Genomic DNA, 72,089 nt, shown 5'->3' on the forward strand with positions numbered 1-72,089 from the left:
AACTGCACCCACTTCCAGGTACAAAAATCAGCTCTAATTTGCTATTGCTGCTCAACAAATCAGCACACATTTATTGCCCTTCAATTTCTGTGGGCTAGAAATCCAGGCATTGCTTACCTAAATGTTCTTCTTAGGGTTCCAACACAAACTGCAATCATGAGGTTTACACGGCTTTTAAGCAGAGGCTCCTTTCCTTCTACCTTTCTGTGCTGGTTTGGCAGCCTTCAATTGTGTGTGATTTTAAGAGTCACATCAGCTTGATTTTTGAAAGCTAGCAAAGGGACAGAGTGCAATTCTAGTCTGGAGAAAAATCTGCTAGCAACACGTTATATAATGAAACACAATCACATGAGTGATCTCCCATCATGTTAGCCATAGTCTTTTAATTAGACACACATTGCAGGCCCCGTACACTCCCAAGGAGAGGCAGGAATAAGGATAAAGATAGTAAGGGGGGAGGAACCTGGAGGTCTCTCTATGTCATAATTACTGTAAGAAACCAAAAGACCTTAAATTTAGTGAAGATATATGTAATTTAAAAAAAATCTGAATCATAAGAAAATGGGAAAATCAACATATAATATATAAATATAATCAAATATCACAGGAAAGAAAGAATAGAAGTGCATCTATGAGTGGATCCACTATTTAGGAAGGGAGATTTTGTAGCAATGGAAGGTCTAAATTTTCTGACATAGCTTATTAAAATATGTGAAATCTTTGTGAATATTTTCAGATTTTTAATCCCCTCAACTCAGGAGTTCTCTGTGTTCTTCATTGCTATGGTATTCAACCAGCAACCTTTCAGTAGATGAAGTCCCAAAGCAACTTTATTTTGGATGACTTTCTTCAATTTCTTCCAGACTCTTCAATCCCAAATCCTCCAGCTGTTTTGAGGCAGTGTGTAACAAAATCTGCATGCGCATGTATATTGGTCTAACATATGTAATCAATTGTACATGGATTTTGGTTTTGTGTTTTAATTTCATTTAATGAAAATGCAATTCTTTACCCAACTAAATGCGTTACTGTTGCCTTCCCTGGAGACAAATTTTTAAAATTTGTTTACCATCTAAAACTATCAGTGACAAAGTAGCTCATTGTATTCTCCATGTTTATTGCTTCTGCTGTCATGATGCACTCTACGTTTATTGAAAACACCAGATATCTTGTAGCAAAGGCAAACCAGCATGGCATACAACATCAATTCCAATTCCAATTCTATCATTGCCCAGCTTTTATTTATTAGTATGCCAATATATTTTTCAGAGAAAAGAGAAATAAATTTTACCTATCTCAATTTGAACCAGTTCTCACATAAATTGTCTTTGACATAGAAATATGAAAGACATAATACCATATTATGAATTGCTAAGAGTATAGCTCCACAGCCCCAAAGGAAATAATTGTTTAACCAATAGTTTGCTGATGAAAGGAAAAAATATTATTGGTTGGATAAGTCACTAGTTTAAGTGAACACCTATTTAACGAAGTACAATATTTTGTCACCTACTGAAGGGAAGCAAGAAGCTGTTCTGCCCTATCTCAAGAGAAGACAAATTCATATTTGTTCACATGGTAGTTAGTTCCATTTCACCACAGAAACAGGTCTAATGCTACAATCCCTGGTCAATTTACATGCATGAAGTCAACATATAAATACTGAGAGCTTATATGATGCGAAAGGTAAGTGATACACACCTTCAATGAAAGAGTTTATAATCCAAAATGGAGACTTTATTAGTCAGATTTCTATTGAATAAGTAAGAATTGATTAAAAGAAGTAATTTGTGGGCTAGGGAGATAGCCCAGTCTGTAAAGTGCCTGCTTCAGGAGTACAAGGACCTGAGTTTGGATCCTTGGCAGCTGCATAAAAAGTCTAGCATGGTGGCACATATCCATGAGGGCAGTCAGTGCTAGAGGACTAGAGGCAGGTGGCTTCCTAAGGCTTGCTGCTCAGCTAGTCTAGCTAAAGCTGTGAGTTCAAAATGAAGTGGGAATAGACCAAGGAAGATATGAAACATTGACCTCTGACTTCTATACACACAAACACACACACACACACACACACACACACCTATACAAGCATGCAAATATATGGCACAGACACATACACAATGCACCTGTGAACATGCAAACACAAAACAAAGTGGCTTGTTTGGCGTTTTCAGAGATTTTCCTAAATGGTCACTTAGTCCTATTGCCTTTGAGCCCATGGTGACATGGTGCATTGTGGTTGAGGCATATGGATCAAGAGGAAGAATGTTAGCCTTATGGTAGTCAAAGTACAAGTGAAGAGACAGGAAGGGGCCAGAGAACATACATTCAATCACCTAATGCCGCACCTACTAAAGTTTCCCCCACATCCCAATACTACCACAGGCACCAAGTCTTCAACAACAGTTTGCCCCTTGGAGACATTTCAAACACAAACTATACTGGAGGGGAGTATGCATAAATAATCAAGACAGCTGCTGCAGTAGTAGAAACAGATGTGTAGTATTCCAGGGCACTGATTCAGAAGAGAAAGAATGATAACCATCATGTATTTATTGAGTACTATTTATATATCATGAAACTCATATTGGTTATCACTAATATGAATATTCCAATACTGTGTGGCTATTAATAGAAAAGTATGAATCGAGACTGGGAATGTAGCTCGAATTGTAAAGTGATTGACTGAAACTCAGTCTTGAGTTTTGTGGGGCAGTGAAAGACACCCCGGTTCCTGGTTGAGCTGAGGTTCAAAATCCCAGTGACCCTGAAAGGGATGATAGGTGTTTCCAGGAAACCAGGTAGTCACTGGCACGCAGCCTTCCATAGATTTGTGACCATCAGTCACATCAGGGCAATGCCCCAGCCCCTTCCCAGGTAGAGGATGTCATGTAGGCTCAAGACAGATCCCCATTATAATGAGGTGCCTAAAGCCCTGGAGGCATAGCCAATAAACTTTCCTTCCCAGACAGTCCTTCCTGCAAAAGTTATTTAATCTCAGGCCCACCCTGAGAAGTGGAGTACGGTTTTACTCATCCACTTTCTGCCATGACAATAAATGCCTTGAAACCATGGACTGTCTCTTCATAGGATCTACTGTGGGGACCCATAGAGAAGTCCTTCACCTACAGAGCCACAGTCTAATCCCCGAAGAAGGCCTCCCTGCGGTCCCAGTGGCAGCAACCACCAAGCTCAAGCCCACCACTGTCACCCCTCTTTTTCCCCTTGGCCCCAGGCTAGACCCAGCCTGTGGACCCCCACTCCTGTCTCAGCTCTTTCGTGGCATCACAATGGCGCCTGGATGCCCAAGAGCCTGAGAACCAGATGGCCCGGGCCTCCTTGCAGGCCCAGACCCCCGCCAGCTCCAGCAATGCCCTGTGCCACTGTCCCACCCCCAGAGTAGTGTCCCATGGCTACTCACAGCCTGACACCTGCCCAGCAGGTAGGGTAAGCATGGTCAAACTTCCCACATCCAGCCTCCTCAGGGGCCCGGCCCTTGTGGCAGAGCGGGCCCGGGACCGAATTAGCCTATAAGTTTGATACCTAGTACTGCACAAACATGGTGAATCATGCTTGTCATAGAGTTTCTATTGCTGTGATAAAAACATCATAATAAAAACAACTTGAAGAGAAAATGGTTTATTTTACCCTACAGTTGTAGTCCATCATTAAAAGAGATCAGGGCAGGAAGGAGGAAGCAGGAGGTGACACAGAGGCCATGGAAGAGTGCTGCCTACTTGCTTGCTCCTGAAGGCTTGCTTACCCCACTTTGTTATATACCCTGGGACAACCTGGCTAGGGAGGACACCACCTAAAATGTGTTGGGCCCTTCCATGTCAACCACTAATTATGAAAATGCACTACAGGCTTCCCCACAGGCCATTTTGGTACGGGCATTTTCTCAACTGAGGCCCCTTCTTTCCAAATGACTCTAGTTTGTGTCAAGTTGACTTAAAACTAACCAGTACACTACTTTATCAAGACAATAACTCAAGAGATAGGGCAAGAGGAAATGAAAACTCAACTCTAGGCTAATTGAGTGATGGAATGTGTCTTTTCTGGGACTAGAGATACCGTTTTGAGGGGCTCAGTCCCTACTTTTCACTCTTCTCGTGATCTAATGCTTCCAATCATGATGGCCATTTTGAGCCAAAATCTAAGGTGACAAAGGAAAGAGATAAGAAAACAGAGATGTCAAGCCTTGTCATCTTGGTCCAAGCCCCATAATAGACATCTTCAGACCCAAGAGATGAGTCTGTGTTTTTAGGAAAAGTAAGCTTTAAATCTCCAAGGAGTAATGTAGGTAACTTGTTACCATGACCCACATGGAAGAGAAGCTTGATATAGTAAAGCAAATGGGTAACACATAACATACTTGCCTAGCTGAGTGATCCCCAAATGAGTGATTTTACGTCAGCTAAATGCACACAAAGCTAGAAGGTTTATCTTCAGTAAACTGTATAGCACAATGTTCATAAGCTGGTAAACTCTTGATTGACATAATAAAAGCATGAGATAGTCACAATAATCTTCCTTCTATAAAAGAAAAGTTGGAACCCAGAAAAATTTAAAACTGCACCCCATGTCATGTAGATAATAAGTTGATGACTTAGGTTGAGGTGTTAGCTCTAACAGAATTGAAAATGTATGATTTTGGATATGGCTTTGTTCTCATTGTGACATTTATTAATCAAGCAAATCACCCGCAAACCTAATGGATTACAACTTTTCATGTCTCCTGAGTCAATGGGTTGGCTGGACAATCTTTCTCTTGTGCTGCTGAACTATTCCAGTGTTTAGCATGTTTCACAGAGATGTTCCTCCCTCCCTCCACAACAGCAATTCACTTAATGCTGATAATATCATTAAGGTACTTACTTTACAACCAGTAAATCCTGTTGGACACCAAGCCATGCCATTCATGATATTGGATTCCTTGATATAAAGAAACATTTTATCCTTTGCTTAACATCTGGGTGGATTTACATTGAGTATTTCTAGAGTTATAAGAACCTTAGCTTTATAGTATGTTACCAAAAGACTGAAAACTTTAGAACGCTCTCTGGCTGACCATTTCTTAGGTATACTGCACTTATGGCAGTGAGACTGCCCTCCCTGACCCTCAAGTGACAAGGTGAGTCAGTTTATGAATATAGTTATTTGACTGATTAGGAATATACTGTGTAAACAAGGCAGAAAAATGACCATGGGGTACACAATTGAAGCTGATACATTCACAGGGAAGATGCGCCCACAAAATCTCAACCGTATAGTTGTTCAAACAAGACAAGTAAGTACAATGACATCAGCTGACATGCCAACATGGAAAGGAGATATAGTACAAGGCCCCAACACTAGATGAAGAGTTGTAGGCAATCAATGGCTGTGGACAGAAGAGCCAGTCTTCTCCAGGAACAAGGTCCCTAATAGGTTACCCAATACCAAGGGTTCAGCCCAGGACACATGAATAATGTTAAATGAACTTTGAAGGTTGTATGCACATGTGTATACATATATGTGTTATATACATGTAACAATAATAAAGAAGAAATTATGAATTTGGGAGGGAATGGACATGGAATGAGTTGAGTGGGAAAGAAAGGATGGGAGTAATAAAGATATGGTGCTTATGTATGATGCTGGGTCTGGCATAGCCTTGGTAGGGGTAAAATGACAAGGGTCCTGCCCGTGGATCAAGGCCAATAGGGCATGAGCCTCCACAAGTGTCAATAGCTGCTATGGGCATAAGGCTTGTTTCTATAATAATGTACAAATATTAATGTTCCTCCTTTGAGGAATGTCCTCCCTGCTAATATTAAGGTGTTCATGATAATTAGAAACAGCATAGGTTTAGGAGTTGAGTGTGTGGCTATGTCTTAGCAAAACAGTAAATGCTGAGACCTTTAGAACAGCCGCTAAGAACTAAATATATTAGTTCAAAATTACATAATTTCTCAACTATGCAAAATAAGGATACAATATAATTATATGAGGGTTTCACAAAACTAAAGGAACAAAAGCAATTTGTCAGAAACTTACTAACGAAGAAGATAAAGAGATTTAGGGAGTGGTGATCACAGGACATCCCACCCAGTTAAATTTTTTTGTTTACACTTACAAAAGCAGACAGATTCCAGGGTCAACCTGGGACAGAAGGAAGTTTGGTCCAGGCCCAGGCATAGTAGAAATGTTAATTTCAGGGCAGAAGCCCACCTAGCTAGCTGATTGGCTGTGTTTAACAAAGGTGGACCTATCTCAATTCTTTTGCAATGTTAAAAAATAATGTGCTTGCTGTCTCCTAAGAATCAAAGGGTTAGGGTCACAGGACGCTGATTCATAGGATAATCAAAAGTGACATGGAGTAAATGACTGGATTGATATGTAAAACAAAAGACTGGGCTTATGATCTGCAAAAGATGAATTATCCAGAGATTTATTTTTAGTTAGCAAGAGAGAACTGTCTTGAGCAGAAAATAGAGACCTGTCTGGACATCTCCAGAGGAATTATAACCTAGAGAGAGCAATCTGGAAAGTTGTCTCAAGCAGAACATAAGTTGACAGCTTAGACCCATGGTTTAATTTCAAGTCATTTGTTTTCACTGCTCCTAGACACCCCTTCTCTCAGAACCTCTCTCCAAGCTGAGGCTGATCCTTGGCAGTATGAACTCCTCAAAAAGTTAAATTATTTTTCAAAAGCAAAGCCAAGCCATCTTAAATCATTCAAATCACCTGGAATGACATTGTCAATGTGTAGAAGAATTTCTTTGTTTCTTCCTCATTTCTCAAACCCTGGGCAATTTTTCTTTTTTATATTTGCATTTGTGAAAGCAAACTTCTATCTTTTTATGCACAACAGTCTCTCTTATCCTAGGTTTCACTCTCTTCAATTTCAGAGACGTTTCCTAGTGTTTAAAATTCAGTATCCAGAGCATATGATCATTTTAGTGATGTACAAGAAGAAATTCAATAGCATCTGGATGCTGCTTTGAGATGCCTATGTCACCTTCTTCACATGGTCTCACCATTTCATCATCTCTCAGCATCATAAGAAGTGTGATTACAATACATTTTGAGAGACCACATGCACATATCTTTCTTAGAGTTTGCTGTTATAATTTCTCTATTTTTATTGGTAAACTCTTACTATCTCTAATTAATAAATTAAATTTGTAATAGATATATTTTGTAGTAATGCATAGACTTTATAAAGTTTAGTGATATCTGTGGTTTTATACAGACTACTCTGCTACTTATTTCTTCATCTTCTGAAAAACATGCAATTTAATTATATGCAAAGCTTTTCACTGTTCTTGTAACCATCAATCAAAGTCAAGAGGTTCATTTCCCATGGATTCTTTTCTGGGAATTGAATAGGGTGTGGACTAGCATCAAGCTAAATCTGCTCTATAAGAAAAAGTTGCTGCAGCTGAAGATTAGTCCACATATTGTCCCAGGTACAGTTCATTCTTGACCAGACTACATCATGACTCCTAAAAGAACTACTAGTGAACAAACCATATTGTCTCTGATAGCATGATTTCTCAGTTATAATCAGAAAAGGCAATCATCCAGCCTCCCTTTTCTTATATATGGAACATATTTGCTAAATGCTGATTCATGCTTGCTACTTTGGTAGTTTCACCTCACTATAAAACAAAACATCAACCCAGGACATGATATTATTTTTACCAGTAGCTAACCATGCTTTTTCTTCCAGCATGATATCAATCATTAGTTTTGAATTTGCTTTTATAAACGTCCTTAAAAAAACAAAACAAAACAGGATTTATGTGCTGTTTGTCAAAGGGAGGACAGTTTAAAGTTTCACTCTTTAGGTTGTTATCTAATTTTAGATCTGGAACTCATAATTTGCATAATGAGAAGCATTACTTAATACTTAATTTTCAATAAACACAATAAAGCTATCTGAGAGGTCAGTCTAACTTTAAATAACCGACATCTCAATGCCTTCATCCTCATAGCAGACTATGTTCTGAAGAATTTTAGATAGATACGGGTCTATGAGGTCTTATTTTCCAATATAGTCATTACATTTCCAATTTTAAGCATCTCTGTTTCAGAGACTTGTCAGATATCCTCACAGACAGATTCACTCTTACTTCCATTTATAGACTCATAGTAGAAATTAGACTGGAACACTATTGGTTGTATTTGTGACACTATTTTAAATTAGAACTTGTATGTCACTATTCTCATCACTATTTTTAATAAACTGCTGGTGAATAATTTGCCCACATTTATGAAGTGTGTATTCAACAAAACAGTGCAACAATAACCGCAAAAATGGTTAAATCAATGCACTCAATAGCTTGGGCATAATGTGGGATGATAATATTAGTGGAGCTCAATGACACTGTTAACTTAAGGTTAACAGTAATGAACATGCTAAATTATAGGATAAGGGATTCAAAGATCTGGAGTTCAGAACTTTAGGGTAAGCATGCCTCAATTGAGAGGCCTTTGAACCAATCCCACTGGGCTGTTCTTTGGTTATTAGACCCCCTTCCCAAAACTCCATGTACTAGAAACTGGGTCCTCAACGTAGAAATGTTGAAAGGTCCTGGAATTATCAAAACTAGGACACCGCTCTGAGGAGAGATTAATATAGTTCTTATGGGAACTCTTCTAATCCTATGAAATTGTGGAGCAAGCCCATACAATATATGTATGTATTGAAACATTACATAGTACAAATATGTAGAATTTCTATGTGCCAATAAAATGTTGGCAAAAATTACAACAAAATTCTATTTCTCCAACTCTCAGCATTCCTCAGTTACCTGTAGTTCTTTGTCTAGGGTTGAGGCTCAGTGATATTTGCTCCTTCCATGTTAGCGTGTCTGTTGATATTATTCTTGTTCAGGCCATGGTTAGGCAGCTATGTTGGTGATCCTTCATGGGGGCACAAAGAACACACCAACAAGACCTAAAAACATATATATATGTATATATATATATATATATATTACAGATTTAGTACATTGTAATTATACACACACACCCATATACCACCATCACCACCACCAACAACAACAATTAAAGAAACAAAGGGAATGAATTTGAGGAAGGGGGTACATGGAAGGGTTTGAAGGGAGGAAAAGAAAGGAGAAAATTATAGAATTATAATCTCAAAAGACTTAAATTAATAAAAATAAAGAGTAATGAAAGAAAGAACAAGCCTGGATTTCTTTGGCTTCCAGTCTCAGCATGTGATGGTTTCTGCTTGTGTTTGATCCCACTAGGATTGTAATAGCTATGTTGCAATGTACTTAGAAGACTAAAGGCTAAATGGGTTATAACATCATGCTCTTGAATCACCAGAACTCCAAGCTAAATAATTCCTCTTCTGACTACCCTCTCCTATCTTTGGTATTCTCCCCACAAGAATACAAATTTTGTGCATACTAACAAGTACTCTATAATGCATTTATATTGTGTACTGGCTGGTTCTGTGTGTCAACTTGACACAAGCTGGAGTTATCACAGAGATAAGAGTCTCAGTTGAGGAAATGCCTCCATGAGACCCAGCTGTAAGGCATTTTCTTAATTAGTGAGCAAGGGGAAAGGGCCCCTTGTGGGTGGTGCCATCCCTGAGCTGGTAGTCTTGGACTCTATAAAGAAAGCAAGCTGAGCAAGTCAGCGGAAGCAAGCCAGTAAGAAACATCTCTCCATGGTCTCTTCATCAGCTCCTGCTTCCTGACCTGCTTGAGTTCCAGTCCTGACTTCCTTTGGTGATGAACAGCAATGTGGAAGTGTAAGCTGAATAAACCCTTTCCTCCCCAACTTGCTTCTTGGTCATGATGTTTGTGCAGGAATAGAAACCCTGACTAAGACATATTGTCAACCCCAAACAACTTTTTCTTTATATGGAACCCAGCCTCAAGTATTTTGTTATAGTAACAGAAATAGATTAAGACACAATGGTTGATGAGAAAATGAAAAAAAATAAAATGCTCTGGATACCTGGTTTTTGTGCTGATGTGGCTTCTCTTTTTGCTTTACCTGACTACTTTTTCTACAAAATTAACAACTGTCAGACCAAGAAAGTATCTTAAATATTGTCGAGAAATTAACTCCTCAAATAATCAGATTCGGCATCCTCCCTACTCACTATTTCTACCCCATCCCACCACCATGCACACCATACATGATGCAAATAATTCTCATTAACATGACCAAGAAGTCAAGGAAGAAGATTGGGAGTGGAGATTATAGAAGATCACTTACCAAACTTGACTAAGATGTATGAGGCCCCATTTGTTTCATCCCAAGAAGAGGAAGACAAAAATCATAAAAGCTCTATCAAAACAATAATTTCGTATTTCAAATTTGACAAAACAATCCCAAGATGAACAACATTGCTTCATTCATTTTTCCTTCTAAAGCCATCTCACCACTGACAAACATGCCGTCCCTTCCTCTGGCTGAGACTCAGGAAAATTCTTTGAAAGAAAGGAAGACACTGGCAAGCAAATGCAAGGTAAGAGCTAAAATGGCAGAAGGAAACCTGAAGTGGAAATTTCTGGTTTCCTTGGAGACTCGGTTGTGTAATATGATGTTTTTCTGGAAACTGCATGATGAGAAGATATATATAAGAGAATGTTTTGCTGAAGCAGACATGTGGGAGGATGTTTTGATGAGAACAGACACATGGTGTTTTTCCAGAAACTGCCTGGGTAAAGAGGATGTGATGTTTTGGTAGAGTGGACACTTGAGAGGACATGTGATATTTGGAAACAAGAGACAGTGGACAATTCTTCGGCATTGGTTCACCTTGTCTTCTTTGTTGATTATTGTTTGTTCTGACTTCATAGAAACACTCGAAACTACTTCTGGTGGTGTTCTGGCAGTTTCTTGCTGCTTCCAGGGACTTGGGCGCATTGCCTTGAGGTTTCTTGTAGATCAAACTGCAACTGCTGATTCATGAATAGTGTTTACGAGTGGATTGGAACTACCGCTGCTGATCTGTGTGAACTGAACTGCTGATATCCTGACAATGAAGATTGAAATCACCCCAAAGAACTATTTCTTTTTTAAAAAAAAATTTATTAGATATATTTCTTTACTTACATTTCAAATGTTATTCCCCTTCCCGGTTTTCTGTCCATAAGCACCCATTTCCTCCCTTCCCCCTCCCCATGCAGTTATTCCCCCTATAAATGCCCCTTATTGCCGCTCCCCCCATATTCCCCTGCACTGGAGGTCCAACTTTGGCAGGATCAAGAGCTTCCCCTTCCATGGTGCCCCAACAAGGCTATTCTCTGCTACATATGCAGTTGGAGCCCTGGGTCAGTTCATGTTTAGTCTTTCGGTAGTGGTTTAGTCCCTGGAAGCTCTGGTTGGTTGGCATTGTTGTTTTTATGGGGTTGCAAGCTCCTTCATCTCTTCCAATCCTTCCTCTAATTCCCCTCAAGGGGGTCCTGTTCTCAGTTCGGTGGTTTGCTGCTAGCATTGACCTCTGTATTGGACGTGCTCTGCATGTTTCACTCAGGAGAGATCTATATCTGGTCCCTTTTAGCATGTATTTTTTAACTTCATCAATCTTATCTAGTTTTGGTGACTGTATATATATGGACCACATGTGGGGCAGGCTCTGAATGGCCATTCCTTGAGTAAGTGCTCTAAACTTTGCTTTCATATCCCCTCCTATGGTTATTTTTCCCCTTTTAAGAAGGAGTGGGAGTATCCGCATTTTGGTCATTCTTCTTCAGTTTTCTGTGGTCTGTGGATTGCATCTTGGGTAATTTGAGTTTCTGGCTAATATCCACTTATCAATGAGTGCATACCAAGTGTGTTTTTCTGTGATTGAGTAGCCTCACTCAGGATATTTTCCAGTTCTATCCATTTGCCTATGAATTTCATGAAGTCATTGTTTTTGATAGCTGAGCAGTACTCCATTGTGTAGCTATACCACATTTTTTTAATCCATTCCTCTGTTGAAGGACATCTGGGTTCTGTCCAGCTTCTGGCTATTATAAACAAGGCTGCTATGAACATAGTGGAGCACGTGTCTTTGTTATATGTTGGGGCATCTTTTGGGTATATGCCCAAGAGAGGTATAGCTGGATCCTCAGGTAGTGCAATATCCAATTTTCTGAGGAACCTCCAGACTGATTTCCAGAGTGGTTGTACCAGTTTGCAATCCCACCAACAATGAAGGAGTGTTCATCTTTCTCCACATCCTTGCCAGCATCTGCTGTCACCTGAGCTTTTTATCTTAGCCATTCTGACTGCTGTGAGGTGGAATCTCAGGGTTGTTTTGATTTGCATTTCCCTGATGACTAAGGATGTTGAACATTTCTTTAGGTGCTTTTTGGCCATTCGATAATCCTGAGCTGAAAATGTTTTGTTTAGGTCTGTACCCAATTTTTTAATAGGGTTAATTTGCTCTTTGGAGTCTAACTTCTTGAGTTCTTTGATATTTTAGATATTAATCCTCTATCAGATGTAGGATTGGTAAAGACCTTTTCCCAATCTGTTGGTTGCCTTTTTGTCCTAACAACAGTGTCTTTTGCCTTACAGAAGCTTTGCAGTTTTATTAGGTCCCATTTGTTGATTCTTGATCTTACACCATGAGCCACTGGTGTTTTATTCAGGAAATTTTCCTCAGTGCCCATGTGTTCGAGATTCTTCCCCACTTTTTCTTCTATTAGTTTGAGTGTATCTGGTTTGATGTGGGGGTCCTTGATCCACTTGGACTTAAGCTTTGTACATGGTGATAAAATTGGATCAATTTTCATTCTTCTACATGCTGACTTCCAGTTGAACCAGCACCATTTGTTGAAAATACTATCTTTCTTCCATTGGATGGTTTTAGCTCCTTTGTCAAATATCAAGTGCCCCATAGGTGTGTGGGTTCATTTCTGGGTTTTCAATTCTGATCCAATGATCTATCTGCCTGTCTCTGTACCAATACCATACAGTTTTTATGACTATTGCTCTGTGATACAGCTTGAAGTCAGTGATGGTGATTCCCCCAGAAGTTCTTTTATTTTTGAATATAGTTTTCGCTATCCTGGGTTTTTTGTCATTCCAAATGAATTTGCAAATTGCTCTTTCTAACTCTCTGAAGAATTGAGTTGGAATTTTGATGGGGATTGCATTGAATCTGGAGATTGCTTTGGGCAAGATGGTAATTTTTACAATATTAATCCTGCCAATCCATGAGCATAGGAGACCTTTCCCTCTTCTGAGATCTTCTTCAATTTCTTTCTTCAGAGACTTGAAGTTTTTGTCATACAGATTTTTCACTTGCTTGGTTAATGTCATGCCAAGATATTTTATATTATTTGGGACTATTGTGAAGGGTGTCATTTCCTTAATTTCTTTCTCAGCCTGTTTATCCTTTGAGTAGAGGAAGGCTACTGATTTGTTTGAGTTAATTTTATACCCCAACACTGTACTGAAGTTGTTTATCAGGTTAAGTAGTTCTCCGGTGGAACTTTTGGGGTCACTTAAGTACACTATCATATCATCTGCAAATAGTGATATTTTGATTTCTTCCCTTCCAATTTGTATCCCTTTGACCTCCTTTCACTGTCTGATTGCTCTGGCTAGGACTTCGAGTACTGTATTGAATAAGTAGGGAGAGAGTGGGCAGCCTTGTCTAGTCCCTGATTTTAGTGGGATTGCTTCAAGTTTCTCCCCATTTAGTTTGGTGTTAGCTACTGGTTTGCCATATATTGCTTTTACTATGTTTAGATATGGGCCTTAAATTCCTGATCTTTCCGGGACTTTTATCAAGAAGTGATACAAAGAACTATTTCTAAACAGGTCTGCAACCCCTATTTCCTATTAGCCTTTCCTCTCCACTACCTCTGGTGGGCTAGAAGAAAGGTTAAAGAGTGTAAGAACTCATATTAAAGTTGGTTTTGAAAATTCTAAGCCTACTGAAACCTTCCAGGGTTTGTGCTATTTCTCAGTCACAAGTGAAAGCAAGACCTCAGAGTACCCAGCTTTATTACTTCACTTGACGGATGAAGAACGCAAGCTTCAAAATCAATGTGTTACTGTTTAATCATTCTGTGACCGATTACCGAGTGCCAGACATCATCTGGATGGAAGTCCAGTACAAGATCTCTCTTAAATTCTTAGTCATTGAGTAACACTGTATAGAGATGAAGGGCCAACATTGCCAACACTGACTATAAATTCTGTTCACCCCCGCACTGAGAAAAAAAAAATCACGAATTGGTCAGGATTCTCCCGAAGACAATAGAACTTTATAGAACTTTAACACTTACTTGAGCTCCTTCATTTTCCACTTTTTATTCCATTTGGGCCCCCTGTCATCTTGTTTGGCACCAGTTACACACAGATCAAGTCTTTTGACCTCAGTCATCTCTGGAAGCATCTTTACAGATGAACTCAGAAATGTGCTTTACTAATCTCCTAGGTAGCTCTCACTCCAACCAAACCAACAGGATTAACAACCATCATCATTTTACTATGTGTTAGCAATCCATCAGAGACCTTGTTTAGTGAACAACAGTATCTGAGCTCTTCTGTCATAGAAGAAAGTCATGCCAGAGGACCTGGGGCTACAAAATCAAGACTATTAGGAAATGTAGTGGTGATGAATACCCAAATAATTCTTTAAAAGTGTTACAAATTACCCCTTCTAGTAAAAGCAGTTTGTGGGATTGGGGCACTACTATTTCTTTTTGTCATAATTTTCTTGTGGAGTATGCATGTATAACTTCACTTAATTTTTTAAGTTTAAAAAATGATCATTGTAGATAATTTGGAAAGTAATAAAAATTATAAAATAAAAACTCCACAGAAGAGACTATTGGTTAAATAGTAAATGGCTATGTAAAGTGAATAGATAAAAACAAAGTGTGGTGGTACATGCTTATACTCCCAACATTAAGAGACAGAGACAGGAAAATCAGAAGATCAAGGGCATTCTTTACTATGTAGTAAGTTTGAGGATAACCTGACCTATCTGAGACACTCACTGCCTCATAAAAAGGAAAAGAGAGGAATATCTAAAAGTAATACTGTTTTAATTGTCTTTCTTCCTGATATGATTAAATACCCTGACAAAACAACTTGCAGATTTCTTCTGGTTCACAGTTCTGGGTCTATTACTGTGGAGAGGAGCTTGAAATATCTAATCACACTGCATTTGCTGCAAAGAAACAGACATCAATGAATTCTTGTGAAAGAATAAAAAAATGCAGCTAAGAAGTCAGAAGTTTAAAAAAGCCCCAAATACCTCAAATACCAGACCCTGCCCTCTACCTGTACTAGCTGACCATAAAGTTAGATTAAAATCTTAGAGAATAATCTTGAGAAACAGGAAGCTCCTCCCAGGAACTGATGGACCATAAAGTTTAACAATCTTGAGAAACAGGAAGCTCCTCCTTGTGATTTTTCATTAGTATTCTCGACACTTTCCAATGACACCATCCCTGCCCCCTCGGGTTGTGGTTTCTCCCTTTAAATACCCTTTCTCCCAGCCTTTCGGGGTCGAACTCCACTGCCCCTGCGTGGGATATGAGTCTTGACCCCAGTGCACTGGTTCCTATCAATAAACTTCATGTTTATTACAGCAAGGATGGTCTCACATGATTTCTTGGGGGGTCGCATCATTCCGAGACTTGAGTGAGGGTCTTCCCGCTCCTGGGGTCTTTCACTTGTACTTTGTCTCTATTCTCCTTTTCATTCAGTCCAGAATCCAACCCAGGGAATGGTGCCACTCACAATTATCAATTCCTCACACTTGAACTAACCTAATCAAGATGAATCCCACAGGCACAGTCAGAAACTCATCACCAAGGTGATTTTGGAACTCATTAACTTGACAACTAAGATTAAACCTCACAGACACCTTGTATATCAATATTTGAAGTATTTTCTATGCAAAACACTAGTATTTGTTTTATTCCTGTTTCTATCAAAGTAGAATATCTGATTTAAAAAATAAGTTAACTATAGTATCATGTTTCAGTAAAACAAAATTCAATCCTATCATTCTTTTCATGATTTCTTTTAATTCCTTGAGTATAAGAAGAAATAAATGAACTCTAACAATTGCACCTTGTAGAATTGAGATGTGGACATTTTCTTGAAAATACCTTTCCAATTGATACAATAAAACTTGAATGCTCACCTCTCTCTCCTGACCCATTCATCTTTGCACATCCCATCTGTGCAAAGTTTGAATCGCTTTTTAAAGTGAAACAGTGATCCCAAGATTATACCAATCAGTAGGTAAACTTCCTGCATCATTTTTACCTTTCCAAGTGGAATTGACAAGGGCTTAAAAGACAGAAAAGTTTGGTGAAGGGTTTAAACCCAATGAAAGTGAATAGCTATGGGTAGGGCATTCTCTCCTGAAGTTCCCAACCTGGTAGCCCTGCTGAAGCCTTTCTGTGGCTTCCTGTTGAGGTTCTTTTAGCAATTCTAAGACTTAACTGGATTTTTTTTTAACTGAAACTTCTCAGAGTTGAATGGGAGTGACTGGGAATTGAATTGAAGTGAAAATCATTGTTACCTTACCTTTTTTCTCCTTATAGAAACAATTGTTTCTCCTTATTGTAATAATCAAACATTTACCCAAAGTAGGAAAGCACAATTAGGAGGCCCAGTCAGAAGAGCAGAATGATTACCTTGAAGATGCAGTGGGATATTACAAGGTTAAGTTGAGGACAGTAAAAAGTCATCATGATTGCTCTTATTTATTTGTTCTGTCTTGTTTTTTTTAATGGGACTAATGTTCTGGATGTTTTTGTTGTTGTTGTTGTTGTTGTTGTTGTTGTTGTTGTTGAATGTAGGATTCAAAACATTTTCAAAAGATGCGCTACTAAAGTATCCTCAAAGAACAGGCCCATTTCCACCCATCCATGAACTGTCAGGCTGCACTAGATGTTTTGGAGTGAGAAATGTTATTTTGAAATCTGCTTATGAGCAGGAAGGCTTACAACAGGGAATAGGCTGTTGACAGCCTTCCAGTTTCCTGACATGCTCAGGAATGGCTGCACTGGCCACATGCTTGCTTTTCAGTCCCCCTAAGAAGTGTGCTGAGTTACTTTAAAAAAATAGCCAGTAAAAAAGAAAGCTACAGAAGGATATTTCCATGGGCCAGCCAACAAGCTTTGGATAGCCTCTGATAAGCCAGGTGCTGTAGCAAATTTTGTGTATGACTTTAAGGGCTTGCATCTGATGGGGATTATTTCCTGTACTCTGCCATCTGACTCCTGTGAACAATTTGCTCTCTGTGTACCCTTTAGTAAGACTGTGTTTACTGATCTGAGATGGGTGCTGCTTTCTTTTTCCTTTTGTTAAATAATTGAATGACATTATTACTAACCTCATTTTCCTCTTGTGCCTTTCTTTGAAAAATGTATTGTTTTACTCTTGAAAGGAAAATTATACAGATTTAAGGTTTAAAAATATGAAGTTAAAAGTGTAAGTTTCAAAATTCACAGACTCAGGACAAAACACTGTGAAAAGCAAGTCCAGGCAGCCCTGCCCTGCCGCTAGGACTAACAGACCATAAAGATAAAGAAAAGGAATGCAAGAACCAGCCTGAGTTATCAGGACTGACCCAAACCATCTGGCAGAAAGGCACCTCCCCCAGCTTACTCAGAGTCACACCTTAACCAGATGTCCTTCAAACCCTGATACGCCCCTAGCTCCTAAGATCCTGTACGCTCCAGTCAATACATACTCTCCTGCTGTGCTGTAATCTCACTGCCATGTTTAAATGAGCCAATCACTTATAGCCACGCCAGAAATTAGCCAATTGCGTGTAACCACGCCAAACCCCCTAGCCTTCCCTATATAAACCCCTGACTTTTGAGCTTCGGGGATCTTTCACTCTCACTATGGGATTTGGAGGTCATAATAAGATACTATGGCCTCGCCTCGCCTCTTCTCTTCTCCTCTCTCTCTCTCTCTCTCTCTCTCTCTCTCTCTCTCTCTTCCCCCCCATAGGCAATTAGAACCATACTTTTTTGAAGGCATGAGGCAGTATAAGCTTTATTTCTGCGACCATACTACCTATTTTTGATAGAACTAAAAGAAATTCTGCTTAAGTCTTTAATTTATGTCATTGGAACATTTACTTTTTAAAGCACTATGCCTCTCCTATGGAGGTTATATCCAGAAAAAAAAGATAGCACTTTTGGCAAAGCTATACAATATTTTGAAGAACACAGAATGTCATAGAAACATGAGGGATGAAAATCACCAGTGCAACTTGGCATTCTCACATATAGGACAAAGTAAATACTTCTGAAAGAATTAAGCAACCCCCCTCCCCTTTCCCCCAGTGTCTTGAGAGAGGATCTTGCTATATAGACCAGATTAGTCAGGAATTTGAGTTTTTCTGCCCCCAGGCTCCCGAATGCTAGGATTATAGGTATGTTCCACCACATCTGGCTCTGAACGTATTTTTTCCACATTTTGAACTTGTAGATATAGCTTCACAGTGGATAACTTGTGACTCATATCTTCTTTGTTCCTCTATCCTTCCCTGGACACAGTTCGCAATGTTCTTAGTAGCTTCTTTGATGGTAACTCTAGAATGCAAGATTATTTAAAATTTGGCTTATGTAATACATTTAGCAATATCGAATACTGAAGCCATATGAAAAGCTATACCTGAGGAGAAGTTTTTACATTTTGTTCTATGTATAGTTACCATTGTGGGGGGTGGAGAGCACATATGGCACAGAGGACAACTTTTGGCAGCCATCTCTTTTCTTCCACCAAACTCAGGCCATCAGGTTTGTGCAGTAAGTACTTACTCACTGAGTCTTCCCAATGCAAAGGAGCTATCTTAACTCTGTCTTCCCTAGTCCTTTCTTACCCCAGCCACCGTTGTGTCTTGTGTGTTCTTCCAATGTTTCTACAGACAAATACAAGCTATAAGCTTGTATTTATATCTGTTGTGACTAGATTACAAAAATGATATACTGGGCAGAGGCTTGAACAGTTCAGGATAATTGTATATTAGTGTATATTACACAACGATTTACAATAGTCCAAAGAAATTTTTTTAGCATACAAGTGTTTCACTTCTTTAGTTACAGATACCCCAGAATACATTGAATAATTCAAGGCTATTGTGAGAGGCGCTACGAGATAATTTTGTATCTAGCTACTTTGATGAAAGTGTTTATCAACTGTAGAAGACTTTCAGAAAAACTTCTATTTTATTAGATAGTTTATGTACTCACATTTCAAATGTTATCCCCTTTCCCAGTTCCCCCCCTCTCCCATCACCCTCCTCCTGCTTCTGTGAGGATCCCCCCCCTCCCACCCACCCACTCCAACCTCAACACCATGTCATTTCCCTACTGTGGGGAAAAGAGTCTTCACAGGATCAAGGGATTTTCCTCCTATTGATGACAGACGATGCTATCCTCTGCTACATATGCAGCTGGAGCCATGTGTCCCCCCAAATGTGTACCCTTTGGTTGGTGGTTTGGTCCTTAGGAAATCTGGGGGTTCTGATTGGTTGATATTGCTGTCCTTCTTGTGGGGTTGCAAACGCCTTCAGTTCCTTCAGTCCTTTCCCTAACTACTCCATAGTGGTCCCCATGCACAGTCTGATGGTTAGCTGCGAGCATTTTAATCTGTCTCAGTAAGGCTCTGGAAGAGCCTCTCAGGAGACATCCATATCAGGGTCCTGTCAGCAAGAACTTCTTGGCATCACCAACAGGAACTGGTTACAGTGACTGAATATGGGATGGATCCCCAGGTGGTACAGTCTCTAAGTGGCAATTAACTCTAATACATCAGTAGTCTTCCTCTATTCAAAGGATAAACAGGCTAAGAAAGAAAGTAGGGAAACAACACCCTTCACAATAGTCACAAATAATATAAAATACCTCTACGTGGCTCTAATCAAGCAAGTAAAAGATCTGTATGACAAGAAATTAAAGTCTCTCAAGAAAGAAATTGAAGATCTCAGAAGATGAAAGATCTTCCATACTCATGGATTGGCAGGATTGATATAGTAAAAATGGCCATCTTGCCAAAAGATTCAATTCAATCCCCACCAAAATCCCAACTCAACTCTTCATAGAGATACAAAGAGCAATTTGGAAATTCATTTGGAGTAACAAAAAGAAAAAAAGAAGGATAGCGAAAACTATTCTCAACAACAGAAGAACTTCTGAGGGAATCACCATCCCTGACTTCAAGCAGTATTATTGAGCAATAGTGATAAAAACTGTAAGGTATTGGTACAGAGACAGGCAAATAGATCAGCAGAATAGAATTGAAGACCGAGAAATGGACCCACACACCTATGGTCACTTGATCTTTGACAAAGGAGCTAAAACCATCCAATGGAAGAAAGATAGTATTTTCAACAAATGGTGCTGGTTCAACTGGTCAGCATGTAGAATAATGGAAATTGACCCATTCTTATCGCCCTGTACAAAGCTTAAGTTCAAGTGGATCAAGGACCTCCGCATAAAACCAGATACTCTCAAACTAATAGAAGAAAAAGTGGGGAAGAGTCTTGAACACATGGGCATTGGGGAAAATTTCCTGAACAAAACACCGATGGCTTATGCTCTAAGATCAAGAATGGACAAATGGGACCTCACAAAACTGCAAAGCTTCTGTAAGGCAAAGGACACTGTTGTTAGGACAAAACTGCAACCAACTGATTAGGAAAAGATCTTTACCAATTCTACAACAGATAGAGGGCTAATATGCAAAATATACAAAGAACTCAAGAAGTTAGACTCCAAAGAGCCAATTAGCCTTATTAAAATGGGGTACAGAGCTAAACAAAGAATTCTTAGCTAATGATTATCAAATGGCTGAGAAGTACCTAAAGAAATGTTCAATATCCTTAGTCATCAGGGAAATGCAAACCAAAACAACCCTGAGATTCCACCTTCTACCAGTCAGAATGGCTAAGATCAAAAACTCAGGTGACAACAGATGCTATCAAGGATGTGGAAAAAGAAGAACACTCCTCCATTGTTGGTGGGATTACAAACTGGTACAACCACCCTGAAAATCAGTCTGGAGGTTCCTCAGAAAATTGAACATTGCACTACCTGAAGACCCAGCTGTACCTCTCCTGGGCATATACCCAAAAGATACAACAATGACACGTGCTCCAGTATGTTCATAGCAGCCTTATTTACAATCACCAGAAGGTGGAAAGAACCCAGATGCCCTTCAACAGAGGAATAGATACAGAAAATGTGGTATATCTACAGAATGGAGTACTACTCAGCTATGAAAAACAATGACTTCATGAAATTCATAGGCAAATGGATGGAACTAGAAAATATCCTGCGTGAGGTAACACAATCACAGAAAAACACACATTGTATGCACTCAATGATGAGTGGATATTAGATCAAAAGCTTGAATTACCCAAGATACAATCCATAGACCACATGAACTCAAGAAGAAGGACAAACAAAGTGCAGATGTTTCAGTCCTTCTTAAAAGGGGGAACAAAAATATTCATAGGAGGGGATATGGAGGCAATGTTTGGAGCAGAGACTGAAGGAACGGTTATTCAGAGCCTGCCCCACCTGTGACCCATATATATATCCAGTCACCAAAACTAGATAATATTGATGAAGCTAAGTAGTGCAACCTGACAGGAACCTTATATGGCTGTCTCCTAAGAGGCACAGCCAGAACATGTCAAATATAGAGGTGAACGCTAGCAGCAAACCATTGAACTGATTACAGGGTCCCTGTTTGGAGGAATTAGAGAAAGGATTGAAGGAGCTGAAGGGGCTTGCAACCCCAAAGGAACAACAATACCCACCAACCAGAGCTCTCAGGGACTAAACCACTACCCAAAGACCCATGGCTCCCGCTGTATTTTTAGCAGAGGATGGCTTTGTTGGGCACCAGTGGAAGGAGAAGCCCTTAGTCCTGCCAAGGCTGGACCACCCCCCCCCAGTGTAGGGGAATGTCTGGGGTGGCTAGAAGCGGGTAGTTGGGAAGGGGGAACACACTTATAGAAGAAGGGGAAGGGGTTGGGATAGGGGGTATATGGACAAGAAACCAGGAAAGGGAATAACATTTGAAATGTAAATAAGAAATCTCCAATAAAAAAAGAAATAGATGATTTATCTGATCCTGATTTGACTTTGGTACCTGGTATCTGTCTAGGAAATAGTCCATTTCCTCCAGATTTTCAAGTTTTGTTGAATATAGGATTTTGTAGTAGGATCACTTTTTTTCCCTCCAGTCTCTGTTGTTATATCTCCCTTTTCATTGCTGATTTTGTTAATTTGGATACTGTTTCTATGCCTGCTGGCTAGTCTGTCTAAGTGTTTAATCTATCGTGTTGATTTTCTCAAAGAACTTGCTTTTGGTTCGGTTGATTTTTTGTATAGTCCTTTTTGTTTCTACTTGGTTGATTTCAGCTCTGAATTTGATTATTTCCTGCCATCTTGGGTGTATTTGCTTCTTTTTGTTCTAGAGCTCTCAGGTGTGCTGTCAAGCTGCTAATGTATTCTCTCTCCAATTTCTTTTTGGAGGCACTCAAAACTATGAGTTTTCCCCTTAGCATTGCTTTCATTGTGTCCATAAGTTTTTCTACGTTGTGTCTTCATTTTCATTAAATTCTAAAAAGTCTTTAATTTCTTTCTTTATTTCTTCCTTGACCAAGTTATCATTTAGCAGAGCATTGTTCAGTTTCCGTGTATATGTGGGCTTTCTGTTGTTTTTGCTGTTATTGAAGACCAATCTTAGTCCCTGGTGATCTGATAGTATGCATGGGATTATCTCTATCTTCCTGTATCTATTGAGACTTGTTTTATGACTGAATATATGGTCAGTTTTGGAGATGGTACCATGAGGTCCTGAGAAGAGGGTGTATTCTTTTGTTTTAGGATAAAATCTATAAATATCTGTTAAATCCATTTGGTTCATAACTTCTGTTAGTTTCACTATGTCTCTGTTTAGTTTCTGTTTCCATGACCTGTCCACTGATGAGAGTGGGGTGTTGAAGTCACCTATTATTTTGTGAGATGCAATGTATGCTTTGAGTTTTAGTAAGGTTTCTTTTATGAATGTTGGTGTCCTTGCATTTGGAGCATAGATATTCAGAATTGAGAGTTCATCTTGGTAGATTTTTCCTTTGATGAGTATGAAGTGTCCTTACCTTTTTTGATAACTTTTGGTTGGAAGTCAATTTTATTTGCTATTAGAATGACTACTCCAGCTTGTTTGTTGTGACCATTTGCTTGAAAATTTTTTCCAGCCTTTTACTCTGAGGTAGTGTCTGTCTTTGTCACTGAGGTGCATTTCCTGTATGCAGCCTAATGCCGGGTCTTGTTTACATATGCAGCATTTTAGTCTATGTCTTTTTATTGGGGAATTTATTCCATTGATATTGAGAGACACTAGAGACCGATGATTCTTGTTTCCTATTATTTCTATTATTAGAATTGGAATTATGTTTGTGTGGCTGTCTTCTTTTGGGTTTGTTGAAAGAAGATAACTTTCTTGCTTTTCCTTGGGTGTAGTTTCCCTCCTTGTGTTGGAGTTTTCCATCTATTATCCTTTGTAGAGCTGAATTTGTGGAACAATATTGTATAAATTTGGTTTTGTAATTGAATATCTTGGTTTCTCCATCTATGCTGATTGAGAGTTTTGCTGGCATTCTTGTTCTTTTAGGTTCTATATAACATCTGCCCAGGATCTTCTAGCTTTCATAGTCTTTGTTGAGAAGCCTGGTATAATTCTGATAGGTCTGTTTTTATACTTGACATTTTTCCCTTACTGCTTTTAATATTCTTTGTTTTGTGCATTTGGTGTTTTGAGTATTATGTGATGGGAGGAGGTTTTTTCTGGCCCAATCTGGAGTTCTGTAGGCTTCTTGTATTGTCCATTCTTTCCTGGTTTTTCTGGATGTTTTGGGTTAGGAGCTTTCTGCTTTTTTCATTTCTTTGACTATTGTGTCAGTGTTTTCTACAGTATCTTCTGCCCCTGAGATTCTCTCTTCTATCTCTTGTATTCTGTTGGTGATCTATGACTCTTGATCTCTCTCCTAGGTTTTCTACCTCCAGGGTTGTCTCTCTTTGTGTTTTCTTTGTTGTTTCTATTTCTATTTTTAGATCCTGGATGGTTTTGTTCATTTCCTCATCTGCTTGGTTGTGTTTTCCTGTAATTGTTTAAGGGTTTTTTTAAACTTTTTTTTATTAATTTTTTATTTATGAGTGCACTGTAGCTCTCTTCAGACACACAAGAAGAGGGCACCAGATCTCATTACAAATGGTTCTGAGCCACCATGTGGTTGCTGGGAATTGAACTCAGGACCTCTGGAAGAGCAGCCAGTGCTCTTAATCCCTGGGCCATCTCTCCAGCCCCTCTTTAAGGGATTTTTGTGCTTCCTCTTTAAGTGTTTGTACTTGTTTACCTGTGTTGTCCTGTATTTCTTTAAGCAAGTCATTTATTTCCTTCTTAAATTCCTCTATCATCATCATGAGATATGATTGTAAATCCAATTCTTGCATTTCTGGTGTGTTGGGCTATCCAGAGCTTGCTGTGGTGGGAGAACTGGGTTCATTCTTGGGTGACCAGCTCTCTGTATGCGATTTGGCTAAGGAGGGCTCTGGGCACAGATGGAGACTGGAAGGATCCTATTCCAGGCTTCTCTGTGGTTCCTGTGCCCTATGTGTTCCTGGTGAGTCCATCTTTGGACGGTTAATGGAGTGAAAGTGGACTCTCACCTGTGGATTTACAAGTGATAGCACTCCTGGGAGATCAGCTCTCTCTGAGCAGCATCTGGGCATGGAGGGCAGTGGAACAGCCCCAGCTTTGGGTGCAGATGGAGACAGGAAGCAAAATTTTCTTTTTAATGTAAGTTCACTGAAGCTGTCTTCAGACACACCAGAAGAGAGCATCAGATCTCATCACAGATGATTGTGAATCCCCATGTGGTTAATGGGATTTGAACTCAGGACCTCTGGAAGAGCAGCTAGTGCTCCCAACTACTGACCCATCTTTCCAGTTCTCAGAGATACTTTTAAGGGTCACATGTTTACACTATTATGTCATCGGCAAATAGCGATACTTTGACTTCTTCCTTTCAAATTTGTATCCCCTTAAACCCCTTTAGTTGTCTTATTGCTCTAGTTAGAACTTCAAGGGCTACATATGGAGAGAGTGGACAGCCTTGTCTTGTTCCTGATTTTAGTGGAATTGCCCCACCCCCTTTTTTTTACTTTCTCTCCATTTAAGTTGATATTGAAAGTGGGCTTACTGTAAAATAGCTTTATTATATTGAGTTATATTCTTTGTATCCCTGATTCCCCCAAGACTTTTATCATGAAGGAGTGTAGGATTTTTGTCAAATGCCTTTTTTGAATCTAATGAGATGATCGTGTAGGTTTATCTTTCAGTTTGTTTATATAGTAGGTTATATTTATTGATTTTCATATGTTGAACCTTCCCTGTGTCTCTGAAATGAAACCTATTTGATCATGGTAAATGATCTTTTTTATGTGTTCTTAGATTTGGCTTAAACACATTTATTGAGAACTTTTGTATCTATGCTCATAATGGAAATTAGTAGGTGTGGTAGTCTGAATTTGCTTGGGGAAAAGGTGGGGCCTTGTTGAAGTAGGTGTGTGTCACTGTGGAGGTAGGTAATAAGATCCTCTGCCTAGCTGGCTGAGGGACAATTTTCTCCTGGTAACCCTCGGATCAAGATGTAGAACTCTTAGCTCTGACTGCACCATGCCTGCTTGGATACTGCCATACTCCCACCTTGATGATAATGTACTGAACTTCTGAACCTGTAAGCCAGTTCCAATTAAATGTTCTTTTATAATAGTTGTCTTGGTCTTGGTGTCTTTTCACAGCAATGGGAACCCTAACTAAGGCAGCCTGTATTTCCCTTATTTTGCTGTTGTTGGGTCTTGGGCATCAAAGTAACTATGTCCTTGTAAAGTGAATTGGATACTGTCCCTCCTGCTTCTATTTTGTGGAATAATTTAAGGTATATTGCCCATAATACTTTGAAAGTCTTGTAGAATTCTGTACTAAAACCATATGTTTTGGTTTGGTTCTGTTTGGGAGAGTTATCAACATTGTTTCTATTGGTCTGTTAAAATTGCCTCTCTGATCTTGATTTAATTTTTGTCAGTGGTAGTTATCATGGAAATTATCCATTTCTTTTAGACTTTCTAATTTGATAGAATATGGGATTTTAAAGTATGTCCTTATGAATTCCTAGATTTCCTCCATGTCTGTTGTTTTGACCCCCTTTAATTTCTAATTTCATTAATTTGCGTATTTGCTCTGCATTGTAGTTTATTTAAATATGGGTTTGTCTATCTTATTGATATTTTTCAAAGAACCAACTCTTTGTTTCATTGATTCTTTGTAAATATTATTTTTGCTTCTGTTTAAATTATTATAGCCCTGAGATTGATTATTTCTTGCCATCTACTCTTCTTGGGTTTGATTACTTCTTTTTGTTCTAGATTTTTCAGGTGTGTTGTGAGGTTGCTAGTATGAGATCTGTCCCTTTTTTAAAGTAGGTGCTTAGTGTTGTAAGTTTTCTCTTATTCATTGTGTCCCATAAGTTTGGATATGCCATGTGTTCATTTATTTTGGATTCTAGGAAATTTTTAATTTCTTTCTTAACTTATGTTGATCCATTTTTCATTTAGTCTAAGGGTTGTTCAGTTTCCATGAGTTTGACAGCTTTCTGGTGTTTCTCTTTTTGACAATCCAGCTTTAAATTGTGATGCTCTGATAAGATGCAGGGAATTATTTGGATTTTCTTGTAACTGTTGAGGCTTGTTTTGTGACCAAATGCGTAGACAATTTTGGTGAAAGTTCCAGGAGGGGCAGAGAGGAAGGTATTTTTTTTGTGTTTGAGTGACATGTTCTACAATTATCTGTTAGGTCCATTTGCTTTATAATCTGTTAGCTCTAATATTTATTTATTTATTGTCTGGATGACCTGTCGATTGGTGAGAGTAGGGTATTGAAGTCTCCCATTATCAATGTGAGGGTTGATATGTGATTTAAGCTGTAGTAGTGTTACTCTTACAAACTTGAGTAATTTTGTATTTGGGACATAGATGTTAAGAAATAGAATGTCCTCTCCATGGATTTTTTTTCCTTTAGTGAGTATATTGTTTCTTCCTCTATGTCTTCTGATTACTGTTGATGTCAATTTTGTGAGATATTAAAATGATTATACCAGCTTGCTTTTTAGGTTCTTTTGCTTAGAATATCTTTTTCTAACATTTTCCCCTGAGGTTATGTTTATTCTTGATGTTAAGGTGTGTTTTTTGGATGCAGCAGCAGGATGGATCCTCTTTTCACACCCATTCTGTTAGTGTGTGTGTTTTTATTGGGGAACTGACACCATTAATGTTGAGAAATATCAGTTCAAAGTTTTTGTTGATTCCTACTACTTTACTGTTGTTGTTGTTGTTGTTGGTGGTGGTGGTAGTGGTGATGGTGATGGTGGTGGTGGTGGTGGTGGTGGTGTGTGTGTGTGTGTGTGTGTGTGTGTGTGTGTCCTCTCTTTTGATTTGCTGCTCTGGGATTATTTATTCCTTGTGTTTTCATGGGTGTGGTTAACCTCTTGGGTTGGATTTTTCTTCCAACGCCTTCTATAGGCCTAGATTGTTGTTCATACATATTGTTTAAATTTGGTTTTACCATGGAATGTCTTATTTTCTCCATCTATTGTCATTGAAACTTTGCTGGGTATAGTAGTATCTTAGGGTTACTGTTGCTATGATGAAACACCATGAGCAAAGCAAGTTGGGAAGAAACTTTATTTTGCCTACATTTTCATATCACTGTTCATCATTGAAGGAATTCAGGACAAAAACTCAAGCAAGATAGGAACTTAGAGGCAAGAACTGATAGAAACATTATGGAGGGGTACTGCTTTCTGGCCTGCTTATCATGGCTTCCTCAGCCTGCTTTTTTATAGAACTCAGAACCAAGATTCCAAGGTTGGCAACACCCACAGTGTGTTGGACCCTTCCCCATCAATCACTAAGAAAATGACTTCAATGAACCTTATAGAAATCTTTTATTGGTTACATAGCCCTTGGTTCTTCCCAATGGTTAATGGTGCAGATATGCTCTCTCTTTTCCCACCTTCTCTCAGAACGTGGATTCAGAGCTATTTAAACCTGTCTTTGAATTGCAAGCTTTATGACATTCAAATAAAAATCCATATTTACTTTTGCATTTTCTGAGTTTGGATTGATTGGCAATCTCCAACCAGATTTCATTTTAAAAGAATGTAAGAATAGAATGGAAACTGCATTCATCACAAGACTGTGAAAATCTCATGATGCACATTTTGAGCTATAGGCATGCTGTAACTATGTAATTGTTCTGGATTTTCCATAAGCCTGAGATTAACACAAGCTCACACATCCAGGCAGCAGATGTTGGTGTGCCTAGAGGCTCCAGATGCTGGATATTTCCATTCTATTTACACATTCTATTTATGTATATACTCTGAAGATAGTGGAATCCCATTAGACCATAGCAAAGAAAATTTGGTTTTCTAAACAACTGAAAAGGAAAGTAGAATTTAAGCAAACAGACTAAGAATTATTTGCATTGATAAGGCAAGAACTAAGAAATACCTGTTATTTAATAGTTATTATAATTAGTATAATAAGATTCATGATAATGAAGGTAAGCAATCCAATTTGCAGGCATATTACCTGCTTAGAGGTATTCTGAAATGACTGAAAGCCATTTTCAAGCTTATATAAATGAAAAATTAATAAGCAAGAATGGTTTTTAAACTAGCAAGATTTGAAATATCAAGTGCAAAGCTATTATTTTTAAATAATATTAATACTGAGCAGGCTGTTCATTTTAACCATCCAGCTAATTCAGATAGAGTACATATTTGAAGTAAGTTTGGTGCTAATTTACGTGAACTTGGATTAGCTATTTGGTATTCAACATGTTATGTTCTACAGAATCCATGGAACTTTGTGTTTAAAAAACTTGACTTTATCCCTATGTCACATTTAAATAATAACAATTCTTAAAATCACAGCTTGGTGGTGAATGTTTGTAATCACAGTACTGGAGAGAGAGACAGAGGAATCCAGCCAGGATCAGAGCCCAGCCTGGGCTACACAGCGAGGCCATGTGTAAAATCAAACACAGCAACAGAGTGATACATGCCTTAATCCCAATACTGGAGAAGGAGGTGGATCTGTGCAAGTTTGAGGCCAGAATGTTCTACATAGCAAGTTCCAGAGAATCCTGGATTATGTGAGGTGTCTAAAAATAAACAAACAAACAAAAATACAAGCTAAAGTCTGCTCAACTAACAGGGCACTAAGGAAAAAAAGCTCGTCTCATGGAGAACTTTTGGAAGTCTGAGAAAATTGTGGCTTGAAACAGCGTGTTCTCTTTTGTTTCTATAGTGTTTAAAACAGGTTTTTGTTTTTTGTTGTTTTACAAAACATCTTTAAAATATTTTCCCTGACACTTGTTAAAATAGATAATGGGTTTATTTTAATTTGGAATACAGACAAAAAGCTGGAGATTTATAGTGTATAATCTGAGGGTGTCAAGGTGTAGAATCCTACCAAGAATCAGGGCATGGGGAGTTTATTGCTAAGGTAATTTAATAGCGTTCTTAACTGGAGAAAGTCTGGGTTATTAGCCATCAAGAGAGGGGCAAGGCTGAAATTTCTGTTAAAGTCAGCAGGATTCTTGCAAGAACTACCCTTGATCTTAGCTAAAAGGCCGAGAAGTGATCCTTGCAAGAACTAAATGTTAAATATAGGGCCAAAAAAAAAAGAACGCCTAATCAAAAAAAAAAAAAAAAAAAAAAAAAAAAAAAAAAAAAAAACAACTTCAGAAGAGCATCCTGAATAAAGACTTGTTAAGAACAGTCTGCCAACACTAAACTGGTTATTCTCTTCTATTACCCTGTGCCTCCATTCCCTCCATTCCTTTAGCTTAAAAAAAAAAATCTTGGAAACTCTAGAGCGCGTTGGGGGAATGCCCAGAGTACAGTGGAAAAGAGCACGAACTACATTTCCCATAAGTAAACACGGGGCGGGGACTCAGCTATTCCTCCCCAAATCCCAAGCCTTGCGTCTGCGCACAAAGTGTTAAAAGGGCTGTGCAGGGAAGCGTGGGCGGTGACGAGCCTGTGTGTGAGAGTTTGTGTGTGTGTGAGTGAGCGTGTGGAGGAGGAGGCGGAGGAAAACGAGAGACCATAGACTTCCACCTCGGCCTAGAGCGTCCTTTAAAGTGTTGGGGAGAGGCGGGCGGGGACCACCCACAACTGGCCGCTGGCGGTATCATGGCGTCCCGGAACCCCCCTCCCCAAGGTGAGCAGCCAGGGCCCGAAGTAGTCTCTGGGACGCTGCCCACAGCTCTGGACCTTTTATTCCTACGGTGTTTCCCCCTTCCCCTCCTCCAGTGTTTTTGGGGCTCGGTGGCTGCACAGCCCCTTTGAGAGACCCCTCCGAACCAGATGTCTCCTTTTCCTCTTTGCAGTACTTAGCTCGCTCACCCACACCTAACCAAGGCTAGACCCTGCCCTGCCCCCACCTCATGCCCTTCTCCATCTTGCAACTGTAAGGGGGTTGGCGGATTGATTTCCATTTGGTCGGTTGCATTTTGGTCCTGCTCTGATATCCTCTTGCTGGGTTCCTGACCTTTCTTTTCTTGGGAGGAACAACCCCTCTCCCCCTTTTCCCACGGGTGGAAATGCACCCTGCCCTGACCTTATTCAGATTGGGCGGGTCACCGCCCACTGCTTTGTATTTCAACTGGCCTCTGGCTCTGTGTCCCGGTGCCATAGGAAAGGAAATGGGGATGCTGTTGCTAGACCCTTTATACTTGAGGCCCCAGTCTCAGGGATCGAGTTAGTCACGCTCGTTCGCTTACATCTGGGCATTTTTTAGTTGTAGGCCAGACATAACAGTGAGTCGTCCCACAGGTTTTATGAAAACAAATTGTGAGCCGTTTCTGACTGTAGATTGATCCAATTTTTTTTCCCATTTTGTATTTTTAAAGACTATGAGAGCGATGACGAGTCTTACGAAGTGTTGGATTTAACTGAGTATGCAAGAAGACACCACTGGTGGAATCGTGTATTTGGCCACAGTTCCGGACCTATGGTAGAAAAATACTCAGTAGCTACCCAGATAGTAATGGGTGGCGTGACTGGCTGGTGAGAACATCTTTTTTTTTTTGTTAAATTTCAGTGGGAACTTGGCTACTGTCCTTTTGTAAATAGCCTAGCCTCCATAAATCTTCAATGGCTCGCCACTGTTAATTCCAGAAGAGCACAACTTTGGGTCTTTCCCCTGATCTAATTGGTTGCATCAACCTTCAGAAACTCCTTGTTGGATTTTGATGAATTCCCTCAGTCAAAGGCCCACCATAGTTCCATTTTCCACCCTCTATCCTTCCTTTATCCTTCCTTTAATTCATTATCAAATTTCCAACTTGAGCAAGTTAATTATAAGTAAGTTGTTATTTGCTATTCAGTGCCAACAATTGGAAAAAAGCATAAGAATTCCTACTGCAAAACTGGCTTCAAGGATTCTCAGCTCTGTACACAGAAGCATTAATGCTCTGTAAAAATTATTCACGATGATGCAGCAGATTCTATTTTTTGTGGATGCACTAGTTCTGATTATGATAGTGCTTTGGAGAAGATCTGAGATTGCTTTTGTGTTAGAATTAATGAAATGATTACTTGTTATTCAATAACGTGGAGTACAATAAGGAGGGGTTATTACCATTAACTAAGCAACAACTCATGTAAACACATGTTTACACTGTTTTTACCATGTATTTTAATTCTATTATTTTTGGAATAAAATATTAACCAGATAACAAGGGGCAGAAACAGGTCATTATTTTGAAAAATGTTGATGACTCTTTTTGAAGCGACAGTACTTAAGTTGTAAGCAGTTTTTTCTTTACATTTTAAGGTAAATTCACCTGTTAATTAAAATATTTACATGCTTCCTTTTGGGATGGGTAAATGACATTTCTTCGTGTGTGTTTTTCATGCACCTTGGAATAATGATGTTCCCTATGCCTTCTTGTAAATGCCATTTTATAATTTATAGCAAACAAAAAAAATCATTCTGAAGATTCCATGGAGCACAGGCACAGTATTGATACTGTTTCATTGAAAAATCATGCAGTTAGAACAGAAGTTTTTGCTGAGGGCCTTGGTCACTCAGAGTTCACTGTAGGATGACTACAGCTCTGCTCCCTTTAAATGCATTTATAATTTGGTGCCAGAGGTGATTGGTTAGTGAGAGTCATGGCCAAAAGCCCAGTGCTACAAGATTCTTTTAAAAAAAATGAGAAATGGGATTCTCAGATTGTTGCACATTTTCTTCTTGTAGACCAAACCTGGTAAGAAGGCCCATAATTACCAGGTTTTCTTGAAGAGTCTAATGGCAGAGCGGAAGTTAGTAGATCCATCTTAGTGACTAGTACACAGCTTGTGTAGCGTTCAACCTGCGATTTAATGGAGACTTCACTATTTGCTTCTTTTTTCTTTTTCTGAGCCCTTATTACTGACTCCTGTATAAGAAACATATTCTTAATAACAACAACAATAATATAATTATTATTATTATTATTGTTATTGTTATTATTATTCATTTGGATTATCAGTATCAGCCAACTATTCAACCCAGGATCTATATAACACTTTGTGGGTGTTTGTTTTTTTACATCCATCTATTTGTGTTCAGGGCACAGATGTGTCCCCAGTATATATGTGGCGATCAGGGGATCAGGGGACAACTTGAAGGAGTCTAATCTCTCTACCATGTGGATTTTGGGGATCAAACTTCAGGTCTTCAGGCTTAGTAGCAAGAGCTTTTACCTGCTCAGCCATCTTTATGACCTGATCTGTATAATAGGACACTTGTATTCAGGTGGCTTGTTATTGTTTTTGTCTCGTGTGGGGACAGATTCAGGACTTTGCAAGCACTCTACCTCTAAGTGATATTGCCAGCTACATAGGTGATTTGTTGTAATGACTTGGACTGTAGTATAGATTCAGTGTAGAAAATATTTGAAATCTCAGGATATAACATTAATGTGATATTGTGTCATTAAAGAGGAACTATTAATAGACATAAACCTAACTTAACACTTGAAACCAATTCAAGACATGAAGAATAGCCTAAGGAGATTGTATTTAGCCATAGGTTTTTGATAATAAGAAATGAAAACTAGTGTGAGAATAAGTGGTTGCTAGGAGACCTGGAGGACCTGAATACTGATTCAGCTGTTAGAGAGTGACCCAGAAGCAAGGCTATGGAATCCCAACATTACAATATGAAGGTAATGATGCCCTTAAGAGTGCAGAGGAAGGGTGGAAGGATAGCTCAGCAAGTAGGCTTGATGCCAAGCCTGGTGACCTGAGTTCTATCCACAGGTCCTACATGGTGGAGAGAACCAACTCGTTGGACATGTATGAATGTTTAGACATACCACACTAAATAAAAAGTAATAATAAAAAGTAGAAAGGAGAAAACATAATAATATTTTCAAGATAAGGTATTTGAAGTTGAGGATGGGAGTCTGAGATGAACGTGACCTGGCAAATGGGGCGTAGTACTATCACATAGAAACTGGGACCTCAGAAGCAGCTATTTGGGCTATGTTTGTGTTCCTGTGACATGACTTATGTTGAATTAAGGGCCTACTGTGCGCCAGTATAACCTCATCTTACTTAATTACATCAACAGTGACCTGATTTTCAATTACAGTCCCATTTCAATTACAGGACACTAATTTGGTGGGAACACCAATTCAGGGTATGAGGCTAGGATTAGAAATCTGGGATTCTTTTGTGCAACTTGGATGTGGAATAGTAAAGGGACCATGAATGTGCTCAAGAGGAATAGGCTGACATTCCAATGTTAGAGGAGAGAAAACAAGCTTAACACAGAAAATCAACACTAGGTAAGGAAGCTAAGAGAAATGTGGGCAATGTAATCATCAAAGTGGAATGGCACAAGAGGCAGGAAGTTTTTCCTAGGCAGGAACTGGGGAAATAAATAACTCAAATAAAGATTATGATGCATTTAAAACTACCTGGGTTATAGCAGATTTGGGTAGAGTGAGGGTTGCCCTGGTGTTAGGAACACCTTGACTGCATTAAGCAAAGCAAACAAGTGACTTACTGTGGGAAATTTTAGCTTACACAAATGTAGGATTATAGTGGATTCAAGTACTCATGATTGGTTTCAATAGCTGCTCTTTTGATTTTCCTTTTAAGTCTTCCTCTTCTCTCCTTTCCTCACTATGCAGCAAATTTCAGACATTTTTACAGTGTGCATTTTTAATGACCCTATATGACTGAAGAAAAACAATGTTTCTGAGCAACCATAGGACACTATCAAAAGAAATGGGAAGACATTAAGCTTTTATTAGGAAAGCAATAAAATGTAGAAGAAATTTAGAACATCAGTGATTGTTCTCATCCTTGTTATTTCTGTCATTAAAGGTGTGCAGGATTTTTATTCCAAAAGGTTGGAAAACTTGCTGCAACTGCAGTAGGTGGTGGTTTTCTTCTTCTACAGGTATGTCCCGCCTTTATATATTTACTTCTCCTTGGACACAGCAGAGAATGTTAACTTTACCCATTTCGTTCCTGGTCATTTTAATAAAAGGTCTAATTTTTCTTTTAGGCATTAGTATATAGAAAAAGCATAATGAGTTTTGAAAGCTTGCATCTGTCAGTGAAGAAAAAATATTTCTAGATTCTCTAATGTACACAGTGTAATGTGATGTTAACTGTTTAAAAAGATGACTGAGTCTGGTGTGGTTGCATACATCATAATCCCAGCTACTCTACTCAGGAGGCTGAGGGAGGAGAACCACAAGTCCAAAGCAAGATATAATCTTCAAGCCAAACTAAACAGATTTGGAGGTGGAGCTTAGTAGTTGAGCCTTTGAATCCAGTATCCTAGGATTATGGATGTGTGCAACCATTGCTGGTTCATAGATCACTCTGTGCATGCATCATAATGGCTTTTCCATGAGCTAATGACTAGTTATGTCAAAGGCTGAGCAACTAGCAACATTTCCAACAACTTCTTTAAACTGAAGAACCAGAGGCATGTGTGGTGGTTTAGACCTGAAATCCCACACTCCAAAGGCTGAGAGAGGTTAAGACAGATGAATATAGAAATCAAGCCAGCCTTGGCCTACCAGTTATATACTGAGACAGTATGGGGGAAAGACGAGAAAGAAAGACGACAGAAAGAAAGGAAGAAGCAGAAAGTGCAAAATTAAGTTTAAAAATATCCATAATCCTATCTACAGTCCTATTTCTGAGACAGGTGGATTAAAATTTTAATTTTGTATATCCTCTTTTAGGGGTAAAATCCTTTGCTATTAGAGACTGTTTATGAGAATATTATCTACCATTAATGTCTATTTGATATGTATTTTCCTTAAAATAGAATTTCCTAAAGAAGATCAAATACAGTAAATCTCAAAATTGAAAATTTCTGGGAATAAATGTTAGCAGTTTTAAAGGTGCAGAGAACTGTCACTTATACCAGATTTAAGAAGTGATTGCTATTCGTAGCAACCAAAATCTGACTTTAGTACCTAAGCCATGGATCCTGTAATAACCAACATAGTTATTTTAAGTGCAAAGAGATATTTATATGAATTAAGCACTGGTGTAAATGGTTTCCTAGCTAGCTATTTTAAGACTGTATTTTCTATTATTAACAATATTAAGAGTAATATTTCTTGTGCTAGAAGTAAAACTGTATGATTAATTTCTAAATTTGGTTTTTTGGATGCATGTTTGTATTTATACAGGAGAGAATTTTACTTAGGCTGATTTGGATTGCACTTGTATAGAATGATACAGATGATATGATAAATATGATAGATTTAAGTCTGTCAGTATTTTGAAACTGAGTTGTCATTTCTAGTCTAGTGCAAAGGGCACTAGACTAAAACCGTTGACAGAATTGAGTTGTGTTTGTTTTCATCTGTTGTTGCATGTTTACCTCTTAGAAGTCTATTTCAGTCGTTCACTATTCACTGTTCAGATCCACATTTTATCACTGGTACTTCCTTCTTTTCTTAGCCTGGTATTTTTGAAGTCTAAGGCAGAAGGGCACAGGTCCTGTCGTTGTCAAATCACTTTCACCCACAGATATAATTAGCCTTGAAAACACAGTAGGAGGAAAATGAAAGAAAAACTAGAGAAAGAAACTGCTTTTAAGCTAATTAATTGCTTCATATGCTTAGGCCTGATCCCATATTTCATAACATTTGCTTATAATTAAAGATAAGTATTAGTTTGGGTTAAGACTTAAAGCTTTGCTAGTTACAATCTTAAATGTTTTTCAGTAGATAAATATCTTTAACTTCTCACAGAGCCTCCTTTTCCCTGACATAATTGACCAATGTTTGATCTTTCAGCTGCAAGAGAGTTCACTATTGGCTTCACATTATAGAATAGTCACTGTTAATTTTGAGTCATCCTGTTCTATCCCCAACTGAATGCTTTCTGTCCCTCCCCCATGCTCTCTGGCCCCATCTTGAGTATTATTTCATAGTTGTGTACCTACGGTTAAGTGAACTTCTTGAATTCATGTTATTTTTTTAATTGAAAATGCATACAATACATTCTGATCAGGGTTCCCCCTCTCCCATTTCCTCCAAGATCTTCCCAGCTCCACACCACCCAACTCCCTACCTTCTTTCTTTCTTCAGAAAACAAATAGGCAAATAAAACAAAACCCAGAATAAAAATGAACAGATAGATTTTCTTTTAAAGGCAGAAAAAGCAACAGAAACACTGAGGTTTAGACCTTTATTTCCATTCCAGTAAGGCATTTGGGACTTTTTCTTTTGATGTATTCCTATTATCTGAATCTTCTCTTGTAGGAATATGCCTGCTTAGTGTTCTGGAGACAGCCATCTCTGCCTCGTCTGTCCTGCTAGTTTTCTAGACCTTGTGTACACTGCTTCTCAGGGGATTTCCCTTTCAGTACCATTCTGACTGTTGCCTTTGCTTTGTCTTGGTTTCCTGTTTTCAAGGGACATGTCTTCTTCCCATTGTTAGATCTTCAAGTAACTTGTGGAGAAAATAAGCATGGGTGTAATTTTTGAGATTTTTGCACATGTGAAATTTTTCATCCCCCTCCCCGTTAGAGTAATAATTTAGCTGGGTTTAGATATTGCTGCATTGTCTTCCCAATTCAGTGCAGTTGTTTAAAGTTTCAAGCTGTTCTAATGCCTGACCATTTGTATGCAGACCTCCCTCCCCTGACCTCCCAGCAAATGCTTAGCAGATTTCTTTGTGTGTGTTTGTGTTCTGGTTTGTCACATTGTAGTCCTTGCTGTGGGCCCACTGTTACCCCCTTTCATCTCAAGCATTTTTTTGCTATTAGATAAGAAGTTCCTGCTCTTTGTTTATTTTCAGCGCTGCCTGGCCCACCAGTGTGTTTCCTATGATATGGATCTCCTAGACTGACTGTCTAATTTTCATAGCTTCCTTCCTGATTTTTTACTTCTCTCTTTTTGGTTTACTGTCTGGGAAATATTTTCAACTTCATTTTCTAGCTGAGTTTTTCATTTCTACTTTTTATGTCTATTAATTTATTGGTACTGAGAGTTCAACTCGGTCCTTTTGCGTACTAGGCAAGCATTCTACCAGTGCGGTACATGTAATCCCTATGACATATTTATGATTATTTAAAGAGATTCAGAGGTAGACTGTGTTTATATAAAATTGACCCCCCAGAATCCCATTTCCATTACAGAGTAGAACACTAGCATTGGTGGAAACCACTTTAACTGCTTGTCTTGTAGCACATGAAGGTAGGGAGAACTTGTGTGGTTTGATGCCTTCTCTAATTTGAATCGAAAACAATTGGTTCTTAAAAGCTCCCACAGAGGCTTGACTTACCAGGGTGGGGGGGGGGGATACCCAGGGAGAGCCCAGCCCTTTAAAGGAGAAGGAGATAGGGGGAAGGATTATGGGAGAGGGTGACCAGGAAAAGGGGGGGGAGCAGTGAGTGAGCTGAAAGGTGAATTTTTTAATAAAAGAATAACTATTAAACTCAAAAAAAAAAAAAAGACTGACGGGACTGAAATGTTTTAAATTGCCAGGTGCTAGTTTGAAGTAATTGCCTTTATTGGCTACAGGTCTTGAGTGTTGGTTCAAATGGTCTGTCATGCATGACGTTCTTCGTTTCTATACAGAATGTTTATCTACCAGTTTATTTTTTTCAGTGTTACAGACAACACTGCAGGGATAGCTGTCTGTTTGCAGTACTGGAGACTGAGCCCAGGACCTCATGTGTGCCCAGGAAACCCTCTCCCACTGAACTATAACCCAGACCCTTAATTAACCATCCAGTTTCATCTTTCACATTCCTCTGAGACAAAACAAACATATTAAAGCCTTTTCATTATCAAATGCTTCTAGTAAGTATACATCCATTGCATTTCCATGTCAGTACTAGGGATTAAAATCAAGCTTCATCCTGCATATAGCAGACCCTTTACCTACTGAGCCATTTCCCCAGCATGCCTGCCTGCCTGCCTGCCTGCCTGCCTTTTGATTTATTTCCTTCTTTCCTTCTTTCCTTCTTTCCTTCTTTCCTTCCTTCCTTCCTCCCTTCCTTCCATCCATCCATCCATCAATTTTTCCTTTCCTTTCCTCCTAATCCCTCCCCTTTCCTCCCTCCCTCCCTCCCTCTTTTCTTCCCTCTTTTCCTGGTCTTTTTCTATGGTATTAGGGGTCAAACACAGGGCCTTGTTCATACTTAGGCAAATGCTTTACCTCTGAGCTATATTTTCAGCTCTTGTTTTGTTTTAAAACCTCTCCCTACAGCTTTTGCTTCCCTACTTTTTGTTTTTGGTTGGTGTTTTGGTTGTTTTCTTTCACATGTTAAAAATTAAACTTGCGGGCTGGGGATTTAGCTCAGTGGTAGAGCGCTTGCCTAGGAAGCGCAAGGCCCTGGGTTCGGTCCCCAGCTCCGAAAAAAAGAACCAAAAAAAAAAAAAAATTAAACTTGCTAGACAAGTAGCCAATCACTAAACTGCAGCCCCAGTCCCTTGTCTAAGTGTGCCCCTCCCCTTCCTAGCTTGTTTTACTCTTCTGTTTTCAAATTAAAAATCTTCTGTCCTCTGTGTCTGATGATCCTTGGTTGTTCATGTCTAAGAACTAGGCACTAAAATTTGATGAAACTCTAAATCCTTAATGGATTTTATTTTGGGAAAATCTAACTAGTCTAAGAAAAAATTTCTGAAGATCTGAAATTGGGAGTTGGAGAGTCTGTCTTCCAAGTGGAGCAACCAGTTGGATCACTTATGGTGAGGCTGACAAACAGGAAGCCCCATATACCAGATTACAGCTTCCAAGCAGAAATGAATCTTTGTTTGAAAGCTTGGTGCTATTTTTAACATGTAATTTTTTTTTATTGTTGTGGTTCTGGGGATCTAACCCAGGATGTCCTATATGCCAGACAAGAACTATACCACTGAGCTATAAATTCAACTCCTTATATTTAATGGGGAAACTTTTATTCTAATAAAGCTTCTTTACCCAATGTCATTAAATATTGAGTGTTGTAGGAACGTCAAATACAGTTCAAAAGTGGTCATTATTGTTTCACTTTTCTGCAGTCTGCTAGTTTGCATTTCTTTATAGTTATATAAATAAGTTAGAAGTGAACAAACAAAATAATCACAGGAGGTAGATGGAAGGAGGGACCTGGGAGGGAGAGAAGAGGGGGAAGGAGAAAAGGTGGGGCAGAAACAGGTATTGGAAGGGACAGGAGAGAAGTACAGAGAATCAGGAAATTGAATAGAAACATGTAGTGGTAAGGGATGGAGAACTGGGGGTAACTACTAGAAAGTCCCAGACTCCAGAGAATCAAGAGGCTCCCAGGAACCCATGTCGATGACTTTAGCTGAAATACCCAACAAAGGTGAGATAGAACCTGTAGAGACAACCTCCAGTACATAGGCAGTTGAGGGATGGGGCCACCCACATATCTCAAAATTTTTAACCCAGAAATGTTCCTGTCCAAAGGAAAGACATGGACAAAGAATGGAACAGAGACTGAAGGAAAGGCTGTCCAGAGACTGCCCCGTTTGGGGGAAGGTGGCGGGGGATCCATCCCATCTGCAGATACCAAACCCCTACACTATTGCTGATACCAAGAAGTGCTTGCTGACAGGAGCCTGATATAGCTGTCTCCTGAGAGGCTCTGCCAGATCCTGACCAATACAGATGCAGATGCTCTAAGCCAACCAGCAGACTGATCACAGGAACCCCAATGGAAGAGGTAGGGAAAGGACTGAAGGAGCTGAAGGGGATTGCAACCCCATAGGAAGAATAACATCAGCTGGCTGGACCACCCAGTGCTTCCAGGGACTAGACCACCAACCAAGCAGTATACAGGGAGGGACCCATGGCTCCAGGTACATATGGCCTTATCTGACATCAGTGGGAGAGAAGGGAGGCTTGATGCCCCAGGGAAGGGGGATGCTAGAGGGGGAGTAGGTTAATGGGTGGAGGAGCACCCTCATAGAGGCAAAGAGGAGGGAAGAGTGGGAGTGGGATGGGGGTTGTGGAAGGCTAATCGGGAAGGGGGGATATCATTTGAAATGTAAATGAATAAAATGACTAATTTTAAAAAAGGCTAGGGGGAAAAAAGAAGTGAACAAAAGTAAATTGAGTCCTGGATGATCAGTTCTGATGAGGTACTTACCTGTTAGGTTAGATGTACTTGACTCTCACTGGGAACACATAATTCATCCTTGATCATTGCACTGAAACATGTTGCTCACTTTCAACTGTTCCCCTTCAGTTTGACCGGGTTTCTGTCTCAGGGAAGATAGTCATGAACTTCTCAAGGAAATCTCAATCTAGTCTGCTTACTTTGTTGAGTGTTCTTTGAAACAGGTTTGTTAGCACAGTTTGGAGACTTAGTATTTATTCGTGGTCTTTATTATCATTTACCCAGTGTTTCTCACTCATCTTCTTGCATGATATTATTTGTTACAGAGATTCACGGTTTCTGCCAAACATATATAATCATATGATCATGGCCAAGCTGGATGGCTGTCTATGGTGTAGTGAGAGGGCAGGAAAAGGGCTAGGTGACTTGGAGGTGTTAGAGAGGAGGACCCCAGAGAGACATTGATGTACTAATTGTCTCAAAACTTCTCATCTCCCTGCAACTGTGTTATACTCTACTTCAGTGTGCGTTAACATGGAGAGCATTTTGACTATTCTAACCATTAACTAAAGCCATGCACATGCATAGAATCTTTGCATTTCAATAAAAAGATATGTTGAAATTCAACATCCAGTTAAATTCTGTAAAGATTTCAAAGTAATCAGCTAGTTTGAGTACTTCCTAAGGCAACTTTTTGTTTTGTATATATAAAGGCTCCTTTAAAGTTCGTTGTCACCTCTATGCCTATGATCCAAATCACTGTGTCACGTTCTACCAGAAAAGTTTTCATACGCCATTCAATTTGATCACTTCTCTGGCTGAGGCTGGAGTCTGACAGGTACCTGGTGAGTGAGTATAGGAAGAGCTGCAAATAAAGTCTGCTGTGGAGTCAGTCACAGAGAAAATATGAAATCAGATGTTTTTGTTATTTGAAATACTTTGTATGTGGTTAGAAGCCTATAAAGAATATATCAAGTGGATAGAAGTGACTTATAGCAGTATATATAGTTTAATTATTTACTTTTTGTGAATGCTTATTTATATTCGTATTTTACTTACACTGGTTACATCTCACTATTGTTCCTGTTCCAGTTTTGCCAGTGGCCCAGTAGCTTCATATAAGGGTTCTTTTTTTTAAAGACACCATTTTTTTGTTTTGTTTTTTAAAGATCTATTTAATGTATATGAGTACACTGTCACTGTCTTCAGACACACCGGTAGAGGGTATCAGATTCCATTACAGATGGTTGTGAGCTACCATGTGATTGGTAGGAATTGAACTCAGAACCTCTGGAAGAGCAGTCAGTGCTCTTAACCTCTGAGTCATCCCTCCAGCCCCCCATATAAGGGTTCTGAAAATGAATTAGCATTTAGCTATAGTTTTATAAATGGGGTTAATTGTCTGAAATTTATTATGGAAAGCAATTACTATAAAGTTTTTAAATAAAAACAGAAACCCATCATTTCCCCCCTCCCCTTTCCTACCTCCAATTCTATGTACTCTGTTCTCAAAATTCATGGTCTCCTTCCCTTTGTTACTATTACATATAGGTATAAATGCACACATTGACTGTTGTATATGGTTTCGGGGATGACAACTTGAACCAGATAACCAATTAGAGGCTCTATCCTGGGGTTGACTAATTTTCCCTATTTCAGTAGTCATTGATTGCCTGTAGTTCATTGACTTTCTCTTCTATTATAGGTGTATATTGGTATTCTCATTGTTCAGATCCTCTTCAAGCAGGTATTTCATGGGTGTAGCTTGCCTGCCATTTGTAGGAGACAAGATCTTACAGCAAATTTCCTGGTCCCTGCCTCTTATATTCTCCCCTTTTATTCTGAGATATTCTATGAGCCTTAGGTGCAGGGGTTGTGTTATAGATGTGTCCCTCAAGTCTGAGTTGTGTTTTGCAATGGTATCCATCTGCTGCAAAGCAAAACTGCTTTGATTTATGGGTAAAAGCTACACTTATCTGGGTATCAAGATAAGAATTTAGAAGATAGGAATTATGTTGATTTAGTAAAATAGCAGTACTAGGCTCAGCTCTAAGGTCCATGATTTCACTGTTTCTTTGTGCTTGGCTAGGTTTCCAGTAAGTACCAGACATAATTTTCCTCCTCTTGAACAGGCCTTAAGTCCAAATAGCTATCTGTTGGTTACTACCAAGATATGAGTGTCACTATTGAGCCTTTGCGGATATCTTCTCTGCTGGTAATTGTTGTGATTAATAGGTATAGCAGTTGGATAAGACTGTTGGTTGCTGGGGTTGGGGATTTAGCTCAGCGGTAGAGCGCTTGCCTAGCGAGCGCAAGGCCCTGGGTTCGGTCTCCAGCTCCGAAAAAGAAAAAAAAAAGAGAGACTGTTGGTTGCTTTTTTCCCTTGGCATTTTGTATAGCACCTTCTGGTACTATGAGAGCTAGTCCTCAGGGAGAAAGCTTCCAGATCATGTCTAGCTCAGATCCTCCAAGTTCTCTGTTTAAGGTGTGTGATATGCACAGCAATGTATGCTTGCTTTCAACCTCTGGGAGATTACCAGGGGCAATAGCAATAGCCTATATTATTTTGAGAGTCTCTTGGACTCCTGAGCAACTCAAGATGGCATTTTTCATTAGTTTTCATTCAATAGTTAGTGGCTCTTGTGGGTAGTATTGTCAGCCCAAGTCGCATAACTTTATGTGTGTGTGTATATACATATATGTATACATAAACAGTAATGTGCATTATATGTTATTCTAGGTAAATAAAAAAATAATACGATCCCTTATGGCTTTTTCAAACATCCTTAGTGCAATATTCTTCCTTCTCATGCTCCTTGTTCTGTATTGACCTCCCTCCTCCCTCCCCAGTTAAGCCTCATTCCCCATTTCCCCCTTTCCCCTTTCTATCAGTTAAATCCTGCTATTCCCATCTCTAGCACACCCTACACCTTTGGACCCCATTTTCTTTCCTGATTTCTGTGGTTAGCCCAGGTTATATACTCAAATCTGAAGATTTGGAGCCAGGAACCATGTAGATGAGAGAGAACGTCGCGCGTGTGGTGTTGCTCTTTCTGGGTCTGGGCTACCTCATTCAGTAAAATGTTTTCTAGTTCTCTCTGTTTACCTGGAAATGGTTTCATTTTTCTTTACCACTAAATAGGAAGCATTCCATGGTATACATGTACCACATTTTCGTTACCCACTCATCAGTTGTAGGACTTTTAACTTGTTTCCATCTCCTAGCTATTGTGAACAAAGGAGCAATGAACACGGATAGCTGAGCACTATCTGTGGAGTCCATTGGGCATTCGCCAAGGAGTAGTGTATTTGATGGGATTACTTTTAGCTTCTTTTTTTTTTTTTTTTTGAATTCTCCACACTGATATATATCCAAATGGACTACATCAGTTTGCAGTCCCGACAACAGTGAATGGAGGTTCCCTTGCCCCCACACGCTCTTCTTAAATTAAATAGATTCAGAGCTAGTGAAGTGCCTTTATCAGGCTACTTTAGATTTCTTTAATAACTGTCAACTGATTGCTTTCTGATTGCCAGTTTAGCTAGTTCACGTCTGTTTAATTAAAAGGTGTTTTTTATTAGTCATACATTTTAGATAATCTGTCTTTTTAGCTGACTCCCTATTCTAAAAGGTAGGATGAAAGCTGTTATAATAGTTCTAATACAGCCTTTTGAGTCTTTCCCACCCTGTACCATATTTTTCTTAACCCTGTGTTCACTGCATCTAAGGAACTAGTTAGTTACTGTATTAAAACTCTGCATTTCTAACGCACCAGAGCAATCCTAAGGAGAGTGGGAACATTGGTGAGTCAATAACAGTTTCTTACTTAGAAGCTCCAGGAATTCCTGCAAAACGACATGGCCTTCTACTTCTGGGCTAATAGTAATTCTCATTGCCTGCTTACAGGTTGCCAGTCACAGTGGCTATGTGCAGATCGACTGGAAGAGAGTTGAAAAAGATGTAAACAAAGCAAAAAGACAGATTAAGAAGCGAGCAAATAAGGCAGCACCTGAAATCAACAATATAATTGAAGAAGTAAGACAATGAGAAATTTGCCTTCTGTTTTTTGGTAGTAGGTTTCAGTAGAAAATATGATTGGAGATTGCATTATTTTAATGATGTTTGAGCCAAGCATGGTAGCTCATACCTATAATCCTAGAACTTAGGAGACTGAATCATGAATTAGAGACTAGCTTATTACCCTCAGCTACAAAATAAAACTGTGTTTCAAGAAAGCAAATGAGACAAAAAAAATGTCAAACAAATAAAAAAAAAAGAAAAATAGTTGGGAATGTTATTTATTTTGAATTCAATAAATAAGAGGTTCTTTTAAATTTGCCTTTTTATTGTTGTTAAATCGTATATAAGTAGACAATTCAGAGGGGCACCATGTACATGCATGCTTCTGCACAGTCATTACCACTATCCATTTGCATAACTTAAAAAATAATTTTATTAAATACTCTTTCCCCAAATTTCCCCTCCACTAACCTCCATTCATTTTTGGGATTGTCAGTTAATTAGAGTGTATGTAAGTAGAATTGTACATTTGTCCTTTTGTTATCCTGTTTCATTCAAAGTAATATATAATCTAGTTAATATATATTGATATCTATTCAATATAATATCTGTAGCATAATTACAAGTCTTTTTATTGATGCTTTGGTTTTCAGGCAACAGACTTTATCAAGCAGAACATTGTGATATCCAGCGGCTTCGTGGGAGGCTTTTTGCTAGGCCTGGCATCTTAAGGACTTGGAGACTCCATGGTAGTGAATCCAACAGTGAGAGGAAGACTGTGGCAGCAGGGTGATCTCTCAATGGCTACCAAAGTCTCCAGAGAAAGGAACAGCCAGCTGGACAATTGCAAATGCAACAGCTTAGCACTTTGCCACCTGAAGCTTAACAAGCTAGTATCTGCTGTAAGACAACCTATGTGGCGTGTAACCAATTGTATTCTTAGCAAATCATGGATTTTTGCAAATTTTTAAATTTGCATTTGTTTAGAAACTAGCCTCTGATTATCAGCACTGGATATATTGGAGACAGAAAAAGTTCATATGTGTACTGTCCAATGAAATATTACCCTGTCTTCTTTTCAAAGTTCTTTGTGTTTTACTGTCTAGTACCAATAATTAAAAATTGTCTTATAGCTTCAATATTATGGCTGACTTTTTTTAAAAGATGCATTTGCAATAATGAAGAATTGTTTTACCCCTTTGTGGAAAGTAACAGTAGAATTATTAAGATATTAATTCTTCTGATGTATCAATCTTTAGGTTTATTCCCCCTTCTGCTTCTTACTTTGCCTATGTGTAATCTTTACATTAAAGAAGGCTTTCGTAAAGAAATACTTCATGCCTAAAACACTTTCCCCTTCTCTAATATCTACAGATTTTAAGATGTTTCCTTCAACGTTCTAGTTTTTCAGATTTGTTTGATTTATTTATCCCTGATAGCTTAGATAGAACTAATTTGGGAGTATGTTATTAGTTGGGACATTGATATGCTTTATTAATTTCAGATGCATCTCATTTTTTATTTCTAAAAATCCTAATTCTTTTTTTTTGGCCTCTTCATCAAAAGGTACAAGCTATGAATTTATTGTCTGAAGAACTGTGATTTTCTGTGTAGTTATAAAATTATAGCTTAAATATAATTGCTTCCTTGATTATGTTATGTAAGCACTAGGGCTCTCACACATTGCTAGTGTTATGCTACTTGAATACTAGGTCAGTTTACTTTGTTTCTCTGGGCCAGCCTCACACTTATTCCGAGCATCTCTTTTCCAAAGACAGCTTTCAGTATTGTTATTGTTGTTCACAGAATTCTAGGTTATCCCCGGGGAGAACAGCAGAACAGTATAGGTTAGAATCTTCAGACTGAAAATATTGTAGCTATTCAGACTATGTCTCTATCATAGGAAGCTCCCATTGTATATTCTGTGTCTTGTAAATGTGTCATTTCATATTTTTGATATTGGTTATAAGCTGTGTGTGTTGTGCTGTCTTGAACTTCTTTAAACTCAAGTGTGTGATTGAATTTGAGTTTCTTTTATTCTCATTAGTGCCTCATATAGAATGCTAAATAAAACTCAGTTTCTTAATATGAAGTGATTGTACTTATAAATGTTATTCTCTTTTGAGCTTTTCTCCATTTTTAACTGACTAAACCTTTTGTTGCTATAAAACTAAAAAGAGGAAATATCATGATTGTGTTCAGGTCACGTCAGTAGAACCATCATAGCTGTGACCCTGCTTCTGAGCAGCACACCTGGATGCTACTGTGCAGCAAGGCAGGCCATTTCAAGGAGCTCCAGTGTTTTTATTTTTAAGATTGTTATAGTATCTGTTCTTTGGATGATAGGTTAGAAAACTAGGGAAAACACAATATGTCTGCTCTCAAGCTTTCGATTAGAGACATTCAAATATTCCCATATGAAGAATTCATAGAATATGGGACCTGTTTGAATATAGTGTTGAGTGGAGAGAATTTCCTTTAGGAGTCCAAATGTACAAATAAAAGCAAGAGTTAGAAATGGTGGTATACTGCAATAATCCCAGCATACAGAAAACTGATGCAGGAGGATCAGAGTGGCTGGGAGGCCATAACGGGCTGTGTACTAAGCTCCTGTCTCACACAACAGCAGCTAAGTATGGTGGTGTTCACCTTTAATCCCTGCATGGCAGAGGCAGAGGCAGGCAGATCTCTATGAATTCAAGGCCAACTAGGTCTACATAACAAATTCTGGGCTAGCCAGGAATATATAATAGAGAGACTTCATCTCTAAAACCCAAACCTAACAAAACAACAGCAACAACAACAACAGCCAGCAAAAGATAACACTTTCATTGTACACTTCTAAGTCTCTTGAGATGTTTGAAATTTTGTATGCAAAACTTGGAGTATAATCCAGTGGTTCTCAGCCCATGGGTCATAACCCGTTTGGGACCACATATCCAATGTTTATATTACTGTTCATAACAGCAGCAAAATTAGTTATGAAGTAGCAATGAAATAATTTTATGGTTGGGGGTCATCACAACATGAAGAACTGTGTTAAAGGATCACAATGTTAGGGAGGTTGAGAGCATTATACTATAATCCATCAGAGTAGTGAAGTTAAGGCTGCACAAACATGAAGCTACTGTTGATGTCACATCTGTAGTCAGAAAGAAAGCTGTTCAACCAGCTTCTTTCTTTGTGCACTCCAGGACCCAAAGTCTTAAACACAAAATTCACTTATCTTGCACACACATGCACCCCAGCAGTAATAGTAATTTTATGTAATTTTTTTTAAATATTGTAGTTAAGGAGGCTCAGGAGCTTCTCTTGAGGTTGTTGTGCCTGCATTAGACTGGGACCTATCACATGAGCTAAGCTGTAGAATTTTCTATTTGGATGTATCATGTTGGTACTGACAAAGTACCTATTTGGAGAATGTTATGGGTTTGGGATTTCATTTTGGTGTTATACAATCTGTCTAGTGCTTTCCCTATGGTGGATGTGAGAGAGGGAGAGGGAGAGGGAGAGGGAGAGGGGGAGGGGGAGGGAGAGAGGGAGAGAGAGAGAGAGAGAGAGAGAGAGAGAGAGAGAGAGAGAGAGAGAGAGAAAAGAGAAACCACAGACTCAATTCAAATTGCATTAGCTGAATGTATTAAAAACTACTGCAGGGTGACAACCTTAAAGCTAAATTGAAGGCCTGTAGAACAGAAGGGAAGGATTTTTAAAGGTGGAGACCACAGTTAGCTTGTTTCTGTGGAATTTGTAGCTGCATGAGAAACTGCTTCACTCCCCTCAGCGGCATGAGAAGCTTTCTCCCCTGTATACAGTGTTAATTAAGCAGGTTTTTACAGAGGCAGAGCAAGTGGTTAATTATCGCACAGCAGTTACACCATTAAGGGAAAGGTATAGGTTGTTAGAAGCTCAGCTTTTAGGAACTTAGGGCGGAGGCCAGCAGCTAAGAAGGGTACCTGTACAGAATGGCGTTTCCTTAGGCATTCCACATTAGCTCCAGATCGTATAAATCAAATCAGTGATTCATGTTGAGGTACATACTGATTCTGAGCCTATAGAGCTAATATTTTAACAGTTGACATTTTATGAGATGACATAGCCCATTACATTCTGTATTAGCTCTAGACAGTGGTTCTCAGCCTTCCTAATGCTGTGACCCTTTAATATAGTTCCTCATATTGTGGTGACCCCAACCATAAAATTTTTTTCAATGCTACTTCATAACTGTAATTTTGCTTATGAATCGTAATGCAGATATCTGTGTTTCCTTTAGACCTAACATACGGTTTCCTATAACTGCTTCTCAGCTGAAATTAAGACATTGTTGTAAGGACTCAAGACTAGAATGCCATTCACAGGCCAGGAAAGCTAGGGTATATCAAAGTACAGGGACTTTGAAGCAGTTTGGAATGCTGCCCCCAAACAGGGACTCAAGCTGGCAGGAAGTTCCATCAGAACCCTCTGGTTTGTATCATCTTTCAGCAAGTCCAGTGCTGGCTGTTTCTGAAAGACAACTCCAGACTGGTGTGTTCAGTATAGTTTCAAGAACTTAAGAGAGAATATTAAATTTGAAACTTCCAGATCTGTGGTTGTTGGGGTAGTAGAAAAAGACCCAAGACTAGGGATAGGAGAGAACCTACCCTTCAGAATAGGCAGTAACGTTATAGGAAACTTAGACCATTGACTGACATGAGAGGAGTACTTATCTGGAATCTAAATTGACCTATAACATGTGGATCCAAATCACATCCCCATGAGGTTTACATGATGTCTTTTTTTTAAGTTTACAAAAAAAAAGAGAGAGAAACATTTTAGAGCTATTTGCATTTCCATTCTTTGTAATCTGTATTGGAATCCCTGTTGTCGAAAAAGCAGTTAACAAGTGTCTGTAAACAGCTGGAGTAGACTCATGCCTTTGAGCTATAGCAAAAGTTTGAGGACCCAAAAAAATGATTCTGGGTTAAAGGTATAAATACTCTTTACTCTATCCAGAGGACAAGAGATACTGAACAGAGATGTTTTCAGCAGGATGAGAAGCACTTTTAAGTCTATACTTGGAAGAAAACCAAAAGAAAATTTAAAATTTAACCTGCGACTCTAATAGTAGCCAGTTATTTACAAAATCTGGATTAAGGGGATCCAGCCCATACACATACAGCCACCGAACTCAGACAATATTGCTGGTGCCAAGAAGTGCATGCTGACAGGAGCCTAATATAGCTAGCTGTCTCCTGAGAGGCTCTGCCAGAGCATGACCAATACAGAGGCGACTGTGGTGGTTTGAATATGGTTGGTCTATGGGAAGTGGCTCACAGCCAACCATTAAACTGAGAATGGGGTCCCCATTGGAGGAGTTAGAGAAGGGACTGAAGGAAGTGAAGGGGTTTGCAACCCCATAAGAACAACAGTGCCAACCAACCAGAGCTCCCAGGGACTAAACCACTACCCAAAGACTACACATGGACTAACCCTGGGCTCCAGCTGCATATGTAGCAGAGGAAGACTTTGTTGAGCACCAATGGGAGGGGAAGTCCTTGGTCCTACCAAGACTGGACCCCCAGTGTAGGGGAATGTCAGGGTGGAGAAGTGGGAAGGGATGGGTGTTTGGGGAGAGGGAACACCCTCATAGAAGAAAGGGGAGGGGGAGGGGATGGGGGCTTATGGATGGGAAACCTGGAAAAGGGATAACATTTGAAATGTAAATAAGTAAAAAAAATTCAATAAGAAAAGTAAAAATACTAAAAAAGAAAGTATAAACTCTTGTGTTAAACAAAAATAATCTAGATTAATAGCTTGTCAGAACTCTGTTGGTTAATATGTTAAAATAATGAACTTTTGAAGTCTTAATATCATGCATCTTATTTTTACATATCTTAAATTATTTCCTTACAAATTCATAATTTACATTTATATATCTTTTTATTAATTTACCATATGACACAAGTGGTAGTTTATTGAGAGTGGTCATTGAAAAGCAAGTGTCTTAGGATTTCTAGTAGTTCAATGAAACAACATGACCTAAAAGCAAGTTGGGAAGGAAAGAGTTTATTTGGCTTACACTTCCACACTGCTGTTCATTATTGAAGGAAGTCCGGACAGGAACTCAAACAAGGCAGGAACCTTGGGGTAGGAGCTGATGCAGAAGCTAAGGAGAGGTGCTGCTTACTAGGTTGTTCATCATGCCTTGCTCAACCTTGCTTTCTTATAGAACCCAGGACCACCAGCCAGCCCAGGGATGGCACCACCAACACTGGGCTGGGTCCTTTCCCACTGATCAATAATTGAGAAAATGCCTTACAGCTGAATCTCATGAGGGAATTTCCTTAACTGAGGCTTCTTCCTATCTGATGACTCTAGCTTGTATCAAGTTGACACAAAACCAGCCAGCACAGCAAGGAATAGTAAAAATGTTTAGTTATATTGAAACCTACTTTGTGAGTTTATTTCTTTTAATGTAAAACCTCTTAGCAAAGTAAACTGTCTGGGTTTGCCCTTTTCAGAAGAATTAGTAGCTCTGGACAAAAGCAAGGTCTGATTTTTACATATAAAATGGACTAACCAGACTGTTATAGCCTTTGGGAATATCTGAGAAGGATAAATTTGAACAGGAAACATAAACCAAATGAACTCTGTATTAGTTAAATGACAGATGTTTACCCACTACCTGGATAATTACCCTAGGCTCCTCCAGGACAACTGTGGTGGTTTGAATATGGTTGGTCCATGGGAAGTGGCATTATTAGGAGATATGCCTTGTTGGAGGAAGAATATCATGGTGAGGGTATGCTTTGAAACTCTGCCCAGCCTGGAAGAGTCAGTTTCTCCTGGCTGCAGTCAAAACAAGATGTAGAACTCTCAGCTCTTCCAGCACCACGCCTGCCTGGACACTGCCATGCTTCCAACCATGATGATAATGGATTGAACCTCTGAACTTTTAAGCCAGTCCCAGTTAAATGTTGTCCTTTATAATAGTCACATTGGTCATGCTGTCTCTTCATAGCAATGGAAACCCTAACTAAGACAGTAACCCTGATTTTTTGGGGGGGGACACTGGCAGAGGTGCTCTGTCTTTGACTGTGAAACAGAACTGCATTAAGTTCTCAGCTGCCACACAGGGCAGAATAAGTCTTTGGCTGTCAGACCCAGAAGGTCTGAGAGATTTTCATGTGGAACTTGGGAAAACTGACCTAACTTGGTGAGGCGGAGTGCGGTCATTAACCCAAAAATATCCAGTTTGGGCCCTCACTGGCTGTGGGTAAGGCATGAAGCAGTTTGTTCTGTAGCCAGAGGTTACTTTTATCACAATCCATGTGATATCCATATCATATCATCTTCTTTGGAGGAGATCTTAGGGTTGCTTCCAGAAGCTAGCATTTTTTGTCTATCACTGGAAGCTTTTTCATTAAACATTAAAAATGCCATATTCAGCAGATCTCCTAGAAGTTTGAGGACTATAATTTATTATTTTAAATATATTTATAATATAATATAATTATATTATTAGTTTATTGTTATATTGTTATATAACCAAATATAATTATTATGTTATATAATAAATATTATAATAACTAATATAATAATTATAAATTAATTTATGTATAACTGATTTTAAGCAACCTTTGTTTCTATTTACTTATTTCAGAGGCTTACTGCCTCTATCTGCTAACCTAGGCCTAGACTTGGAAGCTTCTAGCCTCCAAAACTCAGCTTCTGAGACTTACTGGTAAGTAAGCTCACCCTTCCTAGTTTTTTTCTGAGCTCCGCTGTCTGGTTCAACCCAGTTGTTCTGGCTAAAACTCCTCTCCAAGCTGACTGATTGAATCTGGCTTCTCTTTCGGTGTCTCCTGAATTCCTGTGCGTGGCCTCATACTAACTTCAGCAGTCTGTTCCGATCTTCTGGCTCCTCATTCTCTAGATTCACCTGTGTCTAGCTCTCTCTCTCTCTCTCTCTCTCTCTCTCTCTCTCTCTCTCTCTCTCTCTCTCCCTCCCTCCCTCCCTCCCTCCCTCCCTCCCTCCCTCCCGCAACTTGTTTCTCTATAACTGTCCTGGTAAAACTGCCTCCTAATCTGTTTGTACGGCCCCTCAAGTAGCTTCCCTTTCCTCTGTCCTCATAAGAGAACAGAACCTATTCTGTCAAACATTTCTCTGTATTCCAGCCAGAGGGATTAAAGATAAGCTACTGCACAACTAGAAATAGGATTTTTCAGTAAACAACACAATCTTGGCATTCACTGTGTGATACAAATGCAACATCTGTATTATAGAGTCAGATGGCCTTCTGACATAGAACAGAGACTTCTGAAGAGTAATTTTAAACAAGCATGTTTGGGTCAGGAGAGAGGGGCATGACCCAACTCCAGAGCTAGCTTTTTAATAAACCCTAACCCTAACACCCTAACCCTAAGCAGCATAAAACAACCTTTTCAATATTTTCCATACTCCAAAGACACCTAAATCCTTAGGAAGCTGATTGGAGAGATCAGATTGGAGAGCTCAGATTAAGCATAAAACAAAGAAAGCTCAGAGATAAAAGATTTTGCAGAACTTAAACAGCAGGTTCCCGTGATCCAACACTAGTGGCAGAAACAGAGCAATCAGCTCCTAGGGGGAGATGAGGATAGAGACAAGATAGCCATGGCTAGAGATAAAAGTAAGCTGCAGGAGGGAGCTGAGAGACAGAGCTAGCCAATCAGGAGGCACCACTACTCAGTCCGGCACCTATGTCTGCAACCAAATGTATTAATACATCAGAAAACAAATCCACCAGACACAGGCAGCGTAAGAAGATAAAACAGTCAGGAAGTCACAAGAGACCAGAAAAACATAGTCATGCAGTAGCCACCTTCACTCTTATGCCAGAACCAGGACAGAAGCATATCTCCTTTGTCCTGGAGACTGAGTCTATGATCCTGTCCATTCTCCCCTGTGTTTCTCCAAATGTCTGGACTCCAGAACAGAACAACTCAGTGACCAGTTTAAGTTCACACATATGTTGGCTAGCAATCCTTTCCTTTGTTTTGTTTTGAAATTGAAAATTTTCAGTGCTTACGGTCTAGGCTTCCCAGGTCTCAAGTCCACACGTAATACTGGCCCCAACCCCAAGCTAGGGCTATACACTTCCTGGCCTCTGAGTTGTGGAATTTACTCCCACCTGGGTCCTATACCCAACTAGCAACCTTTAACTTGTGGCATTCATGGTTTCAGCCTCCTTGGGCTTCCAAATCTGCCTCAGGATTGTTCCTGCTTAGAACCTATTTCAGACCCCGGAGGCCTGAGTAAAGGATCTCCCAAGTATCTCAATGGGGCCTCCAAGAATGTTACAGAGTTTAAAAACACTGGGGAAGACACAATAGAACTAAATTCAAATTGTAAATAGCTAAATTACAGCTGCTAGCAGGGAGACAGCCTTAAATTCAAATTGAAGGCATACCACCTAGAAGAGGCTAAGGGAAAGGTGGATACCACAGTTCTGTTTCTGTGGAACGTTCAGCTGTGTGAGAAATTGATTCACTTTCCTCAGCTACATAAGAAGCTGTTCCTCTCCTTTTGTACACAGTGATAAAAAGAGCTGTTTCAGTCCCGTGTACACAGTGTTAAGCAGCTTTATAGAAGCCGAAGTAAGTAGTTAATGATCTCACATCAGTTTACCATTCTGGGGAGGGTATAGGTTTGATTGTTAGAAATTAATGTTTCAGGAATTTAGAGCAGAGGTCAGTGGCTACTAAGAATGTTACCTGGTGCAGAAAGAGTTTCTTTACATATCACAGTAGGTATTCAAATAATAATTGAAAACAAATTAGTATTGAAAAAGCTCTTACTTGTGTTGGATGTAGTGTCAACCTATAGGAAACTGTTCTCTGTAGCAATCCAGTGAAACAAAGGCACTATCAGAAACTTGGTGGAGCTTCGTTGCAATGAGAAGCCTAAATAGCTTGTTTTTGTCTGAAATGGGAAGTTTTATATTTTAAGGCATAGAAGCTGTTTTAGCAAAACTTGACTATACAGAATGTTCTGTTTTGTGGCTTAGGCTTTGTAATTTATCTAGGAACATTTTGACTAATTTTTAAACTGTATATATACTTCTTGTCTTCAAGGATAGCTGTTGTTTAATATGTTTTCTTATTTCAAACACAATATGACTGAAATGTAATCTTTTTAGAAGACTTAATCAGGATAAAGTTTTATTTATTTAAATATTATACTTTAATATTTCATTTTTTACCAACTAAAGTAAATACCTCTTGATTCCTCATAATGAAAATAAATACAGTAATGTATCTTCCATCCTGATACTTGTTAAAATTATTACTAGACTTAGTGATATATTCAAATAACAGATTTATAAATGATTATTAAGAAAAATATAGAGTTACATAAATTGACCTAAAATGATATTCACACATTAGCGATAAAACTAAGCTACAATATCATCTTGACTGTTAAAATATACCCTGATGAGTGAAAACATAGGCACCTCTATTTGCTTTGATTGTTACTAAGAAGTTGAAACACAGGATTTCTATTTCTGATGCCACCATTTCTGTGTATTATTTGAAGTCTTCCATTGAATGCATTCTAATTTATAGTTACAAGAAGTTAATTGTTTAGAACCAGGGACCAAATTTTAAAACTGGTAATTTATTGCTACTTTAGGGAATATTTCTTTCCAACATTTTTCCTTCTTTTGCTGAATGTAGGTTTTAAATTATTGTTATCAAGATACTGGAAATAGTTCAAGAAGACAGGCATAAGGTCTTTGTGCTTACAGATAAGCAGTAGCGAAGCTTACTACATGTTAAACATGTAGTATTGTCTCTTCAAGGGAAAAGATGTATAACCTGTTTTCCACCCAAAAGTCTGGGAATGGACAGGTCACCAGGCTATCTTGAGCATTGTTTCTCAGTCAATAGATCCTTATGGCAGATGTCACATGTACTTTACAAATGGAGCAGAGCCTATGTGACCTCTGTGCTCTCTGTAGGACCAGGCAACACTTGACTCACACAGACTTTTATATTTACTTCCATCATTCTTCCTAGACCTTTACCTTGAGCATTGTTTCCCATTATGGAGGAAGTCAGATGTAGATTGACAAATTGTGGTATAAGCTTTGTTGTACACACAGGATTGAGTTAATTATCATTGGGAAACTTATTTCCAAAATTGTCCTCTGTTTAAATATGCCTAAAATAAACTGCCCAGTGTCAGACTCTAGATGTTTGAACCAACACTGGCTACCAAGTTGTGGTAAAGTAGGTTTCCTTCTTATCTTACATGGATCATCCAATCTGCTGGTCCTGGTAGTCACAGAGTCCCCCATAGGATTGTAAGGCTTCTAAAAAAACATTTTTTACCCAAGTTCTCTCTAACCCCAAGGAATTTTCACCACATAACTTTCGACTTTTTAAGATTTTTATCTTGGTGTGGTGGTTTGAATATGCTTGAGCCAGAAAGTGGCACTATTAAGAGGTGTGGCCTTGTTAGATTAGGTATGGCCTTGTTGGAAGAAGTGTGTCACTGTGTGGGTGGGCTTTGAGATACTATACTCAAGTTCTACCCAGTGTGGAAGCAGAGTCTCCTGGCTGCCCTCAGACCAAGATGTATAACATTCAGTTTCTTCTCCAGCACTATGTCTGCCTAGACCCTGACATGCCTTCTGCCAGGACAATAATGAACTAAACCTCTGAAACTATTAATTAAATGTTGTCCTTTATAAGGTTGCCTTGGCCACGGTGTGTCATTCTAGCAATGGACACCCCAACTGAGACACTTGGTATTTACTATAACTGTTAATTCTTGAGCTTTATTTTTGAGATGCCTTAGGCTGGCCAAGAATATATGATCCTCCTGCCTCAATTTCCCACGTGCTAGGATTGCAGGTACACAATTTGACCTGGGTATCCTATTATGGTACATATAGATTTAGCTGTGTAATACCTTTAATTTCATATCCTTATATTAATCATTTCTTACAAAACTACCATTTATTCTTTCATAAATACACAATATCCTTTATGTCAGTGGTTCTCAACCTGTGGGTCACAACACCTTTGGGTATCAACTCACTGTTTCAAGATCATAGAAAAACACAGATATTCACATTATAATTTATGATAGTAAGAGGAGGCTATGGTGTTAGAAGTGGTGGCAGCAGAGGCAATTATGGAGGTGGTGATGGTGGATATAATGGATTTGGAGGAGATGGTGGCAACTATGGTGGTAGTCAGGGTTACAGTAGTAAGAGGAGGTTATGGAGGTGGTAGACGAGGATATGGAAACCAAGATGATGGATATGGTGGAGGAGGAGGAGGATATTATGGTTACAATGAAGGAGAAAATTTTGGTGGAGGTAACTATGATGGTGGTGGGAACTATAATGAATTTGGAAATTATAGAAGACAGCAACAATCTAATTATAGACCCATGAAGGGGGTCAGTTTTGGTGGAAGAAGCTCAGGCAGTCCCTGTGGTGGTGGCTATGGATCTGGAGGTGGAAGTGGTGGCTATGGTAGCAGAAGGTTTTAAACTAAAACAGAAACAAACGGCTACAGTTCTTAGCAGGAGAGAGAGCGAGGAGTTGTCAGGAAAGCTGCAGGTTACTTTGAGACAGTCGTTCCAAATGCATTAGAGGAACTGTAAAATCTGCCACAGAAGGAACGATGATCCATAGTCAGAGAAGTTACTGCAGCTCAAAGAGGAAGCCCTTCTTGCTCAGGACTGTCATAGCCACAGTTTGCAAAAGTGCAGCCATTGACTAATGCACTGTAGTGAAGATTAGATGTACATCCCTGAGGTCTTATCTGTTGTAGCTTTTTCGTTTTCTTTTTCTTTTCATTACGTCAGACATTTTGCCCAGTAAATTGTGGTAGTGATACCAGGAATAAAAAATTAAGGAATATTTAACTTTTCAATATTTGTGTAGTTAAGTTTTTCTACATTTTAGTACAGAAACTTTAACAAAATGCAGTTTTGAAGGTGTTTCCTGTGAGTTAACAAGTAGAGAAGACCATTGTTAATTACTATTTTGTATGAATTTTGCTAAAGTTAACTGTAAAGAAACACCTACCTACTTGCAGTTTAAGGGGAAATCTATTCTCCTCATTTCCAAAAACATGATGAATGGGCACTGACATGTGGAGAGAATAGATACTTATATGTTTGCAATGTGTGTTTTAGATTATTAGGATTAGGTAATAAAAATAGCATATTTTGAATTTAATAGCATTACAATTACCTTTAAATGAAAAGATCTCAAAAGTTAAAAAATTCATAATAGTAGCAAAATTACAGTTATGAATAGCCACAAAAATAATTTTATGGTTAGGGATCACCAAAACATGAGGAACTAAAGGGTCATAGCATTAGGAATGTTGAGAACCACTGCTTATCAAAATTTTAAAAAAGTAAATCACATACTTCCAACATACAACGGCATAGGATATACATTACCTTTTCAAAAGGAAGAAAAGTGAGGAAATACTGGATCAAAGCAAAACAAGAATCTACCTGGCAAACTCCAAACTCTGGATATCCATGTTTGATGCAAAAGTGTTTTTCAGAGCTCCAACTCCTTTCAGCTTTGTTGACTGCAACAAACTTCTTTGTCTTGGGCTGGTTTCATTCGCTGTTAGCAGTTTTTCTTGGTAGGTATCCCATAGTTCTGGCATCTCCAACATCTTGGGGCAATCTAGGCGTAACATAATTTCGCATTATGACATCACCAGGCCTCCAGGCAGGGACACCCCTGACACATGACTGGCCTCAGATCCCACAGCCAAATTCTTTATGGATGATTCTAAAGGCAGAACATGAGGCCTAAGCTGGCAAGTTCTTCTGCCTATAGAGGCAGAAATTTGGTCCTCCCATTCAAATACATCCAATTATATCTGAATCAGTTTTCTGTTTTCTGTGGTTCCCTTCACTGCTTAAGCTCTTCTTTAATCCCTTTCACAACCTTGAAGCTTAGCTGGACATGCCATGAAGTCATCGCTCCCTTTATTCCACTTAGCATCAGGCTTTTCTTTCAACTTTTTAAATCTCCTTTAACAGTGTATTTAGCTACATTCCACTTCCTGGTGCTCCGTTTCTCTTCAAACTGAGTGTTTTCTTTGCTCAGCTTGCTCCTTTTCATTATAGATCTGCATAAGAATGACAACTAATAACCACAGGGCACAGTCAATACTAGGCTGTCTTGAAAGTTCTTCTGCCAAGGCCATTAATCCCAATCTCTTCAATTTAGCCTCAGGGAGATTTATAGGACAAGGATGAAAAGCAGCTACATTCTTTGCCAACATATCACAAGAATAGTCTCTAGGTCACATACTAATATTCTTCCCCTCTGAAACTTCCTGTGCTGGGATCCTGTAGTTCACATTACCCTCAGCAGCAGCATCTCCCATGCTCCTCCTAGGATAGCCCATCAAGCCCCACTTAAAGTGTCCAACCACTTTTCTAGTCCAAAGTCTCAAAGTTTTCCATATTCCTCCAATAAATATCATCATCAGTCTTGTCACAGCAATACCTGTGTACTAACTTTTCTTTTAAACATGAATATATTGCTGTGAAGAGGTACCATGACCAAGGCAACACTTATAAAAGAGACCATTTAATTTGGGGCCTGCTTACAGTTTGAAAGGGTTAGTTCATTTTCATCATGGTGGAAAGCATGGCAACACTTGTAGAGTTAGCTGAGAGCTACATCTTGATCTGGGGAGAGAGAGAGAGAGAGAGAGAGAGAGAGAGAGAGAGAGAGAGAGAGAATCGCATGGGATTTTGAAACCTCAAAGCCATGTGATACATAGTGATACACTTCCTCTAACAAGACTACATACATCTCTTGATTCTTGGCAAATAGTGCCACTCCAAGATGTTTTAGCATTCATATATATGAGCATGAGCCTATGGGGGACCATTTTTATTCAAACCATCACATTATATAACCTAAGTAAAGGCAGAAATGAAAAAGAAATAGAAAGTAGAGTAAGTAGGAAGCAGGTCAGAAATAGGGACTGGAGAGAGAAATCAGTGGTAAGGAGTGCTTATTGTTCTTACAGGGGACCCAAGTCAACAATGTCCTCAATTGTCTAACTTCAATTCCAGGAGATCCAGTACCCTTTTGTGGTATCCATAGGTGCCAACACTAGTGTGCACAGAAACATGTATGTAGAAATCCATTTTCAAAAGTCATATTTTAAAAGATAGCAAGAGAAAATCAGTCATAATATAAATAACAAAGGAAGAAACTTCACACTGTGATTGCATAAAAATATTATGTTTAGGGTTAGTGCCACAGAATAGAAAACATTTATCAAATTTCATCATATTTTAATTTCAATAAAAACTTCATTGTTCAGTAACATGTTCTCATTCATGTCTTTCTAAATATTTGTTTTATTGATTATTTTAGATCTCAGACTTAAACCCAGGACCTCATATATGATATCCCTGGGGTCCCTATTTTTTAATAGCCTGCATCCACTCCCAATATGGAAATCAAATCTAGGACAGAGTTAGCACTTACTATCTCATCTATCATCTTTCTTGGATTACTTATACTTTTAGTTAAACTGTTTTCTTAAGAAATTTAAAGTGTGGGAGTTAGATTTGCATATTATTATGTGTCTTAAAATATCTTATTCTGCCATAGCTCCCTGCTTCCAAACCCAGTGGAAGAGAGAGCTCACCACGCAGACAGGTGGGCACCCCTGAGACTGCAGGGCAGGAGAGACCGCCAGTACTGCCCACCCTTAGCCACATCCCTGGCCCAAGAGGAAACTGTATAGGGCCTCTGGGAACAGGAAGATAGGGACACTCAAGTAGTAGGTGCCCTACAGTCCAGACTGTACCCGGATCTGAAGGGACCCGGTCAAACAGCTCCCTGCACCCAAATCCCGTGGGAGGGAGAACTATACGTTCAGAGAGGCAGACACACCTGGGAAGCCAGAGGAGACTACTCTCTGCCCACATTTCTGACTCTAGAGGAAAATGCCTAGTGCCATCTGGGCCCCTGTGCACAGGGACCAGAGAGAAGGTAGGGCAGGCCTTTCTGGTTGCTGCCCTCACAGAGAGCTGAAAATTAGCACCGAGGAGCAATTTCAGGATAGAGACCAGAGGTAAGGCCAACTTTTCTGCTCCAAGTGACCTGCCTGGTGGACTCAGGACACAAGCCCACAGGAACAGCTGAAGAGCAGTAGACAGGAAAGACTACACACATGAAAGCAGAACACTCTGTTCCCATAACTGGCTGAAAGAAAACAGGAAAGCAGGTCTACAACACTCCTGACACACAGACCTATAAGACGGCCAATCCACTGCCAAAAATAGCAGAACAAGGTAAAACCAGAGACAACCTGATGGTGAGAGGCAAGCACAGGAAGCCAAGCAACAGAAACCAAGACTACATGGCATCATCGGAGCCCAATTCTCCCACCAAGGCAAACACAGAATATTCAAACACACCAGAAAAGCAAGGTTTAGATTTTAAATCACATTTGGTCATGATCATGGTAGACTTCAAGAAAGACATAAAGAACTCCCTTAGAGAAACACAGGAAAACACAAATAAGCAAGTAGAAACCTATAGAGAGGAAGCACAAAAATCCCAGAAAGAATTACAGGAAAACACAAACAAGCAGGTGAAGGAATTAAAAATGGAAATAGAAGCAATAAAGAAAGCACAAAGGGAGACAACCCTAGATATACAAAACCAAAGAAAGAGACAAGGAACCGTAGATACAAGCATCACCAAGCGAATACAAGAGATAGAAGACAGAATCTAAGGAGCAGAAGATTCCATAGAAATCATTGACACAACTGTGTAAGATAATGTAAAACAGAAAAATCTGATGGCCCAAAACATACAGGACATCCAGGACACAATGAGAAGATCAAACCTAAGGATAAAAGGTATAGAAGAGAGTGAAGACTCCCAACTCAAAGGACCAGTAAATATCTTCAACAAAATCATAGAAAAAAAAACTTCCCTAACCTGAAGGAAGAGATGCCCATGAACATACTAGAAGCCTAAAGAACTTCAAATAGATTGGACCAGAAAAGAAACTCCTCCTGTCATATAATAGTGAAAACACCAAATGTACAAAACAAAGAAAGAATATTAAAAGCAGTAAGGGAAAAAGGTCAAGTAACATATAAAGGCAGACATATCAGAATTACACCAGATTTCTCACCAGAGACTATGAAAGCCAGAAGATCCTGGACAGATGTCATACAGATCCTAAGAGAACACAAATGCCAGCCCAGGTTACTGTATCCAGCAAAACTCTCAATTAACACAGATGTAGACACCAAGATATCCATGACAAAACCAAATTTACACAATATCTTTCCACAAATCCAGCCCAATAAAGGATAATAAATGGTAAAGCCCAACACAAGAAGGCAAGCTACACCCTAGAAAAAGCAAGAAACTGATCATTTTGCAACAAAACAAAGAGAAGAAAAGCACATAAACATAATCTCACCTCCAAATACGAAGATAATAGGAAGCAACAACCAGTATTCCTTAATATCTCTCAACATCAATGGTCTCAATTCCCCAACAAAAAGACACAGATTGACAAACTGAATACACAATGAGGACCCAGCATTTTGCTGCCTACAGGAAACACACGTAAGAGACAAAGACCAACAAAGACAAAGCCTCAGAGTAAAAGGCTGGAAAACAACTTTCCAAAAAAATGGTCTGAAGAAGCAAGCTGGAGTAGCCATTCTAATATCGAATAAAATCGATTTTCAGCCAAAAGTCATCAAAAAAGATAAGGAAGTACACTTCACATTCATCAAAGGAAAAATCCACCAAGATGAACTCTCAATCGTAAATATCTATGCTCCAAATACAAGGGCACCTACATACATAAAAGAAACCTTACTAAAGCTCAAAGGACACATTGCACTTCCCACAATAATAGTAGGAGATTTAAACACCCCACTCTCATCAATGGACAGATCAAGGAAACAGAAATTAAACGGAGACATAGACAGACTAAGAGAAGTCATGAACCAAATGGACTTAACAGATATTTATAGAACATACTATCCTAAAACAAAAGGATACATCTTCTTCTTACCACCTCATGGTACTTCCTCGAAAATTGACCATATAATTGGTCATAAACCAGGCCTCAACAGACATAGAAAGATAGAAATAATTCCATGCGTCCTATCAGACCACAACGGGCTAAAGTTTGTCTTCAATAACAAAAAGGAAAGAACACACACCTATTCATGGAAGTTGAACAATGCTCTACTCAATGATAACCTGGTCAAGGAAGAAATAAAGAAAGAAATTAAAGACTTCTTAGAATTTAATGAAAATGAAGGTACAACATACCCAAACTTATGGGACACAATGAAAGCTGGGCTAAGAGGAAAACTCATAGCTCTGAGTGCTACCAAAAAGAAACTGAATAGAATATACTTTAGCAGCTTGACAGCACACCTAAAATCAAAAACAAAAAGGATCAAATATACCCAGGAGGAATAGAAGGCAGGAAATAATCAAACTCAGAGGTGAAATCAACCAAATAGAAACAAAAAGGACTATACAAAGAATTAAAAGAACCAAAAGCTGTTTCTTTGAGAAAATCAACAAGATAGTTAAACCCTTAGCCAGACTAATGACAGGACACAGAGAGTGTGTCCAAATTAACAAAATCAGAAATGAAAAGGGAGACATAACTACAGAATCAGAGGAAATTCAAAAAATAATCTGATCCTACTACAAAGGTCTATATTCAACAAAACTTGAAAATCTGCAGGAAATGGACAATTTCCTGGACAGATAATAGGTACCGAAGTTAAATCAGGAACAGATAAACCAGTTAAACAACCCCATAACTCCTAACGAAATAGAAGCAGTCATTAAAGGTCTCCCAACCAAAAAGAGCCAAGGTCCAGACTGGTTTAGTGCAGAATTATATCAGACCTTCATAGAAGACCTCGTACCAATACTATCCAAACTATTCCACAAAATTGAAACAGATGGAGCACTACCGAATTCCTTCTATGAAGCCACAATTACTCTTATACCTAAACCACACAAAAACCCAACAAAGAAAGAGAACTTCAGACCAATTTCCATTATGGATATCAAGGCAAAAATACTCAATAAAATTCTTGCAAACCGAATCCAAGAGCACATCAAAACAATCATCCATCATGATCAAATAGGCTTCATCCCAGGTATGAAGGGAAGGTTTAATATATGGAAAACCATCAACGTAATCCACTATATAAACAAACTGAAAGATAAAAACCACATGATCACTTCATTAGATGCTGAGAAAGCATTTGACAAAATTCAACACCCCTTCCTGATAAAAGTCCTGGAAAGAACAGGAATTCATGTCCCATAACTAAACATAGTGAAAGCCATATACAGCAAACCAGTTTCTAACATTAAAATAAATGGAGAGAAACTTGAAGCAATCCCACTAAATCAGGGACTAGATAAGGCTGCCCACTCTGTCCCTACTTATTCAATATAGTTCTTGAATTTCTAGGCAGAGCAATCAGACAACAAAAGGAGGTCAAGGGGATACAGATCTGAAAAGAAGAAGTCAAAATATCACTATTTGCAGATGATATGATAGTATATTTAAGTGATCCCAAAAGTTCCACCAGAGAACTACTAAACCTAATAAACAACTTCAGCAAAGTAGCTGTGTATAAAATTGACTCAAATAAATCAATAGCCTTCCTCAACACAAAAGAGAATCAAGCCGAGAAAGAAATTAGGGAAACAACACCCTTCATAATAGTCCCAAATAATATAAAATACCCCGGTGTAACTTTAACAAAGCATGTGAAAGATCTGTATGAAAGGACATCAAGCCTCTGAAGAAAGAAATTGAAGAAGATCTCAGAAGATGGAAAGATCTCCCATGCTCATGGATTGGCAGGATTAATATAGGAAAAATGGCCATTTTTACCAAAAACGATCTAGAGATTCAACGCAATCCCCATCAAAATTCCAACTCAATTCTTCAGAGAGTTAGACAGAACAATTTGCAAATTCATCTGGAATAACAAAAAACCCAGGATAGGTAAAACAATCCTCAACAATAAAAGGGCTTCCAGGGCAATCACTATCCCTGAACTATTACCGAGCAATAGTGATAAAAACTGTATGATATTGGTACAGAGAAAGGCACATAGACCAGTGGAATAGAATTGAAGACACAGAAATGAACCCACAAACCTATGGTCACTTAATTTTTGACAAAGTAGTCAAAAGCATCCAATGGAAAAAAGATAGCATTTTCAGCAAATTGTGCTGGTTCAACTGGAAGTCAGCATGTAGAAGAATGCAGATCGATCCATGCTTATCACCCTGTACAAAGCTTAAGTCCAAGTGGATCAAGGACCTCCCCATCAAACCAGATACACTCTAACTAACAGAAGAAAAAGTGGGGAAGTATCTCGAATATGTGGGCACTGGAGAAAATTTCCTGAACAAAACACCAATTGCTTATGCTCTAAGATCAAGAATCGACAAATGGGATCTCATAAAACTACAAAGCTTCTGTAAGGCAAAGGACACTGTTGTTAGGACTTAAAACGGCAACCAACAGATTGGGAAAAGATCTTTACCAATCCTACAACTGATACAAAACATACAAAGAACTCAAGAAGTTAGACTGCAGGGACACAAATAACCCTATTAAAAATGGGGTTCAGACTAAACAAAGAATTCACAGCTGAGGAATGCCGAATGGCTGAGAAACACCTAAAGAAATGTTCAACATCTTTTGTCGTAAGGGAAATGCAAATCAAAACAACCCTGAGATTCCACCTCACACCAGTCAGAATAACTAAGATCAAAAACTCTGGTGACAGCAGATGCTGGCGAGGATGTGGAGAAAGAGGAACACTCCTCCATTATTCGTGGGATTGCTGACTGGTACAACCATTCTGGAAATCAGTCTGGAGGTTCCTCAGAAAATTGGACATTGAACTGCCTGAGGACCCAGCTATACCTCTCTTGGGCATATACACAAAAGATGCCCCAACATATAACAAAGACACGTGCTCCACTATGTTCATAGCAACCTTATTTATAATAGCCAGAAGCTGAACAGAACCCAGATGCCCTTCAACAGAGGAATGGTACAAAAATGTGGTACATCTACACAATGGAATATTACTCAGCTATCAAAAACAACAACTTTATGAAATTCATAGGCAAATGGATGGAACTGAAAAATATCATCCTGGGTAAGGTAACACAATCACAGAAAAACACACATGGTATGCACTCATTGATAAGTGGCTATTAGCCCAAATGCTTGACTTACCCTAGATGCACAGAACACATGAAACTCAAGAAGGATCACCAAAATGCGAATGCTTCACTCCTTCTTTAAAAGGGGAACAAGAATACCCTTGGGAGGGAATAGGGAGGCAAAGTTTAGAACAGAGGCAGAAGGCACACCCATTCATAGACTGCCCCACATGTGGCCCATACTTATACAGCCACCAAACTAAATAAGATGGATGAAGCAAAGAAGTGCACGCTCTCAAGAACTGGATGTAGATCTCTCCTGTGAGACAGAGCCAGAATATGGCAAATAGATAGTTGATTTCCAGCAGCAAACCACTGAACTTAGAACAGGACCCCCATTGAAGGAATCAGAGAAAGGACTGGAAGAGCTTGAAGGGGCTTGAGACCCCCATATGAACAACAATGCCAACCAACCAGAGCTTCCCGGGACTAAACCACTACCCAAAGACTATACGTGGACTGACCCTGGACTCCAACCTCATAGGTAGCAATGAATAATAGCCTAGTAGGGGCCCCAGTGGAAGGGGAAGCCCTTGGTCCTGCCAAGACTGATTCCACAGTGAACGTGACTGTTGGGGGGAGGGCGGTAGTGTGAGAAGGATGGGGAGGGGACCCCCATACAGAAGGGCAGGGGTAAGGGCTAGGGAGATGTTGGCCTGGAAACCGGGAAAGTTAATAACAATTGAAATGTAAATAAAAAGTACCCAATTTAATAAAGATGGAGAAAAAAACATCAAAAAAAAAAGAAAAAAAAGAAAAATAATCTTATTCTTCTATGATTCAAGATCTACCGTAGTTTTTATTTTTTATTCATTTTATTATTTTTAAATTTTTCTTACAGCATAGTAGGTTTCCTTAAGGTATTTTTCTAACTTTTTTCTTTTTAGATGACTACTCTCAGCTACTTTCTGTCCCTTCCTCCCAGCTCCCTGCAGCCATTTTTTCTTTTACTTTTCCACCAGTATACTCACTCCAACTTTCATATCAAAGTTGTTTTTCTGTTTTCCTACCTGCTCCCCTTAAAGCCTCTTTTTTTCTTCTCTTATGAATCTCTTTCTAGTTTCCTGGTCTTCATATATTCTTTAAGATTAATATAAATATATAAGAGTTAGAAGGTAGGATCTTGTACTGGATAATTTTGTGTAAATTTGACCCAATCTGTAGGAGGGAACCTCATTTAAGAAACTGCTTCCATAATATGAGAGCTGCTGTAGGGCATTTTCTTAACTAGTAATTGATGGGGGAGAGTCCAGCTCATTATTAGTAGTGCCATCCCTGGTCTTGTGGTCCTTGGTTCTGTAAGAAAGTTGTTAATAGTAACCCTAACAAGGACAGATCCTTATGAGGGGATAGGTATGTACTTGTGTTGTCTTTGTTATCCTAGGATACTTCACTCAATATTTTCCTGGAATTTTCTTACTTTGCCTTTTCTTTGCAGCTGAATAAAATTCCACTGTATATAGGTATCACATCTTCATTATCAGTTGATAGTCATCTGGACTGATTCCATAGAATTATCTACCATATGACCATCTATACCAACCACTTCTGGAAATGTATCCAAAGGACTATGTCCATCCAACAGAGATATTCATGTTTATTGCATCTCTATTCATAATAATAAGGAAATGGTCATCCACAATATTTTTTGCTCTATTTTTTGGGGGAGGGTGTCATTACTGAGGACTGAACCCAATGCCTGTGTATGTCAGGGAAGCACATTGCCATTGAACTACATCTCCAGCCCTCACATTTATTAATTTGCTACATGTGTGCTTATATGCATGCCTTGGCATATGTGTGGAGGTGGAGGTCAGAGGATTACTTGCAAGAGTTTTCTCTTCTCACTCTATGATTTCCCTGGATGAAACACAGGATGTGCAGTTTGGTAACAAGCACATTTGCTGCCTGAATTGTCTCCCTGGGCCTCCTTTATAAAGGAATTGTTTTGTTATACCCTAGTAGTAGTACAATAGTAGTAGTAATACAATAGTAGTAGCTGTTGGATCCCCATGTCAGTGTGATTTTGAGCTTCTCTAGATAAGCTTCTTCTTTGAAAGCTTTAGGAATTTTTATTTCTGCTTTAGAGTTTGGAATCTTGTAGGATTATTTCTGAGTTAAAAAACATTAGAGAGCTTGCGAAGTACATGCTGGTGTCTGACTGCCATGCATTCTTGTGATTAGAGCGCATATAGATATACATTCCTAATGTTTAAATGCCAAGGCTTGAACTTACCTTTTTAGTTTTGTGAGATGGAGACTCCCTCCAAATGACTCTCAGTAAACCTGATGGAGAAGGTTACTTACAATTATGGAAATAAAATAATATCAGTGGAGTGCTTTTCTTCTGTGACACTCAGTATACTTTAGCTTCTCATTCTGAAGGCTCATTTTTTTTTTACCTCAAACAAACCAAACTGAAAGAGAAGTGGGGCATCAGGGGCATAGTGGTCCATGCTGATAAGCAGCAGTTGGCAAGCTGGTGCTGGAAGATTACCATGAGTTTGGGACCAGCCAAGGCTACATAGTTTCCAGTTAGTATAGGCTACAGAGCAAGACTATGTCTGGAAAAAAGAAAAAAAATACTAATGGCATAATCTCACTATTTAGGGGGTTAAGATAGTAGAAGTAAAAACTCAAGGCCATCATGGTCAACATTATGAGTTCTAGGCCATCCTGGAGCACATAGTAAGACCCTGTCTAGATAACAAACAAAACAAAACTACAATTAGAGACCGACATAGGAAGGTAAGCCTTTAATTCTAACCCTCAGGAGACAGAGGTTGGCAGGATGTCTATGAGTTCTGGGTCTTCCTGGTCTCACCAGAGCTAAATAGTAATACCTTCATTTTTTTTCACAACAGCATACACACACACACACACACACACACACACACACACACACACACACACACACACATATATGGATCTTGAGAATATCGGCCTGAGGGAGGCAACCCAGTCCCAAAAGGACATGCATGATATATACTTATTGGTAAGTGTAAATTAGCCATAAAGTACAGAATACCCATGATACACTCCACAGACCCAAAGAAGCTAAACAAGAAGGAAGGCCCACATGAGGAAGCTTGGATCTCACTTAGAAGGGGGAATAAGTAGTCAAAACGAGGCAGATGGATGGAGGGAACTGAGGAGGAGAGGAAATGGGGAGGAGGATGGAGGGTTCAGGATCAGGTGTTGGGAGGAACAGAGGGAGGGCCAGATGGCCATGAGAATGAATGAAAATCTGCAACTGATGGGGGTGGGGAGGTGGGGGGAATCTCCAGGACATGACAGTGACCTGGAATAAGGAAGGCACCCAAAAATCAACAGGGGGGACTGTTAGCTGTGACTCACAGCATTGAGATTATGGAACCTGATGGGGGTACCTCTTGTACCCAGGCAGGAATCCCAGTAGAGCAATAGGGATACCAACCCACGCACAATACTTTCAACCCAAGATTTACCCTATCTATAAGAAATGCAGGGATGAGGGATAGAACAGAGGGAATGGCCAACCAATAACCTGCCCAACTTGAGATCCATTCCATGGGCAAACAATAGTTGGTGACACTATTAATAATACTCTGTTATGTTTGCATAGCTGTCCTCTGAGAGACTCCACCCAGCAGCTGACTCAGACAAATGCAGACATCTATAGCCAGACAGTGGTTGGAGCTTGGGGACTCTTATAGAGGAGTAGAGGGAAGGATTGAGGGCCCTGCAGAGGATAGGAACTCCACAGGAAGAACAATAGAGTCAACTAACCCTGGGGCCTCTCAGAGATTGAACCACCAGCGAAAGAACATACACTGGCTAGATGTAAGCCTCCCCACATATATGTAGCAGATGTGCAGCTTGGTCTTCATATGGGTCCAGAACAATGAGTGTGGCCAATCCCAAAAGCTGTTTGCTGTCTGTGGGATACATTCTTCTAGCTGGGCTGCCTTGTCTGGCCTCAGAGAGAGAGGATGCACCTAGCCCTGCAGAGACTTGATGTGCCTAGGTGGGAGGGTACCCTGCGGAGCCTCCATCCTCTCAGAGGAGAAGTGGAGAGGGTATGGGAGGAAGGATTGTGGAAGGGGATAACCAGGAGGGGGAGAGGGAGCAGAAAGTGAATTTTAAAAGCCCTCACATTACTATTATCACACCAATAATTTAATAAAATCATCCTTTTGTAGTATCAGGTATCCTCAATGTTCCAGTTTCCCCAATTATATCAGTTTCTTTCCAAACCAGTAACTAAATTTGGTTCATGTATTATATTTGGCTACTGTTAAGTTTGATCATTTCCTTTTAATTCATTTCCATTCATGTTCTCTTTTAGGTTTTCCTTAGAATTTATTTGTGAAGAAACAAGGTCATGTAGAGTTCCTGTACTTTGGAGGTTACTGATTGCATCTCTGTGGTGTTAGTTAACTTGTTCTTTTGTCCTTTATATTGCCCATAAACTGGCAGTGACATCTATAGATACAATCAGATTCAGGCTTACTTCTTTGCCCAAGAACATTTCATAGGTAGTGGGATATAGTTAATGTTATAATGAAAGGTAAAAGTTTTGAAGTTGCCCCCCCTAGACACAAAGTTTAGAGCAGAAAAAAAAACCAAACAAACAGGTTAGGCCCCAGAATTATATGTTCCAAGAAGCCTCTCCTAGGGCTATAGAATGGATAGTTACATTGGCCAGCTCAACAGCTTTCTCCCAGAAACTAGCTGACCATAAATCTTAGAGAACAATCTTGAGAAGCAGGAAACAACTTCTCCTAGGAACTAGCGGACCATGAAGTTAAACAATCTGAGAAGTAAGAGACAGCTTCTCCTAGGAAACAATCTTGGGGGACAGAGAGTTCTTCCTTGTGATTTTTCACTGTTATTCTACACACTTTCCAATGACGCCATCCCTGCCCCCTCGGGTTGTGGTTTCTCCCTTTAAATACCTCTTCTCCCAGCCTCTTGGGGTCGAACTCCACTGCCCCTGTGTGGGATACGAGTCTCGACCCCAGTGCACTGGTTGCTATCGATAAACCTCATGTGATTACAACAAGGATGGTCTTGTGTGAGTTCTTGGGGGGTCGCGTCATCCCGAGACTTGAGTGAGGGTCTCCCCACTCCGGGGGGGTCTTTCAATAACACAAGAAGGAACACATATTGGATGATTATTTTATGTTGAAAGCAAGGTTAATATTGAACACTGGCTCCTGGTGACATGAACCTAAGTCAGTCATTATAAAATTTTCTACCAGCCCATAACTTAATCATTTGAGCAACCATTAATAATCACTGCCTAGAAATTTGTGGTTGTAAAATAGCAGGGTTCTGAGCTATACATTACTGAATAAATCGTGTCTAAGTTCGAGTTGCTTTGGAATTTGGAATTGCCTTTTGACCCAAGATAGGAAGGATTTTAAATTTAGTATGAACGCCCCGCCCTGTAATTTACCAAATTTTACTCACACAATAGGAATTCTGAGTAAAATCTAAAGATCCACATACCTATTATTGATCTGGAATCTACAATTTAAAACCTCTTCTAATTTGAGGCCCAAATGGATTTAATGTTTGAATTCTTCCAAGCATTTAAATAAATAATGCTATTCTTATTTAAAAGTTTTCCAAGAATAGCAACATTAATCACATTGCCAGACTTATTTATGAGGCCACTATAGCTTTAATAGCAAAGTCTAACAAAGCTGTTATCAAAAGAAAATTAAAGACTACTGTATCTCATTAATATAAATTTCAAAATTCTAGAAAATACATTAAAAATGGAACCCAGTAATACGTTTTTAAAAAATTATATTGCAACCAAATGAGATCCATTTCAGAAATGTTAGCTTCATTTAACATTTAAAGCCCAAAATATTTTATTACAGTATAACTGGCATTTCGAAGGCCCAGAATCTTTCAGAGCACGAGACACAGGATTTCTCTGTGTAACCTTGGCTGTCCTGAAACTCACTTAGTAGACCAGGCTAGCCTCAAACTAAGATAGCTAGCTCTACCTGACTCTGCCTCCAGATTGCCAGAATTAAAGGCATGGGCTACCAGTGGGACTCTTTTTTGTGA

General features: G+C 39.1%; 1 protein-coding gene across 1 annotated transcript; it reads left to right on the forward strand.

The window, feature by feature from the left end:
- Window positions 1-30,159: 30,159 nt before the first annotated feature.
- Window positions 30,160-46,816, forward strand: Fundc1 (FUN14 domain containing 1). The gene is made up of 5 exons (NM_001025027.1): window positions 30,160-30,320; window positions 31,012-31,168; window positions 34,484-34,559; window positions 44,611-44,739; window positions 45,378-46,816. The coding sequence occupies exons 1-5, from the start codon at window positions 30,293-30,295 to the stop codon at window positions 45,453-45,455; spliced, it is 468 nt and encodes a 155-aa protein (NP_001020198.1). The 5' UTR covers window positions 30,160-30,292; the 3' UTR covers window positions 45,456-46,816.
- The last annotated feature ends 25,273 nt before the right edge of the window (window positions 46,817-72,089 follow it).

The sequence above is a fragment of the Rattus norvegicus genome, chromosome X (genome assembly GCF_036323735.1).
Source record: "Rattus norvegicus strain BN/NHsdMcwi chromosome X, GRCr8, whole genome shotgun sequence".
Classification (NCBI taxonomy): Eukaryota; Metazoa; Chordata; class Mammalia; order Rodentia; family Muridae; genus Rattus; species Rattus norvegicus.

What these genes read in the sequence shown, in the direction of transcription:
- Fundc1 (NM_001025027.1), top strand. Translation starts at nt 30,293, where the DNA reads ATGGCGTCCCGGAACCCCCCTCCCCAAG. An exon ending in CCGGAACCCCCCTCCCCAAG is followed by an intron (nt 30,321 to 31,011) that starts GTGAGCAGCCAG and finishes GTATTTTTAAAG; the next exon opens with ACTATGAGAGCGATGACGAG. An exon ending in GTGGTTTTCTTCTTCTACAG is followed by an intron (nt 34,560 to 44,610) that starts GTATGTCCCGCC and finishes GCCTGCTTACAG; the next exon opens with GTTGCCAGTCACAGTGGCTA.